Source organism: Gymnoscopelus microlampas (genome assembly GCF_963454915.1).
Source record: "Gymnoscopelus microlampas genome assembly, chromosome: 13".
Lineage (NCBI taxonomy): Eukaryota > Metazoa > Chordata > Actinopteri > Myctophiformes > Myctophidae > Gymnoscopelus > Gymnoscopelus microlampas.
The window spans coordinates 36,990,921-37,063,009 of NC_139950.1; the positions used below are offsets into that span (position 1 = coordinate 36,990,921).

The 72,089-nt window shown below is 40.5% G+C and overlaps 4 protein-coding genes across 4 annotated transcripts in view; 2 read left to right on the plus strand and 2 right to left on the minus strand.

Annotated features, from left to right (window-relative positions):
* Positions 1-1,168: 1,168 nt before the first annotated feature.
* Positions 1,169-17,397, minus strand: slc18a2 (solute carrier family 18 member 2). The gene is made up of 16 exons (XM_084076333.1): positions 17,271-17,397; positions 16,369-16,572; positions 14,350-14,686; positions 12,084-12,142; positions 11,871-11,954; positions 11,604-11,696; positions 11,276-11,365; positions 10,435-10,478; positions 9,426-9,486; positions 8,748-8,843; positions 7,172-7,250; positions 6,322-6,373; positions 5,540-5,603; positions 5,275-5,394; positions 3,852-3,985; positions 1,169-2,446 (listed from the first exon to the last, which is right to left on the minus strand). The coding sequence occupies exons 2-16, from the start codon at positions 16,499-16,501 to the stop codon at positions 2,339-2,341; spliced, it is 1,554 nt and encodes a 517-aa protein (XP_083932459.1). The 5' UTR covers positions 16,502-16,572; positions 17,271-17,397; the 3' UTR covers positions 1,169-2,338.
* A 3,499-nt stretch (positions 17,398-20,896) lies between these two features.
* Positions 20,897-31,650, plus strand: LOC311058641 (tyrosine-protein kinase yes-like; the record flags this gene model as incomplete). The annotated part of the gene is made up of 11 exons (XM_084076104.1): positions 20,897-20,957; positions 24,198-24,225; positions 24,831-24,917; positions 26,327-26,430; positions 27,148-27,291; positions 28,158-28,310; positions 28,456-28,635; positions 29,851-29,918; positions 30,510-30,663; positions 30,921-31,052; positions 31,475-31,650. The coding sequence occupies 11 exons, from the start codon at positions 20,897-20,899 to the stop codon at positions 31,648-31,650; spliced, it is 1,287 nt and encodes a 428-aa protein (XP_083932230.1).
* Positions 31,651-33,760: 2,110 nt separating this feature from the next.
* kcnk18 (potassium channel, subfamily K, member 18) lies at positions 33,761-41,251 on the minus strand. The gene is made up of 3 exons (XM_084075570.1): positions 40,939-41,251; positions 40,208-40,354; positions 33,761-35,992 (listed from the first exon to the last, which is right to left on the minus strand). Exons 1-3 carry the CDS (start codon positions 41,174-41,176, stop codon positions 35,154-35,156), a joined length of 1,224 nt encoding a protein of 407 aa, XP_083931696.1. The 5' UTR covers positions 41,177-41,251; the 3' UTR covers positions 33,761-35,153.
* Positions 41,252-67,277: 26,026 nt separating this feature from the next.
* vax1 (ventral anterior homeobox 1) overlaps positions 67,278-72,089 on the plus strand; it is a gene marked incomplete at its 3' end in the record, with an annotated part of 8,782 nt that continues 3,970 nt past the window's right edge. The window contains exons 1-2 of the mRNA XM_084076381.1: positions 67,278-67,505; positions 69,370-69,557. Coding sequence (XP_083932507.1) covers positions 67,286-67,505; positions 69,370-69,557 — 408 coding nt within the window. The 5' untranslated portion in view covers positions 67,278-67,285. The remainder of the gene's footprint in view (positions 67,506-69,369; positions 69,558-72,089) is intronic.

A 72,089-nucleotide genomic window follows, 5' to 3' on the forward strand; every position in this document is an offset into this window, starting at 1 on the left:
TTGAGCTATCGATGCACACAGGATAAATTAGCCGTCCCCACACTCACAGTCAAGGAAACAGTCTGCCTGGTAGGAATCTGGGAACCCATTCGGTAAAGAAAAAAGGAAAAGAATATTATTTGTTTTTCTTTTGTGTAGAAACAGGAACTCGGTTTGGCTCCTCCCCTTTCTTAGTCCACCTCCTCCTTCTGTGTTTATTCCTACTAACAACAACACTACATGTTTAGGGCAGTGGTGCTGACAGATTCTTATGTTAGCAGAATCTGTCTTGAGAGATTAGCCTGGTAGTGATGCACAGGTCGCCCCGAAACCCGCGGGTTGACCCGCAGTTGGGGTGAATCCGGGTATACTTTGCTAGAAATTATCGCGGGTTTGGGCACGCACGCAAAAAAATAAAAAATAAAAAGGAAATTAAATGGAGCATTCATTTCACAGTGTTTTGCTCTCTTGTGTATTTCATCCCAGTGTAAAAGTAAAAAAAAATGGTGCTGCTGGGTCTCAGCATGCATGGCCTGTCGCTGTCCATCAGTGGTGGTGCTGAACCATTCACCAATCGATGCATGTATAGTGACGAATCCTGGCCTTGGTTTGTCACAACTACTGTAGTCTCTCAAGCCAGACAACTATTCAACAATCTTTGACGACGGAAGCATTTGAAAATTGTGTGAGGCAACCGTCTCTCGAGAGACTGCGGCTACTGCTACAGTAGGGAACGTACACATAGACTAAGGCTATTATTTTGTTATGGTGCACTGTTAAGATGTGAAGGATGTCAGTTAGCATGGGACATCGCTAACACACTGGTTTGAGTTGGACAATGGAGAAATGATTCTGGCCAGAGAATCGGTTCAGAGAGGATATTTAAATTTCTCTTGCAGGGAGGTTACAAATGTGTGTGTGGGTTCTGATCCACTTACACTCACAAAAGATAAGGACAAAATGTTAATTGTCCCTGCTGAGCGCAATCAAACTGTCTATTACCGTCCCGAATTTAGTGCTGACCATGCACGTGTCCGTGCACTCCTGACCTGTACACCATTCATCTAGGAGAGTGCACAATGCTTTCGAACTATGTTAATGATAACAGGGCTTACAGAACCCGGACACGGTGGATGAAGTGGAATTGAATCAGATCCACGGTCAGTTATTAAAACAGCTGAACCCGCGCATTACTACTGTCTGGACCATTACATACTGTAAAGCTCTGTAAATAGAGAACTACAGCATGATCTAAGAACACTGCTGTCATCTGTCTCCAGCTACCGAACCTGTCACAATGACCCTTACAAACTACTGTACTTGGAACAGGCAGAAATTGGTGGATGTCATAAGTCATAAGGGACTATGCATGTTAAGTTTAAGTTAATGCTAAATGTTTGTCTTTAAGGGGTGGTGGTAACAAACATTAGAGAATTAGTTTGTTGTGAAAAGGTTTGGGGTTCAAAGCCCTGGCATGGCAGGGGATACGTGTTGGGGTACTACATCGACTAAACATGCATCCTCTTTCTCAGCAAGGCCCTGCTTCTCACCTATGATTAAAAACATTCACACCCTGGAGTTTAAACATTGACCGCAATGTTTTACTGTTGGCCAGTGAGGCATGGCAATGATGGAATATAGCATACAGTAATAGCACTCCTCATTTTCCGCTAAAAGCGTATCCGATCTCTATGATATGATAGTGTTCTGTTAATGTTACAGTTAAAACTTAAAGATAGCTTACTGATGAAACTGGAGCTATTAATGGTAAAGACTTGAATTAAGACATAAAATCTGATTTCCCTATTTGCAGCCGTCCCGGTGAAATAGAATGATGTCTCTGATTTTATTTCAAAGTGTGTTGATCTGTCATTTTTCTATGGGACGACAGTCAACTACTGAATCACTATTTTTGAGTCCAGCACCTGATACTGTGCTCTTAGTGAGGTGCGCCATACATGTACAGTATATTCCACAATAACTCATTGTATTAAGACATGTTCAAAACCAATGGATAAAGAACACTTATTGATAAGTAATATCAACTTCAGCTGAACACCTTCTTTTCACTATCAAATAAAACCCTGCTTTTGACACTTTATGTCTTTTTACGCCATTGAATAAGGCTGTTGGCTAAAGAATAACACCTCAAGCGAAAGAGCTTGCAACGACAGGGCACGGAGAAGAACAACTTTGGTTTACTCCAGTACGATCGCTAACAGGACACGTTAACAGTTAAGACCGAACGTAGGACATTCACATGGAAACGGCTTGGGTCTTATGCTTTTTTTTCTCTGTTCTTTTTTTTATACAACAAAATAGATCATCTGGAGGGTTGACCTGCATGGCTGGTGTCACATTATTCATAGTCATCGTACTCTGGCTCCATGTCATCACCCTGGTAGTGCACCCCCTGTGTAGAGTAGGACCGTGTTTTCATTGAACAGTTGGTGTCCATCAAGATGGCCTGAGGAGAAAAGAGTTTGTTGTGACGTTTTCACAATAACAATGCAACTACAGCATTATGCAGACTAGTTAATCATTCTAATATTTGGGGTCATCCCTATGTTCCCCGGGTTCTATGTTCCTCCCTTACCTTAGGCTTAGGGTTTAGGGTTAGGGTTAGGGTTAGGTAAGCGGGGGACATAGAACCCGGGGAACATAGATAAAATATTTTTCTTTAAATCAATGAATCAACATTTTGTGCTTAACCGAGGGTAACTATATCAACACCCCTGCTTCCATGCATTGTGAGTCTAGTTTATTGTCCTGATGAAATATATATGAATGCATGTAACAAATATTACAAACAATGAATTATCTGTATGTTTATCTGTCTCTTCATACATGTTTAGACACAGGATAAGGAGATTAAAATAGTACAAACAAAATTGCATGTACCAATTTAATTGAGACATGTTTCCATGGGCACTAGTAAGAGGATACTGTGAGGTGTATGGATTAAAACTTGCGTAAATATAAGAGTAGAATAAATGGATATAGTGGTGAGTGGTGTTGAGGACAGATGCAGCTAGCAAGTAATGGAGGAGGGAGGGTGAGGTGATGATGGGTGTCAGCAGACACAGGGTGGTGACAAGCAAAGGGATAAAGAGACAGGCAAATTAAGCTGGGGGATGGGTGTACAGAGGAGCCAGGGTGGGGTTTGCATGCAACTCAGTAATACAAACTTGCACACATAATCGCCCTCATTTATCAACGCAGCGTATAAACCGGCGTATATTTTTCCATATATTCGGCCGTACACCAACGTCGAAGTTACATTTATCAACGCATCCTACACAGCTGATCCGAGCGTACACTTGGTCCCAGCGTTGATAAATGTCACGGCTGAAAATTTAAATAACACGCCCTTAAATATTGTCAAAACGCCCCGATTTTACGACATGAAGATTGAAGAACCAGAATACGACCAAAGAAGACATCATGAAAAGCCAATAAGAAAGAGTTTCCCTCGCTCGTCACACACGCACACGCCCCTCTCTCTCTCTCTCTCTCTCTCTCTCTCTCTCTCTCTGACTCTCTCTCTCTCTCTCTTTAACAAGGTATATGGCGACGTGAAAAAAACAAAAAACAACAATAAAACGTTGGCACTGGTGAGTACATTATGAGATTAACCTCTGGCGGTCAATGTGTTAATGCTCTTCTTCTAAGGCCTGTGTATGTGTGTGTGTGTGTGTGTGTGTGTGTGTGTGTGTGTGTGTGTGTGCGTGCGTGCGTGCGTGCGTGTGTGCGCGTGTGTGCGTGCCTGCGTGTGTAAATACAAATATCTGTCATATGGTTGTTCTACTCTATATGGATGTGTACATTTAATTTCTAGATGTGTTTTCCGAGATGTGTGCATCAGATCTCACTATTTTCTCTTCTCGTGCTGCTGGATTCCTGAGGAAGATGCAGAGAGGAGCGAACAAAATGTCTACTATTCCAATGATGGTCATCAGCGTGGGGAAGCCGAAATTCTCAGCTATGGAGCCTCCGATAGACGGACCTGGAGTTGTATAGAACATAAACAAGGCAAAGTAAGAGTAATGATGAACAAGTGAATGCCAGAGACTCCATTATGATTGTTCCAAAGCCTGAAGGCAATAGGAATAATAGGAATAATAAACATACTGGAGGTGTAATGGCCTGTCCTTGTATGGCATCCCAAGAGTAACTGTTCACTGAGTTACCCATGTATTCATATTTAAGTCAATCTGTTGTGTATTGTGTGGTTGTGGGTGGGTGGCGTTTGGGATTGAGAGTTAACCTGACAAGCATTGGAGGCCTAATTAGGTCTGCTATCTTCACTGGTTGGTGGGTGGGGTTTGGTTCTAGGCTAATCTGAGTTCCCAGAAGTTTTCGCCAGCTCTGGCGAGGAACTTCTGGGCCAGAGCCCTGGTATTTGTGGGCGGGATGTAACTTACGCTCAGAATTTGAGCGGACACGCCTCTTACCGGTCTGAGAGCTGTGCAACTCGTCTAAAAAGTCAGACGAGAGGCAGCCGAAATTTCTCAAGGGGAAATTGCTTCCCGTCGATCCTATTTAGATGCAACACCCACTGCATGTGGATCCCGCCCCCTTTTCCTCATTGGCTGTTGATTTGAATCAGAACTCAGTGGCCGCGCCCCTGTTGTCCAGGATCCAAGCCGAAGACTCCCAGACTAGTTCTAGGCTAACCAGTAGATGGCTCAGATCCATTTGTTTGTACTGGTGAGGAGGTAGTGGTGTCACGATTATTAGTGTCACTAATTTCACGATACGATACACAATATTGGGCTCACGATATCGATACGAAATTTGTATTTTATCTTTTATTTTCATCTTTCAGTTAAAAAACGAAGTAAAACTTTATCTTTAAACGCAAAAATAGATACAACATTTTTTTTTGTGTGTTTATCTTTTCTCTCATAGTTATTGGTTACAGTAAATAAACCCCACTTTATGAACCCGCATTCTGGTCTCCAGAGTTCAATATCAATAATCCCAAATGTATTATTTTATATTATATATTTGGCTTCCTGTTTTGTCGTAGTTTTATTTTGGCCTAATGGCCTTCTTCAGACCATTAACAGGTTAACGGATGCCATAAGTGTACCTTATATGTCAATATAGTTGGCCAATAAACTGATTCTTAATGGTGTTTCAAGGAAACTGCTTCTATTGCTGGAGGCATTTGTTGTGGACAATATTCACTCTCTATTGTCGAGTGTTTGACAGATATGTTAAATATGTACTTTGACATTATCCAGCGTTTCATTTTTTAAAAGGTGTAAACAGGTTTTAAACAATTCTTACCTAAAGCAAAGCCCATGCAGAAAGCCACATCAGCAATGGCATATACACTTCCATAAACAGACACATGACGCAGGTCCACCAAATACCCCATTATAGGCATCATAGAGGAGTCCACCATGCCTGTTGCAGGTCAGAAAAAATATTTACACAATCTAATAGCAAAGATATCATGTCCATTCACTGCATAAGGGTAAATTTGATTTGCAATTGTTATCTCAATTTTATCTGATGCTTTCAGTACGTGGATAATCTAAGGTGGACTTACCAATGGCAAAACCAACACCAAAGTTTGGAACAATCAGACCATAGATGTTGCTGGCAAAGGGCACCTGGACCAGTGAATAGAATATGGAAATACAAACAACATATAAAGAAATAAAAGGAAATCCAGTCTTTGTAGTTTATCATAATCTCTGAATATGGCCTCATTCAAATATAGGAAAATAAACATAAAGTATTAAAGCATACAGAAAATGATTGCTGTTGCTTAAAATGATACAATCCTTTGTCAAATCTGGTTGCCACTGACATGCGAGTCAAAGATGTGAAACGAACAGATTTCTGCTGCTAACAATTCAGCAGGGCAAAACAGAAAGAGATTCTTGGATAATTTGGAAATCAGTAAACTGAGATACATTTTTCAAGCCAAAATTCTGGTTGTAATATAATGGTCTTTCAGCTTTATAATTAAGAAGCTACAGTATGATTGAATTAATACTAATTTAATTTGAACTCAAATCAGACATTATAAAAAATCTACAGTATCATGCTCTAGCTTGAATGTAGGTCTACATCTTAAACAAATACAAATTGCACATATATGATATCTGATTTGACAAATAAACAAAGCCACATTGGACAATATAGTGACTATAACTAACACTGACGAAGGCCTACGCGCCGAAGCGCGTCTGTTTGGTAGACTGCTGCTGCGGATCATAAACATTATTAAAAAAGACTCCTAAGACTTAGGAGTATATTCAAGAACTTCTCCAGGCTGCCCTCGAGTTGAGCGAGCCTTTCCCTTGAAGTCTTAACCATACTCACACAGATTATGCTCAGCCCTACCAACAGCATCCCAATCAGAGCACACAGCCATCTGAGAGGGAGAGAGAGAGGGGGAAGAGAGAGAGAGAGAGAGGGGGGGGGGGGGGGGGGGCGCCTTAATAGGAAGTCCTCAAATCTAATTAATTTCAACAGTAAACATTATACTTAAAACCTCAAAAGAGAAAGTCAATTAATTCTCTGTATTGCCGGAGGCTATAGTTTGGGAAATTTGATAATATGTTTAAATCATTCTAGGAATTGTATTCCAGAAATAAACAAGAGACCAAGAGATGATTTTGTTGTTGTTTTTAGTGAGGGATTCAAACCATAAAATAACAAAACAAAACAAAATGACAATGAGGTTTGATATAACCCATTAAAACCGGGAAAGAATCTTTGCCATTTTAGATTTTTGCATTGGCTATTCAAAAATAGCAGATCTACAAGGTCACAGCGCGTCACTTCATGCCGCGCTGTAAGCTTGTACATCTGCAATCTTTTCAATTTTTTCTAAAATCTTGGAAGTGTTTGAAAAATGTTGAATCATTTTCAAGTACGAAAAAGTTTGAGAACTACTGATTTCGAAGGCATTTGTAGAATCGGCCTCAGGTCTTAATGGGATAAACAAAGACAAAGAGAAAACAAACAATATGATCGCTCATGATGCCCACTGTGTCATTGAGAATTCAATAAGGCATGTCTGACAACATCAAAAAGAAAAAGTATAAACTCATTTAGAGCTCCTTTAGCAGCAGCAGAACCAGATAGCAAGGGCAGAGAGAGAGAGAGAGAGAGATAGAGGAGATAAGGAGATTGGTTCAAGAAAAAAAAGAGTAATATCCCTCCATACCTCCCCATCTTGTGTGCCAATGAGCCAAAGATGTACGTTCCAATAAGGTAGGAGATGGATGCAGGCAAGAAGGCAACGCCTGGGAGACAAACACAGTGAGACAGTGGGACTGTGTGACTGAAGCTGTGTGTGTGTGTGTGTGTGTGTGTGTGTGTGTGTGTGTGTGTGTGTGTGTGTGTGTGTGTGTGTGTGTGTGTGTGTGTGTGTGTGTGTGTGTGTGTGTGTGTGTGTGTGTGTGTGTGTGTGTGTGTGTGTGTGTGTGTGTGTGTGTGTGTGTGTGTGTGTGTGTGTGTGCGCGCGTGCATGTGCGTGTGCATTTGTGTGTGTGTGCATGCGCATGCGTGTGTGTGCAATTGTATTACTACACTTACAAGATTAGTAGAATTTGAGAAATACAATTTTTTCTTTCTGTTATTAAGAAAAGATTGGAGGATTGGGGCTGCTTAGTTGTGCAGAGTTGTGCACCACAAATAGCAGATCTACAATCTCCCAACGCGTCGCAGCGTGACGCATTGTGAGTTTGTAGATTCTACAGTATAAGGCTATTCTCTGTGCGCAATACCGGCATGCAAAAATGGCAAAACAAATGGGTAAAAATGGCATTTAGATTAGGATGGCAAATGGCCATCAGAAACTTTGTAATGTTCTTACAAGTAAAGTAAACAAACGTGTGTATGTGTGTGTGCATGCAGTGTGCGCGTGCGTGTGTGTGTGTGTGTGTGTGTGTGTGTGTGTGTGTGTGTGTGTGTGTGTGTGTGTGTGTGTGTGTGTGTGTGTGTGTGTGTGTGTGTGTGTGTGTGTGTGTGTGTGTGTGTGTGTGTGTGTGTGTGTGTGTGTGCGTGCTGGGGAGGTGTCTAGATAAGCAGGCTCACTATCAGTCCTTCATCGCAGCTGTGTTTCTTCTCTGGTGGTCTGAAATGAAGATTTGTGCTTCCCACCTGCCGGTGTGTGACACCCTAATATCCTGTCCCGTACTCCCCCAGCTTCTCCCCTTATCTGACGGAGACCTTATAGACAATGAGCTGGATAAAGGAACTAATAATGCTATAGAAGAAAAAGGGAATTGGTGGGGCTGCTTGTGTAACACGTTCAATGGGCTGGAAAAAAGCTGTGTGGCTTCTTGCCTTTCTTTAAATGACCTCATTCACTAAACACATGGAATCCTCGATAGCAATCATCAGAAAACGGCATTTGATTTTTGGAGACGGTTGTTTCCCCCCCCCCAACCGATACCAGTAAAAGATTTGTTTCTTACTATCCTAACCATTCAAAATATGACACATAAGATTGGGTTGTTGGGTAATGTGAACGTGTTATGAAACATGTGTATTTAAACCATACGAACACACTAGCGAAGATTGCCCGATCTACAAGCTGTGTCGCAGCTGTGCCACAAGCTTATAGATCTCCTTTTTCCGGTGAAGATACCGTTTTAGTGTAGAGTGAAAACAGGAGGGTCCCTGGTATAGAGCCCTGGGGTCTCCGGTCAACTAAGTATATACAGTAGGGTTTAAGTGGTTAAAGGATACTTCTATATGTGTGTTTGCCATGTGTTTCAGCATATTTGCATAAATACCCAGCTGCCACTTTCTGGCGCACATGGTCTCCATCATCCAGATAGGTAAGGTGGGCTCCATCATGGCAATAGCCATGTTTCCAAAACAAATGGCACCTGGTGATGAGAAAGAGGAGAATGTGGACGCTTGGTTAATTATATTCTTGGTACTTTTGTGTTGTACAATCTCGCACCCCCCTCCCATTTCTCTCTCTCTCTCAGTCTCATCCACCCATGGTCCAAGGACCTGTTGTTTGAAGTGGTGGTAAAGATACTGACCGCATTGTGCACACACACAGACATGTATGCATGCACACACACACACACACACACACACACACACACACACACACACACACACACACACACACACACACACACACACACACACACACACACACACACACACACACACACACACACACACACACACACACACACACACGATCGCACATGCACTCATAGAGCCTATTTTGATGCAGAAATTACCCTTTTTTAATATGAAGTGCTCCTTTCCCAACATGATAGAATAGATGATAGAATAGATAATACTGCTCTTAAACCAACAAATCAATCATAGGCTTATTTGTCTTCCACCACCATGTCTTGGCTCACTGTACAAACACCCACAATAAAATGGATTTGAGTCAATATGAGTCAATGTTGCTTTAGATTCAGTTGGTTTCATTAGTTTCTTACCAGCTGCAATTAGAATATATGGATCCTTCATAAGTGTTAACAGTGGTGTCCCCTTCTGGCTCTGTATAGAGAAACAAATACAATACATTTAAATTGTTAGAATCTGATTGAATTTGATCAAAAAGATCATTCTAGATTTGCCTCTCCTTTCACTGACCGGAGTCCCAGGTGCCCTCATTTTTCCCCCTCTACACCTAAGCCATTTGACGAAAATAACGCATCGCAATGCAGCGTGTTCTGAACATGTAGATCTGATATTTTCGCCAAATGTTCGCCCCCAGAATAGGGGGTGCCATGCCGTTAGTCTGACGATCCATTGTTCTGAAGTACCATTGGTACGATGGCACGCATTATAACTAAGCCTAACTTTAACCCTACCCCTAACCTCACATTAACTTAAACATTTTCGGACTATTGGGATGACAGAATAATGGACTAATGGGCACTGTTGGGCAGCCCCTGAATAGGGGGTATAAGGACGCTATGGATTAGTATCCAATAACAAACTGTTTATTGTCAGAAAATGAACACAGAGTGAAAACGTTCCAAGCATTACAAGTTTTGTGATGCTTGTATTATCATTAGTGTGCAACTACAACAACATTGTTGAATAATATCACTTGTACCCTTTAACTACAGTACATTAACCCTAGTGTCCCTATTCTGAGCATAATGGGTGAACATTCAGCAAAATAGCCGATCTACAAACTTGCGTTGCATTGCGACATGTTGTGACATTTGATATAGAGGTAAAAAGGAGTATAGACCCCTGGGAGACTCTGGATCAACAAAGTGTATATGGAAATATATGATAGCTTTTGCTTATGTAGTTATTTTATATGAATTTCTGCTATGATTTAAAGTTCAACACATCTAAATCATCTAAATTACTGTTGAAGTGCAGACACTGCACAAACTGAAGCTTGATTTACAAGAGTATGAGTTTGTAGATCTGCTATTTAAGGCACGTGACAGCAGCACAACTAGGTATTAAACTACAGTAACTTACCTCTGGCTCCATCTTGGTCGGTTGAAGGACAAAGAGCTGGAGAGCTGTATGGACATAATTATTTAGAATAAGTCTATATTACACAATTAAATATAGCATATATATACGGTATACTGTGTGTGTGTATATATATATATATATACATATATACAGTATATACAGTATATATATATTGTGGAGTCTCGCTAGGGGACCGCCTGTCAGGTAAGCGCCTGTCATGGGGCCGCACAATCCGAGGCACAACAAATGCTTCAGGCTGAAGCATTTGTTGTCCCTCAGAGTGTGCGGTCCCTTCTTTCGAAGGTTTATCTTTTGTATTTTCTTGTAAGCTGTCTTGCCTTGACCCGCACCTCCCACACTGGGGTCTTAGATGTGCACGAGTGTTCTTCGTTTGTGTGTGTGTGTGTATATATATATATATATATATATATATATATATATATATATATATATATATATATATATATATATATATATATATATATATATATATATATTAGGGATGCACCGATACATCGGCTACATCAGCAAATAAAGTTGCACTGGTTATGTTGGTGTATTGGTTATGTGCAGCCTACCAAGCTGTAGATTCTGAGCAGTTATTTCTTATAATGAATATGTATTTGTTCCCTCGCACAAAAGGGGGAAATAATAACAACAAAAACTAAATAAATATCAGAATAGGTATCGGCTATCGGCTAAATTGTTATTTTAAACATCGCTATCAGTATCGCCTAATATATATACTATATAAACTGTCATTTTAATAAATTGTCATTTTAATTGTTAGCTTTTTCCTCAACAGCAATACATGTATGTGCATTAAAGAATGTAACTCTACCTCCATCGAACACAGCCAGGAATGCCAGAATGAGGAATGGTGCGGTCTTCCCCACAAATTCATACATCACACTACCGAATGGCGGGCCAACTGTGGAGAACAGAATGGCTAGTCAATGATAAAGTTAAATGTACAATCAATGGCTTTTTAAAGTGTACTGTACACACACACACACACACACACACACACACACACACACACACACACACACACACACACACACACACACACACACACACACACACACACACACACACACACACACACACACACACACACACACACACACTCTCTAACAGTAAGTGTCCCTTTTTAATAGTATACCCACCTAGCACTCCCAATGCCAGACCTCCCAAGGCGACCCCAATGGCATGTCCTCTCTCCTCATCATCTGTGTACACACTGGCCAGCATTCCCATCCCTGCATTAGAGACAAAGAGGAATGCCTCATTTTAGCCTAAGTTGTTTCCTGAAAAAGACCATTTCTTTGGCAACTTTGCTGCATCTCAAGTATGCATGACGAATACTGTATATCACATGCATGGAAACGTGAATATCACAGATTACAAACAAAAGAAACAAACCAAACTCTTACCAGCCACAGAAGAGCAGGAAGAACCCACACCTTGCATAGATCTGGCCAGAAACAGCAGAGCGTAGCTCGATGAGAAGGCGAACACTTGAGGACCGCAAGAAAATTAGAAATTCAGACAAAGAAGTGGGAATGCCAATCATGAAATAACATTACAGCTTTGCATTTTTAAGTTGATGTCAGTGAGGTTAACTTTGAGGGTAGGCTGTAACTTACTGATGGTTGAGAGGAACATTATACAAAAGCCAGCAAATATAGGGATCTGGTACCCTATTCTGGAAGGACACAGAGACAGATAATACATGAATTGAGTGCTAATGACTCATACAATGTATATCATTTGAGTGAATCATACACCCATAGTCTTTTCCATTTATGCAAATGTTGTTACTCTTGTGATTCAATAACCACAAACAGCTGCTACCCAGATTTTGTTCTAACGCGACAAAATCATTGAAATTACAATACTAATAGTAATATCCGAGGCAAACCCATAAGAGCTGTTCAGTCATAGCTACTATGCATTGTAAAGTGTGTAGTACATTGCCAGGAGTGAAGAGAAATAATGAATTAAAAAGAAATGGTGGAATTCTGTTCTTTAGAAACAATAATAAAACTGGCACATCCACTGGACGGCAGGTGCTGGACCAACAGTGGAAATATATAAGAAATAATAAAGTCTGCACACTGTAATTTCAAAAGAGGCTCCCAGTCAAGGCTTTACCAACATTTCGACACAAGGTCTTATTCAGAAGGAATTATGCTCTTTGCCTCAATTACAGCATATTTATGTGACCTTTGAGCTACAGTATATTACAGTAGTGCTGGAGCCACCTTCCTCTCTCCCTTTCTCCTCAATTTCATCTAAACAAAAGATCTTGGATCTTTACCATTTTGGTTTGAAACTTGGCACAGGGACTCCAGAATATCTGAGCTTGTTTTCGGTTACAGCATTTATAATTATATAAATAAATGAATAAATAAACCGTCATTTTGTCAAGTCCTTCTCCGTGACTTTCATTCTCTTTATCAATCTTGCCCATTAAAAGTTTCAGGAACATAAAAAAGTGATGGGTTGACTGCTCAATTAACTTTAACACAAAATTACAAATGTGTCCCGGGGCAACAATCTGATAATAACAATATGCATTAGAAAGTGTTTACATCCATTTATTTATTCTAGTGAGTGTACTCCAACTAATGATGTTGAAGGTAATTGCGAATATTCAATACCTCATCCATTCAAAAAGTCAACCATGCATGAAACCAAATAAAAGCGTTTACACATGCAAAGACACACACGCGCACGCACACACACGCGCGCGCGCACACACACACACACACACACACACACACACACACACACACACACACACACACACACACACACACACACACACACACACACACACACACACACACACACACACACACACACACACACACACACACACACACACACAGTGAATCACTAAACAGGAATTCAGCTACTGTACATATGATTCAGCTGGATTAGATCTACTACTGTATATCTGCCCCCAAAACAACATCAAACAAACATGATTACCATACAGGCCATTTGATTGGAAGTCTGTTACTGCTCATCCTCTACAATTTGCCTCCTGTTGCCTCAGATAGGAACATTCTGTAAATCTTAATCTGTTCTGACCTTTGACTAGCTATTAAAACACAAGAAGACTCATCAATCATCAGTGAATCATCACATTGCCCATAGGGTATAGCAGGAAGCTTCGTTGACCCAGGAGGTACAGTAATCCATAAAATGTACGTACGCTCTGGGCTGCGAGTTGAACTCTGACATCATTTGCACTCAAATATTGTGCAAATATGTCACTCAAGTTCAGGATGAATCCTGTTTAGTCTTCCTGATGAACAGTCACAGTGTACCATAACAATGTGCAAACCGTTTGAATTGCATCCTTAATGTTCGATTGTGACACAGTTGAGAGGGTGTTATTGAATACTTAATCAAAGTAGATGACCAACCAACAAATAATATCCAGCAAAATACGTGATAAGCTTCGCACTGATATTTAGATCACCTCAACATGATAACATCATTTCCAATTACTGCACGTGTTGCCATGTCATTGAGATGCCATTAAGGACATCTATTATCATGATGCATTCACACTCTCACACGCACGCACGCACGCACGCACGCACGCACGCACGCACGCACGCACGCACGCACGCACGCACGCACGCACGCACGCACACACACACACACACACACACACACACACACACACACACACACACACACACACACACACACACACACACACACACACACACATTTCACACATAATTGCAACTGCAATTATTGCTCAAGGAATATTAGTAGTAGGGATAGATAGACGTTACTGCCCCAGCCTTCTCCCTGAAGCCTGAGAAGAACTTAAGAATGGGTTGATAAACACATGCACAGCCATGAGAACCCAGCCTGTCACCCACCCACCTGTTTGTGAGTGGCCCAATGAATGGATTCGTCATCAGCTGCACGGTGGCCTTGGAGGCAAACAGTAGTCCCACTTTGACATTTTCATTGCTGTGGTCTGTTTTGGCACAGTCGGAGGAGTTGTTCTGAGGGACCAGAGGTGCTGGTGTAGTAGAAGGAGTGAGGTCCACGTCTGTCGGTCTGACCGTCACGTTTCCACTGGTCACCCTAACTGTGTTGTCATACAAGGACACAATGGTCTGGAAGGTTCTAGGCGAGCCCTGCGGTGAGGGGGTGTTGTTGTACACTTGAGTCACTGGCTGATCTATTGTGACCAGGTAGCTGGGAATGATGGGAACTGGTGGTGTGAAAAAAAAGAAGAAAAAAAGACACAAGAAGATTGACTGAAATGTGACAGGACCTCTGGCTGATTGTCACTAGTTATCTGGCTGATAAGTCAAAAGGTATCCAAATGTAATTATTATGTCATGTTACTCATTCTTTTATGGAACCAAAACACACATCAAAGCCCCCCCCACCCTTGCCCTGTCCAAAACCTCCCTCAAAACACACCATTTCAGACCCACCTAATTCCAATCACCCTTTTTGCTTTTTAATTTTTATGTTTTCTTTGCTTAGATTCTAGCCTTTTAGATATTCGCTTAATAAAGTTGTTTGTTTTGTTTGTTCTGTGACTTTGAGTACCAAGACAATCGCTATATAAATTGGATGTATTTATTATTATTAGTATTAGGCCGAATGAGTTGCAGAAAACTGAAGATCCATTAATAGCAGCGCGTCAGACTGTGCGTAAATGGATGTGTGCGTAAATGGATGTGTGCCGCCAAGGGCACGTTCTCTTCCCTCTAAACAGCAGATAGATCAGTGCCAAGTCGAATCTGATTTCACCAAGTGAATTACCGGTGACGGCAGAGCTTTTGTTTTCAAAGGATAAGGCTGTGCTCAAGAACCTGGCAAAGAATCTTTTCCGAAGATGGACAAACTTTCCACATTAATGATCTTTCTGTAACGATCAGTATTTTATTAGACACTGTTTATTATTAGGGCTATACTTTCTTAATTTAATGGCATTGTGGCAGGATGTCAATTGGGATTTTTTTTTTTTTTAGATTCACACACATGGGTAAAACTTTTTTTTTGTCATGTCCTTGGAAACACCTACTAAGAAAGATCATTCGTAGAATAGTCTACTATTCACTGCAATTCACATTAAAGCACTGAGAGAGAAATCATAGGCTGAACGCAATTTTACGGTGAATATGTTGCTTAATTGGCAACCTGTTTGCCAGAGCAGCTCGCTCTTAATTGAGCCTCTCTGTTGATTGTGCCCTGGGGGGGGGGGGGGGGGGGGGCTGCATGGGGCAGTGGTTCTCAACCTATGGGTCGGGACCCCCATCAATCATGTGGGGGTCCCCACATAATTGGGGGGGATCCCCAGATGACAGAGAAAAGGCCAATTTAAGGGCTTTTAAGACATTTTTAATACCTAAAAAAAAGAAAGAAAAGAAAAAGGCCATTACTGCATCAAAAGTAATCAACAAACTATACTATAAAAACTGGGAAAACATTGACCAAATTGTCAAAATAATAATATAAGAAAGAAGCAGAAATTGTGAAAATAGCTGATCTACAAGCTCACAAAGCCTCGCAATGCGTTGTGAGCTTGTAGATTGGCTAATTTCACAATATTTATCTGTGGAACCGAATCAAGCAAAAATGTAATGCCTCAACTTCTACATTCCAAGTTGTCAGGGAGGGGGGGTCACGACCTGAGGTTGAGAACCACTGCATTAAAGCAATCATATGACAGGTAGGCTACGTCTCTGTTTTTTCTTTGTCCAAAATTTGAATTGGACACATAGAACATCAAAACAATGTCTTTAGAGAACGACAAAATACAAATAAAATGAAATAAATAGCCTATCACACATTTTAGTCGTAAAAAAAGGCTATTCTGACGTTTATTACACCGGTGACAGAGACAAGTGTAACAGGTGTGAATGAACATGTTGCACCTACCGACTACTGTCAGGAGCATGTTATCCAGGAGCAGGGCGACGAACACGATGAACAGAATGAGTTTCCTCGACTGCCTCTCTTCTCTCAGCCAAGTTAATAAGTTAAATTCTCGGAATGCTTTTAATCTTTCCATATTCCAATCCTCAATGGAGCGATCGAAAGAAAATAGTCGCTCTCTGGTCAATGGAGATGTGTGCGGTCCGCCTGCAGAGAAGAGAGTAGTAGGTCACTAACCGTAGAATATCACTGCTGGGGAAAAGATATAGGCGACCGACTTTGTGTTTTGCCCTCTGTATCAGTGGTTCTCAACCTGTGGGTCGGGCTCCCCACACGATATTGGGGGGGGGGGTCTCCCCAGATGACAGTAAAGTGACAATTTAAGGACTTTTAAGACCTTTTTTAATACCTAATAATACATTTTTAAAAAGTGCATTAGCCTACTGCATCAAAAGTAATCAACAAACTATACTATAAAAACTGGTCAAACATTGGCCAAATTGTCAAATAATATATGAAACAGGCAAAAACTGTGAAAATAGCTGATCTATAAGATCACAACTGAGGCGTTGTGAGCTTGTAGATTATCTATTTTCACAATATTCATCTGTGGAATCAGGCTGGGCTGGGGGGTCCCCAGTTCAAATATGATTATTTTGGGGGGTCGTGGCCTGAAAAGGTTGAGAACCACTGCTCTATTAGCCTACACATGTAATGGCAGCATCAAACATGACAGGCTGGTCTATCTATGGAGTAAATCGCCCAAATCTGTTTTTAACCGAGTTTTAAATGTCTTACATGACAATGTACATAAAGAAATGATAATAATAAAATAATCAAAACAATCCAACACGTAAGAAACTTAAAGTTTACTTAAATAAAGTACTGTAATTTGAAAACCTTACCTCAGATGCACATTGGCAAAAATCCTTTTTTCCGCAGCAGCAGTGGTGAAAAGAGGAAAGATGCCAGGTCTACTTGAGTGATCACTGACGTCATGCAGTCTTATGAGCATGTACCCTCTCCTCTCTATGTACCCTCTCCTCTCCTCTCCTCTCTCAGCCTGGAGCCATGCAGACGGAGAGAGATGCGCACAATGAAGCAGCATTTATACACCCTGGTACGACGGTGTCGCTGCTTGCCAAATGGAACTCAAGCAAGCTCATCATGCCAATAATGTCAAAACGAAATAGACATGATGTTGTTGTTTTTAAAACAAATAATCAATTCAAATGTAAGTAGGCTAGCTTTATGTGCAACATACATGAGGAAACATTGTCTTTGAGCCATAGCCTATAGCAAATTTGTCTATTTTGTTTTGTTGTTTGTTTTGTTTTTTATCAGAGTGAACTAAGCGCCATCAGGACAGACAGACAGACAGACAGACAGACAGACAGACAGACAGACAGACAGACAGACAGACAGGAGAGAGGACACAGGACAGAGACAGACAGGAGACAGGATAGAGAGACAGGGTAGAGATAGACAGAGACAGAATAGAGACAGACAGGTAGGAGACAGGATAGAGACTGACAGACAGGAGACAGGATAGAGAGACAGGTAGGAGACAAGATAGAGGGACATGTAGGGACACAGAATAGAGACAGGTAGGGACACAGAATAGAGACAGACAGACAGGCAGGTAGGTAGGTAGGTAGGTAGGAGACAGGATAGAAACAGACAGGTAGGAGACACGATAGGGAGACAGGAGACCAGATAGAGACACACAGGTAGGAGACAGGATAGAGACACACAGGTAGGAGACCAGATAGAGACACACAGGTAGGAGACAGGATAGAGACACACAGGTAGGAGACAAGATAGACTGACATGTAGGAGACAGGACAGGACAGACAGACAGACAGACAGACAGACAGACAGACAGACAGACAGACAGACTGCGGAGACAGGACAGAGACAGACAGGAGACATGCAGGATAGAGAGACAGGGTAGAGACAGACAGGTAGTAGACAGGATAGAGAGACAGGGTAGAGACAGACAGGTAGTAGACAGGATAGAGACAGACAGGTAGGAGACAGGATAGAGACAGACAGGTAGGAGACAGGATAGAGACAGACAGGTAGGAGACACGATAGGGAGACAGGAGACCAGATAGAGACACACAGGTAGGAGACAGGATAGAGACACACAGGTAGGAGACCAGATAGAGACACACAGGTAGGAGACAGGATAGAGACACACAGGTAGGAGACAAGATAGACTGACATGTAGGAGACAGGATAGAGACAGATAGGAGACAAGATAGACTGACATGTAGGAGACAGGACAGGACAGACAGACAGACAGACAGACAGACAGACAGACAGACAGACAGACTGCGGAGACAGGACAGAGAGACAGACTGCGGAGACAGGACAGAGACAGACAGGAGACAGGATAGAGAGACAGGGTAGAGACAGACAGAGAAAGGATACAGACGGACAGGTAGTAGACAGGATAGAGACAGACAGGTAGGAGACAGGATATAGAGACAGGGTAGAGACGGACAGAGACAGAATAGAGACACACGGGTAGGAGACAGGATAGAGACAGACAGGTAGGAGACAGGATAGAGACAGACAGGTAGGAGACAGGATAGAGACAGACAGGAGACAGGCTAGAGAGACAGGTAGGAGACAAGATAGAGGGACAGGTAGGGAGACAGAATAGAGACATACAGACAGGAAGGAGACAGGCTAGAGGGGCAAGTAAAGGAGACAGAAAAGGCCAACAGGAAAGAATAAACAGTAATCAAACAGGTTTTGATTTGGTCAGTCTGAGAAGTGTTTGGATGCATCTCTATATGCAGAATAATGTGCTATTAACCTTAAAATTCTGTATCTGTCTGACTAAATAAAATGTCATAAAGTGAACGTAGGGCGGGGGATATTATTAATTTATCCATTTGTAATTCAAGAGTGTACAAATGTAACCCAACTAACAGGTCCATTTGTTTGCATTTATACACTTTCAGAGTTACGTGAACTGAACACAGTTTACGAATTCTGACAAACATTTAAGTGGAGTCTTGATGGCTTGAGCACTTACCCTTCCAATGGCGCCATCTTGTGTTGGGGTTAGTCCCCTACAACTAAGATAATGAACAGTTGAGACAGTTTGATGCTAGAAATAAACAGGTGTGCTTCTAATGCTTTAATGGATTTTTGATGTGAAGGTGTAACTTGTAGCCTACGGCTGGTGGACATAAAAAAATATATATATTCAGATGCATCTGTAGCACAATTCATCTATTTTTTAAGGAACATTAGAGTGGTGGCACCCAGGGGTCTATCCTTGGCCACAACTGATTTGAGTATAGAACAGCAATTCCACCTCCTCTTTTGTCATGTCTAGCAGATGACCGAAAGAGGTCGTAATTAGAAGGGCACGTCTAAACTAAAGTTGCTACATTATTCATAATCCAGGTCTCAGTTAAAAACATAACATTTATTAATGAAAACTCTTATCTAATAATACAATAATAATAAATACATTTTATTTGTATTGAACTTTTCATTCACAAGGAATCTCAGAGTGCCACATAACATGGTAAAACACCATCAATCATATAAAGTTAAAAAGCATGATTTAAAAACAGATGTGACTTAAACAACATAATTCAACACGAAAATGCCCTCTGAAACAATCTATCTGGTGGTGAGGGAAAGTCTAGCGTCCAGGTTTATCCAAACAGGAATGGGGATGGGATTCATGTCTTTCAGCACAAGATGAATACCGGTGGGGTTAGTGAGTGGGATGTGGAATTTCAAAGGCAACAAAGAAAAAAAAATCTCGCCTGCCCTAAATGTAATTCCTGGGGACGCTACTGGTGTGTGTGTGTGTGTGTGTGTGTGTGTGTGTGTGTGTGTGTGTGTGTGTGTGTGTGTGTGTGTGCGCGCGCGTGCGTGCGTGTGTGTGTGCGCGCGCGTGCTGTGCATATTGAGTCTGGAAAAATATTGTTTATATAAATAGTTGAATAGTTTATTCGTTTAAGAAACAGGTAGGCCTACAGAGAAACATGAACAACTGCAGAGTTGTGTGTTGTACTGTACACATACTATACTGTTGTATGATCCATTCTACTGTAGGCTACTGGTTTAAATGCCGAGCTGAAGATCATTTCCAACACCAGTCCCTTGGCAGACAGATAGTTCAAGCAACCATTACAATTTACAGGAGCACAATGGAAACAAGCCCTCCTGGCTTTTTGTGTTATCCTTTTAGCATCCTTGTAAAATCGTACCACTGTACTATTTGCAAAATGTTAATAAAGTTAATAAAGTATTCAATCAATGAATACAATAAAAACTAGGCTCTATATATGCACAGCAGCCATATTGGAAAGAAATTGGGCCTTACTTCACAGGTCTTACCAATGCTTCTAATGAAGGCTCTGTTCCATTTAGTGAAGCACAGGGGTTCTCAGACTTTTTGATTTTCAAGGACCCCCATATCTCTGAGAGTGTACAAATGGAACCAAATTGACCTGTAAGGTCCAGTGAGCCAACAGTGTTTCCAGAGTGAGCCAACATGCCCAATATCAGCACCCTGACTCTGTTTGACCAGAATGGAATTAGTCTCATTAACACCAGTAAGGAAGAGGCCCAATTTCTTTTCAATATGGTTGCTGTCAGTGGTGGAGAAAGTACTCACATTTGTTACTTATGTAAAAGTATCAATATAGGCTACTGCAATGTAGAAATACTCTGTTACAAGTAAAAGTCCGGAATTCCAGAAAAGTACAAACGTATCGGTTTCAAAATGTACTTAAAGGTAGAGTAAGTGATTTACTTAAAATAAGTGTTAAATAGCTCTATATTCTCATAGCACTCATTGCTATAGAGTGTTTGTTCAGTAAAAGGAGTCTCCCATGTCTCTCCAGCTCTTTATTAAACAGAAAATGCATTTTCAGTGATCTCTCCTGATTGGCTTAAATGTTGTCACCTACTTGAAAATGTACTATATTCTGTTTACTAAAGAGCTGGAGAGAGCCCTGTGACCGAACAAACACTCTGTAGCAATGATTACTACAATATATAATACTTTAACCTTTTTAACAAAAAATAAATATCACTTACCCTACCTTTAAAGTAGAAAGTAGTCATTATACAGAATGTCCCATTTCCCAAGTTTTCAAATGTATAAAAGGTAAACCAATCTTTTGAAAATAGCAGATCTACAAGCTCACAATGCGTGAGTTGGCATTTAGTTCAGCACAAGCAGGCAGCCGAGCTAAATGATTGATTGTTAGGAACAAAGGAGCAAATGGACAGTAACACTTATGTGTCAGTAAAGCGTCCGAAAGCGTACAGGTCCATTTGGTTCCATTTGTACGCTCTCAGAGTTAAATCAACACTGATGATACTACAGAGTAGATTGGGGGGTCTTAGATATCAAAATGGTATCGAATGGGAATACTCTATTACATTTTAGCTCAAACCTGAAACAACATTCCAACAGGACAATCTTACGTCTCAGACGGAACTGTTCCTCACTAGAAACTTTTAATAACCAAGTCCCTGTCATGAGGAATTGTTTTTTACATAGAGGATACCCAGAAAATATCTGTGAATCAAGCTCAACAGACCCCTAGGAAAGATTTGTTAACAAAGCTTAAAAAAAAGATGTGAAACCTCCAAGATAGTGTTTTGTTTTGCAGATTTCAACTACTGCTCTAAACAGATCAAACAAATAATATTAAAACACTGGCCGATTTTACAGATGGAACCTATGCTCAACAACATAACAACTAATTCTCCTCTCTTTGCACACAGAAGAGCCCCAACTTTCAGAGACAAATTGGTTCACTCATCTTCTAATCCTGACTGTTCCACCTGGCTGTCCCTCAAGGGCAACTATAGATGTGGACGGTGTGCACAATGCCACAATACTACTAATTGTAAATTCTTCTCACATCCTTTGACAGGTAAAAAGTATAAACAAAAGAGTTTCATCAACTGTAACTCCACCAGTGTGGTTTACATGTTAACCTGTCCTTGTGGTAAGGCTTATATTGGCCAAACAAAAAGATGCCTGAAATTGAGAATCTCTGAACACAAAACTGCTATACGCACAGGCAATATTGAATATGCCATGGCTAAACACTACCTTGAGGCAAAGCTTGGTTCACCCTCATCTTTGTGCTTTGTAGGGATTGAACAAGTGGTTACTACCCCTAGAGGGGGTAACCTCCCCAAATTGGTATCTCAGAGAGAAATGTTTTGGATTTATCAACTCAACACCATGCAACCAAATGACCTAAATGATGATTTCTCCTGCAAACCCTTTTTATAGACAAACAATGTGTACTGTCAACCTTATTATAATCTGAATATACTTTTTCCTTTTCTTATGTCCAAAGTCTCCCTGATGTGTGAGTCCCTGTTGTGGCCTTTCTGTGCTTTTTGGATGATCTCATTATTCATAGTGTGATGTCTTAAAAAAATAATAATAATTGATGTCTGTGATTCCTTCATAGTCTGTGATATGTGCACTGATATTGTTGTGAATTGCTGTTCTGACTGTGACAGTGATATTGTGTAATTGATTGATTGTCAAGCAAGTACCTCCCCCCCTACACAGGTGGGGATGATTTGTGTTTGTTTAAAAGAGGGACATGCACCCCCAGTATCACTTTTTAATCTAATCTGCTCTGAGGAAGGCTGCGTCCGAAACGCATTAGCGTTCTCGCAATAAAATGAGAAACATCTGAGCCACTGTCTTGCAGTATTTATTTTGGAGTGCCGCCTTTTCCACTTTTTTTTTTACTTTGTTTTGATTTGGAATCATCATCGAATGGGGGTCTATGGTGCTAATGCATATCAAACTGGGGGGTCCTTGATATTAAAATGGTTCAGATTCACTGCTATGGCCATAAAAAATCTTCTCTTCTGGGGGTCCCTGGCATATCTTTTCAAATGTTGGTCCGCGGGCTAATAATTATGGGTGAAGTTGGGGGTTCTTGACACTAAACCCTGTTTGTTTTTCATTCTAGAGTTATTAAAAAGGTCTTCTTAACATTATGGTGATATTATGGTCACGAAAAACAAACAAACATGAGAAGGAATGATCAAGATGATCAACTCATCCTCCAATAATCCAATCATCAATCAGTTTACAATGACCATTGTCTTTGTGGCACTGATGAAGCTAACACACCTACACTCACAGACTGTGGGAGAGCTTCATTTGTTTAGGGTTTGCTCTTTAAAGAGCAACTTTGAATTCCCTGATAGTCATTAATTCCCGGGGCCAGTCCACGACACATCTCTCTGAAGCCAGTTGGTAAGACAAACATTTCTTCATCATGTTCTTTCTTTGATCCGATGACTGAACCTGTGTTAATTTTGACAGCACATTTTGATGTAGTTTTAGTCATAGTCCTTTGAAAGAAAATCCATTTATTTTTTGTCACATTTTAGTCATCTGAAGTGTTTTAGTTTTAGTCAGGTTTTAGTAGTAGTAGTTAGAGTAGAAGTACAAAAGTATTGTGTGTGTGTGTGTGTGTGTGTGTGTGTGTGGGTGTGTGGGTGGGTGGGTGGGTGGGTGCGCGTACACACTTCCCGAAGTCATTCTCAATACTGTTGTCTCATTTTATATTGCTAGTTGTTGAGTTTTTCATTCGGGGGTTCTACTGAGTAGTTGTGATGTAGACTCTGCCGCCCCCTTCAATTAGAAACATTTTTAAAGCAACATATTTGTAGTTATCATTGTCATTGTGCTCGGTCTGAATGGCGCTTTATTTGTGAATGGTTTCCAATTTGACACAAAGGTCAAAGTGTTATTGTGTGCATGTGTGTGCTCATTATGTGTGCCTACTTGTCCTTTTCAGGTGTGCTAACGTTCTCTGTGGCCTTGAAGTACAAGCATCTATCTGTCTGTCGTTCAGAAAAGGAGACCGCTTGCAGATCATCAACAAAATGTACGTCAATCCTTTCTCTGGCCATCACTCTATAGCAAGGGTTCCCAAACCTTTCAGGCCATGACCCCCCCAAAATAATATTTGAACTGGGGACCCCGCCCACCCTGACAAGCACTTGGAATTTGTTGGAGTTTAGGCATTACATTTATTTTGACTTGGTTCCACAGATAAATGTTGATAAAGATAAACAGATAAAATGGCAGATCTACAAGCTGACAACGGCTCACATTGCGAGGCGTTGTGTGCTTGTAGTTTTTGCCAATTTGTCTGCCTCTTTTTTGGGTAATATTTGGCAATTTACCAATTTTTTGACCATTTCTAATATAATTTGTTGGTTACTTTTGACATAGTAATGGTCTTATTATTATTATTATTATTAAAAAGGTCTTAAAGGTCCTTAAATTGTAACTTTAGAAATGTGCAGATACCCTGTATACACTTATACTGTATGTTGTTTAGTACTTTCCTAGAAATTTGGTGGCGTCAAAACCACAATATTTCTATTTAAAATGTTTGCTACGTTTCCGTTGACACTCACATTAGGGCCGAGAAGTTGCTGGAGAGGCTCGTCATCAATCTCATGAGGGGCGACAACGACGTACCCCCTGATGACTCCCTCCAGACAGAAGAGTAAGTAGTACCTCATTAATGTAATTACTGTGTCATGTAACATCACAGTAATTACATCAATTCATCGATTTCAATTCCGACGATCCGGCTACATCGATATGTAAACAGCAACTGCTACTTCTAGTGTGACTGGTGTCGATGTAAAATAGTTATTTCGCATTTGTTTTTTTCCACATGTAATATAAAAAAATATGAATACAATTATAATTGGAAACATCATGGCCCCGGCCCTCGCGCATTAGAAGGACAATATCAGTCACCAGAAGCAGGGACGTGGGTTTTCAATGAGCTAACATGGTTAAATGGAGTTTGAAGTTACAATGGCTATTATTGGCTCAGGATAACATCAAATACCCAAATGTTCAATAAAGCAACTTAAAAGCTATCTGGGGTGAAATACAAAAGCCAGAGTAGACATTAAAATGTCTCTAGAAGTGTTTTAACGTGAAATACCCCTTTAAGCTGTATGGATTTGATGAGCCTGTTCTAAATAAAGGAAAACCTACAGTATCTCTACACTTCGGGCTAATTTTCAATCCACCGCCAAATGCTTCTAACCTTGTCATATGTGCGTGAAATACTATTAGTTATAATAAACAGTGGTGGACAGTAAGGTGGTAACTAAGTACATTTCTTTTTTTGCACACACCGGCCGATATGTCTACTGAGAAACAAGCTATTGCAACATAATACAAGCAAAATAAACTATACAATAGACAAGTATAATCAATGTGTGGGTTTTTTATTAACAAAGAACTCTCAAAACCGCATGTGATCACAACAGCAAAGTTAACAAAATCAACTAATTCAAAGATGTAGTCTACAGCACTGTTTCCCAAACAGTGGGTCGGTTTTATAGTATAGTCTGCTGATTACTTTGGATGCAGTAATGGTATTTTTTCTTCTCTTTCTTTTATTTGTTTAACTTTTTTGAGGTATCCATAAATTGTCACTTCACTGTCACCCCCCACCCACAGGTTGAGAACCACTGGTGTAGCCTATCTACTGATTCTATAAAGGTGTTGTTGAGAGTGTGAGTTGTTGCCCACTTGCCCTGCAATCTGTTGTTAAACAATGGCCCATTAATCACCGCAGCAGCACTCTTAAACAGATATTCACATTCAGTTCAAAGACAAATATTGTACATTTGCCACTGTATTTTGAAGCTGTATTTGTGAAAATAACCGATCCACCAGCTTTTTTGTAAGCTTGCAGATCTGCTATTTTCAAAGTTTTTTAAAAAGTTGTTTTTTATAAGTTGCTGAAAACACATGTGCTTTTGAATACTTACTTACTTACTTTAACTCAAGTAAGACAATTTGACAGAGCAACTTTCACATGTAGTTCAGTAATGTTTCACCAGTGAGTATCTATACTTTGGGGTTGAGTACTTGTGTTTCTTTCTGTAGGTGGTTCTTTGGCAAAATGAGCCGGGAGAAGGCTGTGAGGCTGCTGCTGAGTGACGGGAACCCACAAGGCACTTTCCTGGTCCGAGAGAGTGAAAGAACTGAAGGTGATAACAGCCACATCCCGTGCTTGTATCCATTAATCAGGGGTCTTCAACAGTGGGGCCGCCAAATCTTTGTGTGATAAGACTGTTTTTTTTTACATTAACCACTTGAACCCTAGCATCTCTATTCTGAGGAGAACTTTAGCCAAAAATAGCAATAATCCAATAATCCAATATTTGACTAATTGAAGTTAATAGGAGACCAATCTTAACAAGAGCAAAACCATATTTAAAACATTCTATTTGAACCTGGATAATCAGTAGGCTCATCAGTGATTAACACTGTGAGAGTTGTTTTGGAGTTTATATTATTCTTTCATATACCACAGCAGCATTAGCATATTGAATTATTGGAATTATAGGAATGTCACAAAAACAAGAAAAATCTCCGACATTCAATGCTTCATGTGGTGAGCAATTGATAGATTTTTTGGGGTGAACTACTCCTTTAACACTCTTGGTTCGATGGATGCAGAATATGTGGGATTATTTGTTAAAACGTCCCCATGTCTGGCACCCCCCCCCCAGTCTCACCATTCCACTGTTTTCATTGATTTTATTCCATAGGTTTTGCCTTTTCTTAGTGTTTTTCCTAATGAAATTGATTTTGTTTTGTTGCCCCCCCCCCCGCCCACCATGTAGACTATCTTTGGGTACTCAGTAAAGCGCTGTATACATTTGAAATAGCATCATTATTATTATTATTATTATTATTATTAGGTGCCTACTCCCTCTTCATCAGACACTGGGACCATACCAAAGGAGACCATGTGAGCCAGAATCAGATACAGATCCGTGCAGGGCGTTACTTCATCACGTCCAGGACGTTTGGCTCACTGCAGGAGCTGATCGCATACTATACAGGTACAGAAGCACAATCAACCTTATTCAACAACATCACAGGTTTACAAGTGCAAGAAAGTGGGGGAAAGAAAAAGAGGGACAAAGAGAGGGAGAGAAGAGAAAGAGAAGGAGGACAATCAGTAAAAAACGAAAGTAAAAAATAACGAAATCAGTTAATAAGCAAAACGAGTTAATGCAGCGTCACAGTAATTGTAACCACTATTATGTTTTACTTTGGCTATTCAAAAATAGGAGATATACCAGCTCACAGCTCACCAGCATGTACTGTACACATACAGTATGTGAGCTTGCCTTGTCCATTAGTCTTGAAAATGTTTTTGAATCATTTAGAATGTTCTTTTAACACAAATGTTCTGTTATTGGGGTCCCCCTGGCACAAGATATTTTCAGATGGGGGTTCGTGGCCAAATACATGTTAATTTGGGGGTCCTTGACATAATGATAATAAGAATGTGGATTTGATTTATAATGCACTTACTTAACATTTGTGTAATGTCAAAGTGCTACAATAAGCATTTGTATAAAAAATCATCACACCACTATAAAAGATCTAAGAAACAGAAATAAAACATTTAAAACATGAGGGCATAAAGTCTAGAGGTAAAACCAGTGTAGAAAAAATAATTGTGGTACAAAGGCGCAAAATGTCAGTGTGCATCGACCGCATTCTCCACATAAAGTAGACTGACACTGGTATAATCCGCAAGTAGGTCCATGAGGAAGAGCAAAGAAAAAGTCCAAGTCACTTGTCCCTGGTATAATGCCTTGTTCAGCAGTCTGATGGCAGCCGGGTGGAAGCTGTTCATGAACCTGGTGGTGCTGCTCTTGATTACGCAATCATATCCCCCCCCCCCTCTCTCTCTCAGAGAACACAAGCCCAACGGTGCCCACGCTGACCACAGTGTGTCCCGCTGCCAGCCCTCAGAGCCCTGAGACCCTCAGTGCCTGGAAGATCTCCCGTGACTCCCTCCGCCTAGAGTGCATGGTGGCCCAGGGCAACTTTGGAGAGGTCTGGAAGGGTAAGAGGAACAAGCAGACAGACAGACAGACGATTAAAAAAAACATTTTTTTTTTTATTGGTTAATTTTTGTTCATTTGATCTCGCTCTCTCTCTCGCTGTCTCTCCCCCCCCCCCCCCCCCCACCTCTCTCTCTGTATGTGTAGGCACATTGAATGGCAGCACCGAGGTGGCCATAAAGAAGATGAAACCGTACAGCATGTCGTCGGAGGCCTTCCTCCTGGAGGCTCAGATTATGATGAGACTCAGACATGACAACCTGGTGCCTCTGCTGGCTGTGGTCTCTGAGGAGCCCATCTACATAGTCACACCGCTCATGACCAAAGGTACACAACACGCACGCACACACACGCACACACACACACACACACACACACACACACACACACACACACACACACACACACACACACACACACACACACACACACACACACACACACACACACACACACACACACACACACACACACACACACACACACACACACACACACACACACACACACACACACACACACCAGCCAACACTGTCTCATTGCATTGCAACTCTGTCTCACTCCCAAAATGGCATATTGTGACTTCTTGATCAAATGTTGACTTAAGGGGGTATCCTTCCAGTTAAATGGTGCCTTCCCGGGCACTTCCGCACTCCAGGAATGTGGAAGTGCAGCTCTCAGACCCAAGACGGTCCGCCAAAATACTGTTAAAAGGACAGAGGCGCGCCGTCTCAAGCGGACTTGGCCCACGGGAGGCACTGCCGAGCGAGCCGTTAGGCAAGCGAGTCGCCACACCGAGCGTTGTGAAGTCCGATTGAGCCGACTCAGCGCCGTTCGAGTTATGTCCCGATAGAGACAGAATCGTAACTCATATTCCCCAAAAGTCAACATGTGACTTATTTCCCCCCCCCCCCTCACCGTTTGACGTTTGGTCACATTTGTCCCAAGAAGTCACAATATGCCTTTTGGGGATGAGACAGTGTTGCAACAGCACACTAACATGCACTTGAACATCTCAAAAGAATATGCGGCCCACCCAGCTGACCACTTAAATGGAAAGACCACTTTGGTAGAGGTTTGGTTTGTGTATTTACCTTGCCATGATGTAACTCCAAAGGTGGACAAGATATATAAAAAATAATTGCTCCATCGATTAGAAATTGATCTAATCAATGGAGCAATTATTTTCGATTTCTAGTCCACCTTTGGAGTTACATCATAGCATCAAGGTAACTACCCAAACCTCTACCAAAGTGGTCTTGCCCTTTAACGTGGCTTAACGGGTAGGCCGCGGCATTTTCAGTGTGATGTTTTATTTTAATGATGAATTAATCGATTGTGCTCCGGCGTGGATCAACGAAACTAACGTAGTATACTTTAAGTTTGTATTTACAATGAAAACTAATTTTGTACTCGGGTTGTAAAGACATAATGACTTTTTTTGTGGTTTTAAACAAATTGATTTCTGAAGAAATATGGCTTCCTGTCAACTATTGCATTTCTGGAAAATGAAACATGTTGCTGATAATGTTGTTTTTTTAGGAAGTTTACTGAAGTATGTCAAAGAGACCTCCCTTAACGCTCCCATGATGGTCCAAATGGCTGCACAGGTGAGTTGAAAAAAAAAAGAACATAATTGCCACTGTTTGGCAGAAACATTGGTAGGTGTCTCCACATTTGTGTTGATGTGAGAGTAATTAAGTACCACTCAAAATGAATGCACAGGATATTTTGGAAAGCAACAATAGCAAGTGGCAGCCATGTTTTCCACTGGTGCTGGTTTCGGAAGTAAAGATCCCATTCATTTATTCCATAGACATTTCATAAAATACTTATATTAAGAGCTTTAAGCCTGGAATCAAGCCAGCCAGTGTCCTCATCAATCCTTACCATAAAACATTTGATTATGTTCACAAAGACTTTGTACATATTTTAAAATTGAAAAAACTACAACTTCTCCCATAAACCATTGCACATACCTTTCCAATGCTTCCAGCAAAAATGATCTTTTAGCTGTCTACTTCTTAACTTTAATCTTGTCACTATTAGTGTTTGTATTGTTAATAGTGTTTGTAAAATATGGTGTTTCACTAGTTGTGATTTTCATAGCGGATGAAAAAACAAAACATTGATTCAAGCAGCACTGGAATGAGACGCTGTCAAATGTCTCTGCTCTGCTTATATTTATTGTTGTTGTACAGATTGCAGACGGTATGGCTTTCGTCGAAAGGATGAATTACATCCACAGGGACCTGAGGGCCGCCAATGTCCTGGTGAGTGACGACTTGGTGTGCAAGATCGCAGACTTTGGCCTGGCCAGGCTGATAGAGGACAACGAGTACATGGCCAGAGAAGGTGGGTCGAAAATCAGTGTTGGCTAAGTTTCTTTAAATTGTCCAGCGGCTTAATTAATTGGCGAATGATTTCAATCTGATTGAATAAATATTGCATGTAAACCCAATGATATCCCTGCACATATAACCAACATAGATACAGGTGTCCCCGGCGTGGAATCTTCTCTTCTCCCCTTTGGAACATTATTTGTGATATTGGACTATAATAAAATGTGACTTGACTTGAGCTGCTCTTTGCTCTCTCACTGTGGACTGCAGGTGGTAAGTTTCCCATTAGGTGGACTGCACCAGAGGCCCTTCTGGAGTCACGATTCACCATAAAGTCAGACGTTTGGTCTTTTGGCATTCTGCTCACTGAGATTGTTACCAGAGGGGAACAACCCTATACAGGTAATAGGACACACACACACACACACACACACACACACACACACACACACACACACACACACACACACACACACACACACACACACACACACACACACACACACACACACACACACACACACACACACACACACACTGGCCCTCATTATCAAACTTGCGTAACCCCCCCATGCTTAGAGTACTAAAAGTACTCATTATAGCCAAAGTTTAAAAATAGGGCTGAAGTGGTTAATAATAATAAGCAAAATCGAATAAAGTTAAAGTAAAGTAAAAAAAAATGCATCTGAGATGTAGCGGAGTGGAAGTAAAATTATGGAATGTTGGAAATACTCCAGTGAAGTAAATAAATACCTCAAAATGTTTACTTAAGTACAGTACTTGAGTACACATACTTAGTTACTTTCCACCACTGTCCTCTACAGGCATGACCACCAGGGGGATGATGGCGAAGCTGGAGCAAGGATACCGTATGCCACGCCCCGAGGGCTGCCCCGACTCCCTGCACCACATGATGGAGCTGTGCTGGAAGCAGGAGCCGGAGGAGAGGCCCACTTTCGAGCACATACGGTCCGACTTAAGGGCCGCAGAAGAGAAGTAAAGCCCAGTACATGCGGACCCTTCCGACGTCCCGAAGGGAGGTGATATGAATACAAATATAGGCTCTATGCAACAGCAGCCATATTGGAAAGAAGATGAAGGTTCTGTTCCATTCAGAGAAAAATAACTGAGTTTAAAAAAGTTTACTGTGATCTTGTTTTTTATGTTAATTAATATTCTTTGTTTACTGTGGATATTTCCTGCATACTTACAGAGGTGCATTTATCTTGTGTGGATATTTTTGACGCCAAGTAATGCAGATGTTTTATTGTATGTTTTATACCAATGCACATTTGAAAGCATTTTTGGTTCAAATAAAGACAATGTTTGGAACATGTTCTTACAGTTATTTCAGAAACAGAAAGGTATTTCATTATGGGTCGAGGTACTTGGTGAGATTTCTCCTCACTCTTGTTCCGCTTCCCTCATTACAGTCAGTGAGATAGCTGTTGCTCTGTGTGAGAGGCTGGAGATCTCTGTCACAATGTATGGCTTCAGTGTGAGCACAGGTCATAGCTAATTGGAATGGAATCTGAAGACTAATACATCTTGATCACATGACCCCACAGATTATGGGTACCGATTTGTGATATGTGGGAGCAAAAAGTGTGTCAGTGCAAAATCTAATCTGCCACAAATGGCCGGGCCAGAGTTTGTCATGATCCAAGAAATCCCACAATGAGGCCGATTGAAAAATGTGGTGGCAGAGGTTCTTGTGCATGCAAAGTTTCACTCCCAATATGTCCATCGGTGCCGGAGATAAGCTGCTCACAGAAACACGGACGGACACACGCCCTTTGGCTGTTTGACCTGGCGGAGACCATTAGTGCAAAGGAAGTAATGACAGTCCAATTTCATGCCAATATGGCTGCCATGCATAGGGCCTATTCACAAACTTCATCAGGATGTCGTATACATTTTTTACTTTGGTAGAACCTTGAGTTGTATAGCTTACCTGGACATAATGTAGATACTATTGTCCATGATCTTTGTTTCTGACGCTGTGCTCTGTGAACGAGCAACTGGACATAGTGATTCCACTCATTGTATTTCAAGGTTCAAGGTGTTTATTGTCACATACACATACAGCATGTAGCAGCATTACAAAGTGTTGTACTTCAAGCTTGTGTATATCAAGATGTAAGGCAGTAGCCTTTTTATGTCAGCAGGTGTCGCTGTTGCCAAGCTGCCTCACCTGTGGTGTCAGCAAGCATCACCTTTTTGTCCCTCACTGGACACCATAGTTCATGATGGCGCCATGTTTGTTAATGTTTTCTTTCTGTTGGAAAGGTGAGCACTGGTTTATGACTGTCTGAACAATCTGTAAGATATTTGAGTAACAAACGCCCAACCAGTTTTTGTACTAATACGAAAATAAGATCAAATGAAAAAAAGAAATGTAAAATAGTAGCAGTAATAAAAACATACAAATTAAAAACAACACATGGTTAAATAATAGTGTGCCGGTTGGCTTGCTTCCCTGAGCAAACTGTAGCTATGGATAGCAAGTTACTTTATGTGCTTATGAGCTTTAAAAGTTGTCCACACTCCAAGCACTATAACTACTATATATTGTTCACCACTGTTGTAATTACAGTTGTGGTGTGGACTCCAGTGGTCATCCACTTGAGTTAGAATGATTTTTAAAACATCTTTATAGTTATAGTCGTCACAGCTATGTCACAGGCATGCAATTATGTCTTGTCATCACACCCAGCTCAGAGTATTTTATAGTTAGTATCAGGCTAAGTGTGACTGCTTAAGGGACTGTGTCCACAGAAAGCCGGAATTACACTCAATGTAAACAGGAAGTAAGCGAGGGTGAAAAAATGGCGTCCGGCCACAGACAGGATTAAAACAAAAAAAACACACCCAGTGTGAAGTGAGCGGTGATATTTATGAGTTATTAATTTCATCATGCGTCTCACTGACTAGCCAATCACAGTACGTCCTGCGAAGTGACGTTTATCCACCTGTTTCCTAGGCTTTTCACTGTGTTCCACTTCCTGTCTTTTGATCCAATGAAATCCAATGAAACCGGTCAGATGACTAATGATATCCAATGAAATCCGACAGGAAGTGGAAAACACAAGCCTAGGAAACAGGTGGATAATTTTTTTACATTATTATTAATTTCATCATGCGTCTGCTAGCCAATCACAGCACGTCTGCAAAGTTTGAAGTTAATTTCATCATGTGTCTCGCTAGCCAATCACAGCACGTCCTGCAAAGCTTAGCCTATGGGCGTGTTTTCCACAGCATGGCGTCACAGCGAAAGACACATTTTCACGACGGAAAGAAAAACTTTCGCCACGGATGGGTCCTAAACCCTATTATAGGAGCGGTTGCACGGCTCAAATACAGACTAATACATTGTACAAAGACTCTGACCGCTAGTTAACATTTGGGGAAACCAGGTAAGCACCTTATATTTTGCATTTGTACATGTTCGGAGAAGTACAGGCTTTACTGGTGAAAGTCCAGGGCACTCTGGGGGGTGGTCGCTAAGACTCTCGTAGGTATAAAAATGGCAAAATCGATAAAATACATCTACGATAGTCTTGACCTAAGGCTAGGCCTACATACAGACAAACATACAGACAGACAGACGAACCATGTTCTAAACAGCTGGACCCTTTGGCGCAACAATGAAAAAAGCAAAATAGCCATACATCATAAACAAACAATGTGCATTCTGCCAATAAAACATGAGTCTTGGTACAGTAAGTTATAGTTTTGTCATAAAATGAGAGTGAATGGAATCGATACTTCTGGTTCCTCGATCACTGAGTACAGATAAAGATGATCATCCATCTTTGGACGTCTATCATGCCCAGGTACTGTAGCTATACAACTTAAGGTTCCACTAATGTTCAACATCGCTTCATATTTTATACAACTAATGAAGTACAGTTTAGCTGATAGTGTTAGCAGTAAACTGCTGTGAAATACAGTCCACACCTCCAATTTAACACCAACACACATCATTCAGCTAATATCAGATGTAATTATTGTGTCCACATCTTGCATTTCTTGTGCTAGCTAGAGTATGCTTTATGAAATAAAAACGTATTTATTAATACTTGCATTGTAATGCAAACATTCAAAAGATTGGCACACAGTATATAGTATAAATTCACTTAAAAATGTGTGCAATGTGAGGATGAAATGGTACCACTGAACACTAAACTGAAAGCAGTTTAGTACCATAGTCATAGTGCACAGCTGATGCATTGTACGGCTTTAGCCAGTGTATTAAAACTGAAAGTGGGTAATTTTTTGGAAGAAATATCTTCAGTCAGTTCAGTTCTACTGGACAAAAGCTTTGGCCACATGCATAATTTATATTCCACAAACGCTATTAAAACTAGAGAAACAAGCAGGACCATGTTCACAGATCCCCCTCCTTACAGCCCACTGACACTCATATCATCTTGGGGCTTGTTTGACCTGAACTTTGCACACTTCGCAACTCTGTGGCAACAAACAGACACCCTTGGAGACTTAATCGCTTTCTTCATTTTCAAAGGTCACCACATGGCCCCTGCTGACAAAGCGCATACACTGTCGGTAGCAGCTGACAATGCGAGACTGGCCCAGCTTGATAGCCATAGACATGATGGCCATGCCAATGATGATGAAGAGCGAGGTAAGCATAAAGTAATTTGGGTGTTTGGGCACAATGTCACCAAACCCAATAGTAGTGAGCGTTATGAAACAGAAATAGTAGGAGTCAAAATCATCAAACTCTGTTTCCCAAATGGGTAGAATCAGTCCAACAAAGGAAATGTAGGCGAACACCACGATGAGAATCAGCACAAAAGGTACATTCAACTGTTCCATTTCACCGCCTATACCTGTGAAGTCCCAGATGGCGCAGTTATTGGGTGGCGGGGGCATGCGGTCCAACTCTGGGCAGGAGAGACTCCTGAGCAGTGGACCTTTTCTGGTGAAGTTCTCCCTGGCAAGAATCTTTTCAAAGATATCAGTGTTGTTACGGAGGAGTTGTACTGATTTTTTTTTCACATCTGCCTGGCTGTGGAGCACCTCCCGGATGTCCATGGGTTCACCAACCACCACGTCGTGGCTGAAGAGGAATGTGCCGTCTTCCAGAGACCGTTGGATTGTGCTCACTGCCTTGTCTTGGGCCTTTCGTGGGGACCATGTACGGTAGCAGAGGCTTTCACAGACTTTGTGGAGCCGGAGGTAGGTTGTTGACATCAACACTGCAAGAATGTCTCCTACGTCACTGATAACGAGAAGCATCAGGGGGATGCCCACCATGGCATACAAGATACACGCCACCTTACCAGGTAGCGTCACTGGGTAGATCTCCCCATAACCTGCAACCAAGGTCCAGAGAGAACAAGCACAGCTAATGTTAGGACTATAAGGCACAAAACAGTCTCCTTTTTAGAACTAAGTGATACAAATCTTTTTCACTGGAGTCCAAAAGGCTTAGAAATATGTCAAATGTGCACACAATCACATAAAGGAAATACACATGAGGCCATTATCTCCAATCTACTGCATTGCTGCCATCTATTGGCAATTTCTGAGCATCACAAAGCATTTCAGGTTAAGTGCATAATTGTATGTCGTATGTACAGTATTTATTTGTATTGCTAACCTTAGATCTTCAATGGATTTTCTTTTGTAAGAGAGAGTTGTAAGAGAATATATGAGATATATAGGAGGATATCTGCCTTATTGTACACACTGAATTTTCAACTTCGTTGTGCAAGTGTATTTTAATATAAATTATATAAAAACAGTGTTTGTTACCAGCCAGGCAGTACATCATTTAGATGCACCATATGAGATACTGTAATAATGCAATATACAGGGATAATATTACATAATATGGCTGCCACAACCTCAAACAACCTCTAACATGCTTTTTGTGGTGATGAGAAAAAGCATTCTGCTCTCTGAGTGTTTTCCGTTCAGTGATTTGTGACCTTCATGTGGCTGACCAGCCATTAGCCATTAGCTTTTAGTTATTAGCTTGCTTCCTTTAACCATGTGTTATCAAGTAGCAGAAAGTAACAGATCTCCTAATGTATATTCACATTCTACTCATATCAACATACAGACAGAACTCTGGCAGTAAGATATAAATATATTTATATTTATATATACTATTTAGAAGCATTGCATTTCAAAATCAGACACATTACTAAAATAAGTGCCTCTAGTAAGACATTTGTTTATAAATTTCTAACAATTCAAAAGATGGATTCACTTGGATGGATTAAGATTTTTTTTAAAGATTTTTGATCTTCTAGTTATGTTGTTATGTTGTTTCAATCCAATGTTTACAAAAATAGAATTGTAAACAGTTGCCACGCTTAGATCTGCTATTTTTGAAAAAACACAGAAACACCAGGTTGAAAGTGGTTAAAATAACTAATATAGATAAACTAACAACACATTGCAAGATTGTGATATTGTTTGGTATTTGTTTTTGTTGATAAAAGGTTAAAATACTATATTCTGATAGTAATCATTGCTACAGAGCGTTTGTTCGGTCACAGGGGTCTCTCCAGCTCTTTAGTAAATAGAATATAAATACATTTTCAGGTAGGTGACAACATTTAAGCCAATCAGAAGAGAGCACTGAAAATGCATTTTCTGTTTAATAAAGAGCTGGAGAGACATGGGAGACTCCTTTTACTGAACAAACACTCTAAAGCAATGAGTACTATAAGAATATAGAGCTATTTAACACTTACTTTAACAAAAGTAAATCACTTACCCTACCTTAACTGGAGGCTGATTTATGGCTTACTGCAAATAGCCTACAGACAGTTGCCAGATTCTGACATGAACAAGGTGTGGCTTTGTGACATGTTGTCTACAAATACTGATGACAAAGCATTAGTTGTAACTTGCAGGCAGGCACTACTGAAGCTCCAGCTATTGTTTGAAAGGGCTTATAAATGATAAATGATGCGATGATTCTTCAACAGAATCTTTAAGTGTTTCATGATGAAGCATGTGCTACATATTCCCTAGCACAGCACAGCCATGATCTAAAACCCAATACACAATACAACGGCACTGTCAAGGAAATAAATAATAATGAACTAAATGAATAAATAAAATATATAACATACTATAACTTGTGTGGGTTGCAGTAGTGTAGAGGAGTAGACTATAGAGTACAACACCATTAATCAACTTCCCACAATTCAAAAGGTCTAAACTTTAACGTCAACTATACTGTGAGTTTAGATGGAAAAGTTCTTGACAACTTCTCTCGGCACAATTCAAAATGTCTAAACATTAACATCAGCTAAGAGTTTAGATGAGGAAGACGAAGTAAAGCAGACATGGTGCGGCTGGTAGCATATACGCTTCGCGAAGCATTGTGGGATAGCCTGAGGAGAACTGACTTGCATCAAACTCGGGAGACCACTGGGCAACCAGTTGGTGAATTGAACAGCGATGAAAATAGATAATCAAATGTAAGATTTAGTGTGTTTATTCATGTCCACGACCACGCCACTCACTGAATATACAAGCCAAGACACTTCTAGGTGCTTGGAACCCATTTCTGTCTGATTCTAATAATGAGGTCCTGGTTTGAATGGAAAATGTGATGAACTGTTACTCCTGGTAAATGTTTACTAATCATCAGTCTGGTATGAGCCTGTAGACCCACAGGGACTGGCAAGAAGTGGGCACTACCACTGTGGCCCTGCAGCACAGCTAATCCCAACCATCCTACAACAGCTGTCTGCAGATAATGAGAAATACAACAGCTATAAGAGCAAAGGCAGCCACTCCTCACTTTGTGTGTGTGTGTGTGTGTGTGTGTGTGTGTGTGTGTGTGTGTGTGTGTGTGTGTGTGTGTGTGTGTGTATAATATTCTATTACACCCAATCCATGAGCAGTATCTATTTCCAATTATTTCTACAGTAGCCTATATGACAGAAATATATTATTACAGTAATGCCATATTTACCAACCGTGAATTACAACAGCCAATAACCTGTATTTCCCTAATTTGTTTGTAAATCAAGATAACTTATTGTTTATGATCAAGATTATGACCATAAAGTTCAGCTCTGGAATTTTAGATTTCTCTAATAATATCCAACTGAGAAACTCACACCTCACGAGTATCAAATGTTATTTTGATGAAATGCTGAAGCCACTGAGGAGAACCATGCAGGAACAGACAAAGTGTGACTGAGTGACTGACAGGGGTTTTGTTATTAGTAGGATAAAATAACTTCATCTTAAATATTGTTGCCAATTGTCATCCTTTAAAGGAAAAAGAGTGTCATTTTCTAAAGTCCTGTAAAGCCTATATTACAACTAGCCTGGTAAACCCTCCCTCCGGAAATCTCATTTCCATTTGATTCCACTCCTGGAATCAAATGGAAATGAGATTTCCAGAGGGAGGGTTTTTGATTCCACTCCTGGAATCAAATGGAAATGAGATTTCCGGAGGGAGGGTTTACCAGGCTATATTACAACATGTCCCGAACATTGTTTCATGACATACTATTTTTACAGATTTTTCTTAAAAAAAAACAATAAAGTGTGTTTATATATATATTTTTTTAAATCAAACAGGTTGTCCCTTGGTTGACTGGCTGTTATGGATGGTTGACTGGCTGTTATAGGGGCAGGATGCTGCAAGCATCTTTACTGCCTGGTAACATCAATGCAATCACACAGCTGAGCACACAGTCATTAGGACCAAAGTGCAAGACGAGCCCCAAACCACAGGCAGCTCACTCAGCCCACAACATACAGATGCTTCTCCTTCAGGCTACTGTGCGTAATGTAGCCTGGTTTGGCTGAATACGAAATATACAGCCAACAGGCTATTTCAATGAAATAACTAATTTAATTGAGATGTTAAAGTGATTAAGTGAAGTTGTTTGATTGGGTAGGCCTACCTCAAATGTTGACTGAAAGTGTAGACTATAACGGGGAAAGCGGATACAAAATAATTTCTTATTAAATTAAATAATAGCCAACACTCAAGTTTTGCTTTCAACAAATAGCCTTATTAAAATAAATAAAAAGGAGTCTGTTATAGCCTATATAACTAGGGCATTTAAAAGGGCATTTAAAAGGCTGTAGCTACAGTAGCCTACATCATCTTTCAAATGTTGTGTAGCTCATTGGTTCTCAAAGTGGGGTCCAGGGACCCCCGGGGGTCCTTGAGGGAGTTCCAGGGGGTCCCCAGCTAAATGATAGATTAGGCACCAAATGGACCCTTATGGGTCTGTAACTCTGAGAATGTACAAATGGAACATTTGTACACTCTCAGAGTTAAATTGACATAGATTTTACAATATAAATTGCGGTCCAAGTGATAGAAATGCCATTAAATGGGGGTCTGTAGCCCTAATGCATGTCAAATTGGGGGTCCTTGAAATTAAAATGGTTGAGAATCACTGCTAGAGCCGTAAAAAATCTTCTCTTATGGGGGTCCCTGGCATATCTTTTGAAATGGGGGTCCGCGGGCTAATAAGTGTCAATTTCCTTGACATGAAAAAGTTTGAGAACCACTGGTGTAGCCTAAGCCTACTTACCAACTGTGGTGAACACAGTGCAACAGAAGAACATTGAACCAGTGAAGGACCACCTGTGAGGGCTCTGAAGCCATTTAGCCTTGAAGTTCTCTCCGATGTAGGTCTTTACTTCATCCACTATGTTTTGACGTGAGTAGGATATGTTTTCTGAAATTAAAAGAGGCAATTAGGCTATTGATTAACAATATACACGCACGGATACAAATCTACTGCAAAACAAAGTTTGATCAACTAACTTTAACAACATCCCAAATATAATTGACATTAGGCTATGTTAACCCATTAAGACAGCTGAGGCCGATTCTAATGTCTTCCAAATCCTACGTTTAAAAAAAACGTTTTCATGTCAAGGACCACGACATGTAGGCTATTTGGCCGCGGACCCCCATCTCAAAATATTTTGTTCCAAGGTCCCCCCCAGAACCAAAGAAATTAGTTTAAAATGTTCGCTTTAAAAAATGTATATAGGTCTACTCAAAGATTTGCACACATTTTCACGATTTAAAAAAAATCTACAATCTCTACAGATCTAAATCTCTACAATCTCAACAGAAATCTAAAATGACAGATTATTTCTGTTCGGTCTTAATGGGTTGTTAAGGACTTGGGCTTTGATTGATTGATTGATTGATTCATTCATTGATTCATTCATTGATTCATTGATTCATTGAATACTTCAGTCAATCAATCAATCAAAGCCCATGTCCTTAACCCAGGGCGTGGCGACTTACGAGTTTTGTTCTGGACGGAGGTGACCATTTGTCCCAAAAACTGGCGATATTGCTGATCGTTGGCCGTGTCTCCGTCTCCGTCTCCTTCCAGATAACTGAACAGCAACGCTCCCAGGGCTGCGTAGCCGACCAGCGAAAGACACAGAAAAAGATGAGGAAAGACCTTCCACATGCGCGCCGCACATTTTGATTTTAATTTAGAGGGTCTCCTTATTAATCCTTTCACTGCCACCGACATCTTCCAGCCTCTAAACGAGCTCCTTGGTTCACATGCAAGCGCCGTTCAGTCATCGAATAGCTCGACCCAAACGCTCGCCCCAAAACACTAGTCCTCTGCGTCCTGACTCCTGCGCACAATGCTGATAACGCACAGCAAGTCATCATCATCCCACACACACAGACATACGTTAGCAGTGGTAAAGTAGCTTAACTAAGTATATTTACTCAAGTAGGCCTACTGTACTTAATTACAATTTTGAAGTATTTTTTATTGTACTGGAGTAGGCTTACTTCCAATTTTCAGTACTTTTACTTGAGTTACTTAGGCTACTTCTACAAATATTGTACTTTTTACTCTAGGCTACTACAATTATTTGAAAACTTTAGTTACGAGTTAGTTTGTAAATTTTGATTATTATTACAGTATATAATGGTGGTTAATATACAGTAGGCCTAGGCCTAACCACTTCAGCCCTATATGGATTTGTAAACATTTGAAAACTTGTGAATTCTGCACAATAGTCTACTTTCTACTTTTGGTAGGCCTACTTTATGTACATTTTGATACCAATCCTATTACTTTTGTACTTAAGTCAATTTTGAATTCCGGACTTTTACTTGTAACAGAGTATTTCTACATAGCGGTATATTGCTACTTAAAACATGTGAGTAGCCTACTTTTCCCACCTCTGTAACCTAGCCTACTTGAGGCTGGGAGACCATTTTTGCTCGACCCAATTAGCTCATGCGAGCTTAATGAAAGAATCACCCTAGAACTGGGCAGAATGGGCATTGGTCACTGTTAATACAGAAAAAAGGGTTATAGACAGTAAAATGAATTATAAATAAATACGTTAACAGCGCTCTTTTCTCTGAGCACGACCTTTGATTTAAATTGAAATCGTTTTGGCTATAGGCTACTTTGTGGGGTTTAATTCGATTTTTGCCACTACAACAGACAGAGGCATTGCCAGTTTAATTCCTGACATGACAATAGTGATTAGTCTCGTCCCCTTTTTACCGACAGCTGCTTGCAGGGCCCTATATTTGAACCATAAGAATGCTGCCTGTTATAAACAATGCCAGCTGCCTGGGGTTACCCACACCAACCGACCACCATAGGCTAAAGCAGGGGTCTTCAACAGGGGGTCCGTGACCCCTAGGGGGTCCTCAGAGTTACTACAGGGGGACGGCGAAAACTTTGTGTTATATGATTTTGTGATTGTTTTGTATGATTTTTACATAACTACTTGAACCTCTAGCATCTGTTTTCTAGGGAGAACTTTAGCCAAAAATAGCAGATCTACAAGCTCACAAGGCCTTGCAGCGCGAGGCCTTGTGAGCTTGTAGATCGTCTATTTTTGGCAAAGAGGTATAGGTGTAGAGGGAAAAAAAGAGCAGACCAAGTGAAAAAAAAAAGTTATCTGAAACACAATTTTATATAAGAGGGGGTCCCTGCTTCATCTCTCTCTCTCAGCTAGGGGGTCCTTGGCCTGAAAAACTTTGAAGACCCCTGGGCTAAAGCATGCTGCAAAGGGAGAAGAAGACATGGCATTGCCTATGTTTTTTTCTGCCTGTCAGTTTAACTGGCCTGACAGATTTCCGAATGGAATGAAGGGCTCTTTATCAATTATGAGATTATTAGAGGCTAGACAAAAGTTATTGCATGGTCCCCAGTCCCATAAGTCTCCAAACCCAAATCCAATTTGTCATTCATTTTATAAGGTTTCCCAACCCATGCTCAGGCTGTACTTTTTTTTATCAGATTCAGCTTGATAGCTGGGTCCACTATCCCACAAGTCAGCCGCGCCCTCCACCATCTTTGCACAAGGTAAAGGTTTACACCCCAGCAATAGCCTAAGCCCAAAGATATCAATATTTTAATTATTTGCTGTATAGGCCTAATGGCTACTTTAATGCAATTAAACTTTTACTGAAATTAGGCTTAATTTAGTCTTGAGTCTTAAAACTTTAGGAATATATTATGGCTGCAATAGGAGGCTGTGGGGAAACTATAGGCCCCATATTTGTATGTATTTAGGAATATATTTTGGTCTTGTCTTGCTTTTCATTTGAAATGATTCTTTTCTTGACTGACCATTTATATTATTAATAATTCAGAATGAAGAGGAAGGAGAAATGACAAGGATGCAGTGGAAGGTAAGAACAAAGCCAATTTAACGGCAGCCATTTTGTCATGAAATAGTAGAGTTGACTTTTCTGATTACTTTTGTTGCAATTTTTTAGCTTGAGACGTTGGCCTCTAAGATACAGTTTGTTATCAGTGAGCCAGGTGAAGATTCTACCGAGGTCAGAGCTAAGGGCCTCCTCAACGTGCAATCTGTCCTTGCCCGAGACCAGGAGTGCTGAGTCATCCGTGAACAAGAACAGATTGCAGTCACATGCTGATGGCATGTCGTTTACGTACACCAAGAATAGTAAAGGCCCTAGTATTCTTCCTTGGGGAACGCCACAGCTCACTGGGAGGGTGGAGGACAGGGTTCTGTTCACCTCCACCACCTGTTCTCTCCCCTCCAGATAGGGTCTCATCCAGCCCACTGATGTACTATCAAAACCGACGGCCTTCAACTTATCCGACATGACCTGAAAAATACAACATGCAGTATTTGCCTGAGTCCACCTCACGTTTGATGTATTCGGTCAAATAGAGTAGGCATGTGTCTGTGCGGAGTGAGATGTTCTGAAGCCAGATTGGAATTTGAAAAAAAAATATTTCATTGATACTTTTCGACCTGTTCATATACTAACCTCTCTATAACTTTCGAGCATAGACTACAAGACTATAATAACTATAGAGCATAGAATAGAAACAGGGCGGTAGTTGCCAGGGTCTAATTGGCTTCCTTTTTTTGTACAGAGGGGTGACTCTCGCGAGTCCCTGGCTGATGGAGAGGCTTGTTATGTGGGCAATAATTGGGGTAATAGAGGGGGCTGTGTCTCTGAGAAATATGAAGGGGATATTGTCGTGGCCTGTGGCCTTGTTTTGTTGTAGGGCGCTCAGTTTTTTAAACACACCATCAGTTGTCACCATAGTGAGTGTAAAATCATCTTCCCGTACACCTAGACTTTTGTAGAATGCTTGGATGCGCTTTACCCCATAACGCCCAGAATGAGAGGGCAGTATGTTAACCAGTGTGGTTGCTATGGTTGTAAAGAAGTTGTTTAAGTGATTTGCCACATCCAGCTTATCTGTAATGAGCGTGCCATCTGCATTAATGTTGCCGTTTGCGGTTCTGGTTTTCAGTTCTTTACTGCAGCCCAACTGATTAAATATCTTCCAGAGCTCCAATGGTTTGTTTATGTTTTGTATTTGTCCCAGGACAAATGTTTATATATTTTTTTCATGGTAGTAGTTCTTTTCTGCGGTTTTCATCATGCCAGTTGGTGGAGTCTCCCGTCGATCCGACGGATGAGTAGACATGCAGTTATTTCCTTTTAGCGTGGCTCCTCATGTGGGAGCGTAGACCTATCCCTGGGACACACAGTCTTCCACAGATACTATGGGCTGGTGTGGATGTCAGGTGCCTTGGGCAGGATACCTGCATGTCTTACCAGCACAAAGATTGTTTTAGGTGTTGAGCGGTCGTGCAGTCCTCTCACCACCCTCTTGCCTTCAGAGGGTCATTGCCCAACAGGTGCAGAAACTGCCACGTGTAGGGCGGCCCAAGAAGGTGCAGCTTTGTTATTCGGAGTGGGCACCTCCTAGCCTTTGCCTAAAAAGACATAGCCTACAAGGCAGCAGGTGGATTTTGGGGTCAGAGTTTCCCTCTCCTATCCGATGTGTTGGCTTGACTGGGTACCATCGGACGTACCATACAAGCATGCAGAAGGACCAGGTCTGTCAGTAGGGACATTTCCTTTGCCAAAGGGCCCTTGCTGAGGTAAGGGGCTACGTCTCTGCAGCCTGCGGTTGCAGTTTATCGTCATGCCAGTTACCTTGTTGTGAAGTAACCCTTTCAAAATAACTCAAATCATCTTATGATTGCTTGTATATTCATGGTTGATGGGAAAAAAAACTCTCTACAGGAGGGAAATATTAGTCATGCAATTCTTAATGGAAGACCTTCACCAAAATAATCCTCTCCAATGGACACTGCCGTTAAACCTGCCCCTCGAGGTCTGGTTTGCATCATTGATATAAACATTTTAGTTGGCCTTCATGTTAAACTAAACACGCATCAGCCAGCCACACTGTTCTGTTGTGTGACTCCTGGTCCTACAACATAATTACTCTTATGCAAAGCTTTTAGAGGTGAGTCACTTGATGTTAGTGTTAACATGAGTTGCCTTGAGATGTGAGATCACTGCTGTCTGTGAGACTGGTTGGTCTTAACTGTGTATACATTATGGATGAGGCTCCTTGTTAGCCAGGCTAGGTGGAATATGGCTTTGGCAAAGATGTGGTGGGATGAATGAATGGCCGATCGTTATGTGGAGTGAAGGAATTGTCTTTTAAATTAATTTACTAACTCCCATGGAGGCTAATTTTTGATTAGCCTCCATGGGAGCTCAGTCAATCTGCTTTATACAGTTCTGACCGCAAGCGTGCCGGCATGAGGGAAAAGGTTGTCAACACGTCAACACGTTCACTGTCAGTTTTGGTGTAGCTCCGAAGTGTATACGAATGTAACCAAATGGACTCCTTGTGAGTCCTTCAGACTTTCTATTTAAGAGAAATTAAAGCTTACTCTATAGTGAATGTTAGAAGAACTACATGAAACATTGCATTTCAATAAACATCACATCAGATTATATATTATACAGACTCTTCTAGGTTCAAACTGACGGACCCAAACCCTAACATGGAACCTGAAATTGGTTCCGAGATCCGAGTGGAGCCGACATAAAAAAAGAAAGACACACCTGGACGGCACCCATTATTTTATGGACCCGACAAACCTAAAATGCTGTTCTAACACAGCAGGCGAGATGTCAGCTATAAGCATCCATATGAAATCTAGCCTGACTGTAGCAGCTTACAATAACAGACATTGACAATGACATTAAATTGCATGTTTTCACCTCGATTAATAAGGAATGATCACACATGCCACAGTGCACTTTGATTCCACGGAGGTATAGTTTGTGAGTGCGCTCTCGGCTCTCACTTTAACTGACGGGGAAACAATTTTGTTCCCCCATATATTGCTGCAGTAATCTGATCCCTGGTCAGTCAGTCTATCATAGCAGCACTTGTTTCTAGCAGCCCGAGCCCCCCTTATTTCACACCCACAGGCCACAGCCAGTTTACAAAGAACAATGATTTGTTGTGTATTTGCTTGTCTGACACCTAGTTGATCGAGTTGAGAGAGCAACTGCATGTAGCCAGTAACAGAATGGTCATTGCGATGAGAGGCAAGCATCCAGCCAATACACAACGGCGATAGCAATAAAGACATTCATTCACTAGTCAATCGAAATAGTGTCCCCCCAATAGTGGGGACCCTTCCGGCACCTATGTCTGACCATACTGCATTTAAATAACACTATTCCATACCCGGGGATGTGCGGGGTCATCCCTATGTTCCCCGGGTTCTATGTTCCCCCACTAAGGTTAGGGTTAGGGTTAGGTTTAGGTTACGTCCTATGTTCCCCGCTCTTGAGTGTGCATAGTGTGTGTTCCTATGAGTCGATGTCTGCCTAGCTGCGACAGTTACAACACACACACACACACACACACGCACACACGCACACACGCACACACGCACACACGCACACACGCACACACACAGTGCAGCTCCACAGTTGTGATTCACAGAGAGAAGTTTTTGTTTTTGCCATGGGACAGGTCGAACCCCCAGCGAATGCTTCGCAGGGGTCCGCGTATCCGACACTCTGCTCCGTTGCGCTACCCGGGGATGTGCTCTCTCTCTCCCACAACCATGAGAAGTTGATGTTTAAGCTGTTTGAGCTAAGCTATGTGTGCAAATAACACAACCTGGATTCAGACACATTGCATGTGTCAATCTGTGTGGCATGTGCTAGTGCTATGAAGTTGATATCCAAAGCACCCTCCCGCTCATAAGATGCAGTGTATGTGTGTGTGGACACGGACCGTAAATGAAAGTCCTTTATAAGTTTGCAGCATGTGTGTGTTGTGGCGTTCTCTGTGTGGCAGTGGCCGTGGTCGCATGTGCAGTTTGATCATCACATAACTTGCGAAGTTGCAACGCTGTAACCATGCCGACGACAGATCTCACAGCCCAAACGGTGAATATCCGGTGTTTACCATAGACTGTAGGTGTTAACGCTAATAAACAGCTTACATTTTGTGAAAGTGACAAACAGGCGTCGCGGTTGTGTGCATATGCTAATGGTCAATGCCTGTGTGCAAGTTCAGATCAATTGCTCAAGCCACTGAGGAGAACCCTGCGGAACAGACAGGTTTTGATGATAGGTTTCCTTGATGACAGAGGTTTCCTTAATTATAGCAGGATAACATGTGGGGGAGTGTATTATGGTGAATAACATCACAGCTGTGATGCTATTCACCATAACACACAATCTGTGCACTATACTATATAATTTCAGGCTTTCAGTAACTCCCAAACAACTGATAAAGGACATTCCCAGAGTTTGATTATTTTTTGGTTGAAATAAAATGATTAAAAACTTCATCCGAAATAAATAATGTATTAAAATGCCAGGGAAAGTACCTGACAATGTGTAATTGGTATTTTGTAAATCGTTCATGGGGCGTGGTGAGAAATAATGATTGGAGGATTATATTCACAATCACTAATTAATGGAGGATAGACCCTAGATGTAGGGTTACGGATTCACCATACCAATATACCACCATCACCAACACACCATCAGATATCATACATGATTTGAGAATGAACTGGATTGCAGAGGTGGACAAAGTACTCAACCCCAGTACTTGAGTGAGAGTACAGATACTCCTGGTCAAATTTACTCCACTACAAGTAAAAGTAGCTCAGTCAAAAGAGTAAAAAACAAATTGCTTTTAAATATACTTAAGTATTCAAAAGTACATGCTTTTAAAAATACTTAAAGTACAAGTAAAAGTAAAAGTCCTTTGAAGTCCTCGACTACCTCAAGCACTGTCCCGTCGGCAGTGGCAATGATGTCCTCTCTGTTAAATACCGATACTTTAGTTTTCTTGTTATAGAGCTTGAGGCAGATCTTCCTGCACTCCATTTCTACTGCCAGTAGTAGTTCCCTTACATTCTCTGCTGTGTCTGAGACTCAGTTAATGTCATCTGATAGTCAGTCATCATGATGGGAGTTACTAGCTTATCAATCAATCAATCAAAACTGTATTTATAGAGCACATTTTCATACAACCTTAGTTGACCAAAGTGCTGCACATGCAGGTAAAAGAAAAGCAATACATCAAATCAAAGAACAAAAACACAAAAACAAAAACATGTATAAAACACATAACATGCATGCATATAGGAGACACAGACATAGAGCGATATTGTTCATTTACACCTACAGTATGTACACAGAAGGTAGAAAACATTAGATAGGAGTTAAAATAGGAATATTTAGGAGTGGATGTTGTTAAAAGCCAGAGAGAAGGTGAGTTTTTTTGTAAGGACTTAAAAATCTCGATGGACTTAGCAGATCTGATGTGGGCCACCACAAAAGCGCGGTCAGCTTAGTCTTCCTCGGGACCAGTGTGAACCCCAGTGACTCAAAAGAGAATTATTTTGTCATGAGGAAATAACAGGAGTCACACATGAGTGACACATCGCTGACAAAGTTGCACTCAGATCACATTAATTATATTCCAGTTCTTAATGTACTTTGGTGGTAAAGACCTATTTGGTACAAATTCTCAGATCCAGGGCCATCAACTGTGACCTTTTTGTCAAGATACAATAATATTCAGCTTCAACGATTAGGACATGGAGCTAACTTTAAACTGCGGCCATCTGTCCTATAAAAAAATAAATAATAATAAATGCACAGAGTAACTGTCATGAAGGGCGCTCTGATACCGTGTGTTATTGTGAACAGATTTCTGTCATTCAAACTCTCTCCCTGTAATCTGCAAAGTCCTTATACCAGTTATGGTTTCATCATCAGCCAGTAATCAAATTGTATGACTTGAAATGTAGTAAAAAAAAAAGGTCCTTTTGCACACCTACTGGGACAGGTGCGTAGGAGCAGGCAGCCAGTGCATGAGACAGGAAAGAATGATGATCATGCACACTGTCTTCACTTACAGCAAAAAAGTATTTTATTGCGAGTACAATGTTTCCAACTGACATTCATCAGGTATTTCTGATTAAGGGGTTAAAACTTGGTTTATGTGTGTGTGACTTGTTGTTGAGTACCCTACCCACCCAACATAAATCGGCATCCATGCCTGCAGAAATGGTGGTTGCAGAGAGGCAGGTGTTGTTTGCAAGAAATGTTGTTCTTTGTGACCACATCCTCTGCCCTCTTGAGAGATGTTTCATATCTACCCACACGCACAACCGTTAACTTCACCTTGTCAAAACAAGATGGCACCGACATGCACAGCGGTGAACTTCACCCTGTCAAAACAAGATGGCAGACAGACAAGTCGACTTGCTTGGTCTCCACACAAACAACTTTGATTTCCTATACTGACACATCAGGTCACAATTCATGTCAGATCCTGTGTCTTGGTGAGACATGACCTTTGACACAATCTAAATGTCTCTATAGAAGAGCAGGGAGACAAAATATAACCGCCCCAATTGGATAAGTTATATTGTATTAACATACTCTACCATACAGATTCGACAAAATTACATTTCATTCATTAAAAAACAAGAAATGACTAAAGTCATAATATAGCCGCTAGCGGCAGGCTTTTTTTTCCCCAATCTGCCGTTGAGAAATTGAAATTTAAAAATAAAAATGGGAAAAAAAAACTTTTTGAAAAAACATTAAAAAAAGGAAAAAATAAAAAATATAAAAAATATATGTCCTTTTGAATATGATTTGACGTTCATATTATTAGCAGCTGTATTGTGTGTGTGCCCCCCCCCCCCCCCCAACTACTCAAGTTAAAGTATCAATACTGCAATGTAGAAGAACTCTGCCAAAAAATGGCATACCTCAATATGACATTGTGCGGCTATATTATGACTGTGGCATGTCTTGTTTTTTTATAGTGCTGTAACATGTTAAGGCCTAATCACTGTCATTCAAGCATAAATGTCTTAACATTAAAATAAGTGAAATGAATCTGTGAAAATAGCAAATCTACAAGCTCACAACGCGACCACTTGAGGCCAATTACATCAGCTATTTTCAAAAAGAATCTTGAAAGCAAGCCCAAATAAGCAGTGGTGGAAAAAGTACTCAAATTCTCTACCTAAGTAAAAGTACCAATACGGCAATGTAAAAATACTCTGTTACAAGTGAAAGGCCAGAATTCAAAATTAACTTAAAAAGTAAAAGTACAAAAGTATTGGTATTTAAATGTACGTAAAGTACCAAAAGTGAAAGTACTAAATCTTTGAAAATAGCAGATGTACACGCTCAATGCAGTACTTGAGTAAATGTACTCAGTTACTTTCCAGCACTACAAACGAACATCGAGCGGCCTGTTGTTTAGCTGGGGCCGCCCTCACCTATAGCTGCTGTGTTTGCAACATGTGAGCAACATCATGTATTTGGTTTTAATGGTAATCATTAGCGTCCTGTGTCGGTCTCTCTCGCGCAACATAGCCGTTCATCGTATGGCTGGTCATCCAGCACTATAAACTGGGCAATGTGCTATGCTATTTCTTTTGCCTTCTTGCTCTCTCTTGGGAGTTTTTCACGCTTTTCAAATGTATCTTCCAACGTTGGTTGTTGGGGGCCAGCGTGTGGTTGCCTTTTCTTTTCTGTAGCTTTATGGTGTTTTATAAGATGATTAATTAGGTTGGTCGTGTTGTACCGTGTATTGACGTTGCCACCGCGTGGGACGTCTTTTAGACACGACTTGCACTGGGCTGTTGGGTCCTTTTAACACGAAATACTCCCATACGGCTGACATCACTGCTTTCTGCTCGTACTGTAGCTCTGCTTTGTGTGGGAGACACGGAGCCTCCAGCCGTGATAATAACAAACACTGGTGCGATCACATGGCCCGGCCGCGACATGCAGGAGCCAGTGTTGCCATATTTTGTGAGAGAAATAAGCGACCAGGTCTAGGAAAAACAAGCCAAAAAGAAGCAACTAGGCCACGGGCCCACGGCACATGAGCACTGTAAACCTATTTGCAATTATGCATGGCTATTTTCAAAAACTCTTGCAATAAAATTTGGAATGTTTGGAATATTGTTTTGAAACATTCTAACTACACAAATGCTCCCCTGGGTACAAAACATTTATAAACATATTTGAGAACCACTGGTTTAAATAATAATTGGAAGCAAGCCAAAATAAGCAAGTACACAATAGAAATAAGCCCCAAAAACCGCAACGCGCAACTACCGATTTTTACAAGCAACTTTACAGAAAAAGAAGCCCAAAGTCGCTTTTAATAAGCCGACATGGCAACACTGACAGGGAGCCAACGTGCTGGGAGTGGGAAGGATCAAAGTGCTGGAGCGGATTACTGGAATGGAGTGCTTTAAGCGGAGCGTTTTATCGGTCATTTTGCTGGAATCCGATCCGATTCACATTTTTTCATTGATAAATCGGATCGCGGCATCTCTAGTGTGTGTGTGTGTGTGTGTGTGTGTGTGTGTGTGTGTGTGTGTGTGTGTGTGTGTGTGTGTGTGTGTGTGTGTGTGTGTGTGTGTGGGGGGTGGGGGGGCTCTCTCCCTCTCTCTGACTCTGCTGCTAATCTCGCGCTCCTGCAAAGGAGGAGAGGCGGGTGCTTTAAAGGAAACTTACTCCCCATTGGCTTAAAGGGGGGGAAGTGTGAAGGACAGCCAGGACAGCCAATGAGACTTAGGTGTCGACCCCTGAGTGCTTAGGTGTCGAAAGTCTACTCAGACTGTCTGTAGAGACGCGCTAGCGCTAGCGTCTAAAAATTACATAGTGCCTCTTTAACCAGATCTCATAACTCTTGTTTCAGAGAAGTAACTCTCTGTCTGAAACCACCTGCACTGATGTGCTTGTAACAACACTACGTTATACAAAGCCTGCAGAAACACCTATACAAATGAAAATAGAAATGACTGAGGAACCAGAACTAAATACTAAAAAGAGGGAACTAAAAAGAGGGAAGCCAGAAACATGCTAGTGTGAGAGCATAAGTGTGGAAAAAAAGAAACAGCCAACCTAAAAGTACTCAGTACTTACATTGACATATTAGTTTGAATTAGCAGATATACATGATAATCACAAGTATTTGAGCCTATGCCAGACTCTAATCAAAAGGTGGAGGCTGGGGTGGAGGGGGAGCTAGCAGAATGCATTGGTTCAGCAACCAAGAATGACCGAGAGAATTCGTGCCGTATTTAAAGGAACCTCTTTGCTAATGCGTGAGCTGTGATTGGAGTATGAGTGTGGGACGTAATGACCAGCAGTGCTGTGAATGGGGAATAGAAAGCTGATGTTCACATCAGCTGACTGACAGCCAGTTACAGCTTTGGCGTGCAAGACTTCCGTGTCCTGCATGAACGAACGCTATGCTTCATTTGTATCGCTGGCTCGGCCGTCTATACAGTAAGAATCGGAAGCTTTGCGGCTTGATCCCTGGCTCGTCCTGGTTTTGTGTTGAAGTGTCTTGAGCAAGACTCTGAACCCCGGCCCTAACTGCTCCTGATTGCACGGCTTCCTTTGCAATTGGTGTGTGAAAGTGTATGGCAATGGGTGAATATAATGTTAATTCAATAAAGAATATATTTGATAAATGCGCTATATAAATACACCATTTTCTCTTTCAATTAGTTCAACTTTGTTTATAAGCGTTGCTAAGGAAGGTGTTATGTCTAATAACACACAGCTCTCGACCAATAAGACTGCTTGATTGAACAACTGTTGTACACAGAAGTGTGTTCTAGGTTTTTTCGGAGGGTATACGATAATTATTCCCTGCACGACATGCGCGATACGCTAGCGCGTTTTCAATAGATGAAATGGTTATTAGACTGTACACGCTTTCCCCTACGCCGTATACAGTGTAACACAGTAGAACACACCACTGGTTGTACACATAATTCAGCATGCTGCTGCTCATGGCAATCACTGATACATACATTATTTTCACTATGTTATTTTTCTTGACTCTTTGCACAACATGATTTTTTAGCTGACTCTACTATTTTAACGTCTTTCATTTTCAAATTATGTACAGTATTTGTCCAGTGTCGTTGGGTATTTTCTGCCTTGATGCACAACAGAATTAACAGAAACTCCAAGTTGATTTAAGGATTAATTTTCCTTTTTGAATCATTTGATTCAGCCAGTGATGCCCATTGGTAAACATGCAGTAATGGATTAACAGGAGCAATATGTCTATAAGGGACAGCTTGAGTGCATTTACATGCACTATACATCAGTAATTCAATCCTATTTGGATCAAAATGACATTGATAGTGTATTATGCTTTGTGTCATAACGTAATGCCATTAGCACAATCTAATTCCAAGTCTTAAGACAATGCTTTCTCTGGCGTGGGTAAGATATTTTCCAGTGATAATATCTACTCCCTTTTACCACTCAAGGCTTGTGTTTGTCCTGGGACTGTTGCCAGGCCCTTCATATTTTAAACAAGCTCTTTAGCATAAAGACACTCTGTTGATGCTGACAGACATGTGTGTCAACAAAGTGCATTAAATGTGTTGCTTTTCTGCCTACATTGGCATGATGTACAGGAAGGGACCATATACGTTTCCAATAACATTTGGAAGTATTTCAACATTATTGGGTACATATATTCAAGAAATGTGTCTTTATACATGCATTATGATCATTGTATTTCAAACTGGTTGAAGGTCAATTGTGTCTCACTTCCTCTAGTAATGTCTTATAAAATGTGTATGCATGAATAATATTTGCATTCTAACCAAGCTCAAACCTCTTCTTGTGTGTTTGCATGGGTTACTGTAGTTTTGCGATTTTGTAAAGATTCTGATATTGTTAAGCATGATGAGTGCTAAATATAACAACAACTGCTTTGAAGTCGTCCGCCCTTACAGACCTGCATACATTCTCTTATCCTTGTCTGGTCGTTTTGCATATGTTTTTGCATAAGATGAAGTGAGCACATAGTGTCTCCAAATTATTCCATACAGCAGAGCAGACACTGAGCAAAAAGAACTTGCCACCCATCTTGTGCTCACATTTTCCCACTTGGCATTCAAGACTGGCAGCACACTCTGCCAGTTCGCTTTGGGTTAGAGGTGATCTATTGTACACAGAATACAATGTATCCATAAATGCCTGGCAATGGTTGACACCATTTACATCTTTCACAGTGTCACCCACGGCCAGCTCTAGCCGATGGTTTAAACAATGCCAGGTCAATTTATTAGGATACAGATCACACAACTGTTAAGCTATACTCCAGATTTGCGCCCCATGCAACATCACACTGGCACCATCACATGCAAATGCAACAAGTGCTTCTTCAAATATGCTGATCAAAGCCATGTCCAGTGAAGCAATTCAGAAGTTTGGTAATTGTTTCAGATCTTTGGTTGAGAAGCTCATCACAATCAGAGTAGTTTTATCTCCCATGGTAGTTGATTCAAACAGTGAAATAGATTTTTTTTTTACCTTCTATTGCTTGGATAATTTTGCAGATGTTTTTGCGCATTTCCTGTCCACTACCTGGAAAGTACCATAGGTCAAGTTCTCCTGCTCAAATCCACACCTTCCCCTCACATGTCCCATTTGTATGTGGCGCCATCTGGAGCACTACTTGTTGTATTGCACTCCCTCTGACCCCAAGGTCTTGCTCAGAGGATGCCTATGGATCCTGGCTCCAGACCATAGACTCCGCCCACTCAGAGGGTGGACTGCCTTAATTTAAAAATAAGGCTTCAGTCAGATAATCAGGCCATACGTCTTGGTGACGGTAAAGAACCAGCGATTTAAATGCAATCTAAAAGGAACACTTAATATATTTTGCTGTTGCATTTTATTTGCAAAGAAATCTTCTAAAATAGGATATCATCATTAATTCATTGAAGGCAATCTAACCAATTTTCTTCAAGACAGAAATGGAGATAAGCGCGTCCTTGCTTTTTTCTTGCTTTTTATTTTATGTTATAAGTTGGGAAATATGTATAACACTCAACAAAGCTTGTTGCTACCAACACACCTGAAGCTCATTGATTGGCCTCCATTAGATTGTTCAAATGCATTTAGACCAGATACACTTAGCTTAGCTATTAGTCTAATCATTTTAAGATGTTTGAAATGTTTTTAGCTTCAGTGTAGTTAGCTACCTTGTTAAGTGCTTTAGCTTAGCTTAAGTAGAAGGCTACTTCTCTCTTATTACTCCCTCTCTCTCTCTCTCTCTCTCTCTCTCTCTCTCTCTCTCTCTCTCTCTCTCTCTCTCTCTCTCTCTCTCTCTCTCTCTCGCTCCCTCTCTCTTATTGGCCTGATTTATAGTGATACATGAAGGGCTTGTACAGTATGTATTTAGAATTGAGAAGAAGACCATTATTGGTCTACAGAGAAAGACTAGACATGAAGGTGACCATGCAACAGTTAGGGAACAAAGAAAAGTACACTTCTGAAGTGCTCAAGTTGAGAGGTAGAGATTACTATAACAGCACATTTTTCATGTTTTACTGTTTTACATGTTTTTAAGCTGATAGAGGGGGGAAATGACATGCACATGGGGTTAATAATCACTGAAAAGTGAAATGTATATTCTTGTGTCCATCAGGTGTGTGCTAACATGGAGTGTTGAACATCTTCTTCGGCACCTCTTGCAGCGAACCAGTCAGCAGAGATGGAGGTCTTGAAGGTCAGTGATACGGCACAAACATGGGGATTAATTAATTCTACTGTTATGGCACCAAAATGTGGAATGACCTACCAACAGCCATCAAAAAGTGCGACTCCCCATAGTACCCTCCTTCAAAATCACCATAAAAGAGCACCTGTCTGCAATTTGCAACTGGACCTAGTTTTCTAGCTTACAAAAAAAAAGAATACTTCTGTAAATATACTTGTAGGCTCCTAGTATTGATGATCTCTTGTATAGTATTGTATGTCTTGATAAAATCCTGTGACACAACCCTATACACTTATTTAATGGTGTATAGGGTTTAATTTAAGCCCTATACTTTGTTGACCGGGCGTGGTTCCACAGGGGTCCATATTTGGTCCCCTCCTTTTTACAACATGGCTTTGAAAGAGATAGCAGTCTACAAGAAAGCCTTCTGTCTGTCTGTCTGTCTGTCTGTCTGTCTGTCCAAATTAATCGTGCAATTAATCACTTTTCATAATGGAAGTCACTGGGACTCGGTTTGTCCAAATTTAGGCACAAATGACGTCGTCGACTAGACTCTTTCAGAGATTAAAAATAATGAGTACAGTACTAGATGATTGTGCGAGAGGTGTCACACACACACACACACACACACACACACACACACACACACACACACACACACACACACACACACACACACACACACACACACACACACACACACACATATACACACACACACACACACACACACACACACACACACACACACACACACACACACACACACACACACACACACACACACACACACACACACACACACGTATCTGATGCTCTCTTGACCCAACCTCAGAGGCACACACACGCTGCTATTTCCAGTGAATATCTTACAACAACATTGTTTTCGTGAAGCATTTTGTTTGTCATAGAACTAACATGTCATGTTAAATAAGCACCGTCATGATGGTACCAGTAAATTGACACTTTCCATTCACACTCAAGTGACAGGATAACAATGCAGGAATTCTGACACGGTAGGGTGACTTATAAATCCTCTTGCTTCGTTCCACACTTGACTGCAGCACTGCGCCCCTTCCTCTCTTTGTCTACAGTTTAAAGATCTAGTGAACATCTTTCTTTCCGCTTTGATATACAGTAATCTTTCAGCCATAACAGTGCCTTGTCCTCTTGTCCAGTGATGTGACTGAACTGAAGCCATCTTGTTTTGTTTCGTTAAACCTATCATAAATTCTAGATCTATTTCCTAATCAAATTCTAGCTCTCCCTCTATGCTGGATTCTGTCTTTAAGCTCTAACATCTCTTCTGATGGTGTAGTTTTGGCAGTTTTTCTTGATAGCTGTCTCTCAGCAACTCCTGAGTTGAAGGATCCCTCATACCCTTTTAACCCACATGAACTGTAGCATCTCTATTCTGTGGCGAACATCCAGCAAAAATAGCAGCTCTACAAGCTCACAATGCGCCACGTTGTGAATTAAAAGATGTCACGGCAAAGAAATAGGACTATAGACCCCTGGGGTACCCGGTCAAAGAAGTGTGGGGTTTAAGTGGTTAATTCAGTTTAGAAGTCATGAATGTTCTCTAGACATTATGCATAAGCCTTAGCTTTATCATAAAACATAAGCATTCCTTTCAGCACTTTATTTATATCTACTCAGAGTCTTGACTGGAGCTTGTCCTGTCTAAGAATCTCCCTTCAAATGTTTAAGGCAGTTGGGTGTCAAACTCATTTTAGGTTGCGGTATTGGTCAAAATTCTACTTTGTGCAGGCTGGAATTACTTTTTGTCTGTGCGTGTGTGTAACCTGTCTGTGTGTGCGTGTCCCCAATGCTGAAGGGTACAAATGCTATTAGTATTATCATCATATTATTCTGTTACAACACACAAAACATGATGGGTAAATATTAATCAGGTCTATAACTAAACAGGAAAGTGTATACTATGTATTTTATTAACGTGCGCACTGCGCAGGATGCATGATACTGGTCTTATACCACACATAATTTTGAAGGGACGTCTGTTATTCAAACTCTCTCTCTGTAATATTCAAAGTCTGATTATCAATTCCTTGTGCCAATTCTTATCATCCGCTAATAATCAAATTGCACAACTTGAAATGTAGCCTACATTTACTTCTCTCGCTTTTCGATTACGATTTTGCACAAAGAATAGGGCAATTCCATAGCCTAAATGCCTTCTTACGAAGTCAGATGAGAAAATAAATGATGAATGCCCTTTATCTTCATGGAAATGTTAATAGGTGCACTTTAAGATTACATTTAATAATACCCATGTTTCATGAATGAGGTGTGTGCATTGCTGCTCCATTCATTAACTTATTCTGTAGGGATGTTTTTTTGGTATCAAACAGTATGTAGCGGTTAGTCACTTTGTATTGAAACCCAGGTGACAGTTTGGTCAAAATTAACTCAACTTTTACAGGATTGGTTTACTTTACTTTATATCTGCAGTGCACCCACTTGTCTCCTCAATGTGTTGGCCAATCAATCTGAAATGTCACACATGGATTTGAGCAAGACTTATTGAATTATGTCCAGTCATATGTCCATATGCTATGCAGTTGATTTCTGTTTCCAATGGCTATTATGTGATCATACAAGGCTTCTCTCCACTTACTTACTTAGTATAAACTTATGTCATATTGGCATTGAGAGACTATGGCCATCACATAACTCAACATTGCTGTAGCTCTCCGAATTAATATAATACAGTAACATATGTACCGGTATTCACTTTGTATTATCCTACACAGGTTTTGTACATTTCTGGTAATGTAGTGTGCTGTGGTTTCATTTACGAAATTCATATAAAAGAACAGTGGGTTCCCAATAGGTCAGAGAGCAAAAAAATATATCAGCAGCATCTATGAGGCAGAGCGCCAAGCTAGAAACGCTTTCAACTCAGTACTATTAGAGTCAGACGCCACATGAGGGCGCTAGAGGCTCAGTAGTCAGACAAATCAAGTGTTATCACAAAAAGAACAGTTTGGTCCCACAGCCCTCTTGCTTCTCTGTCCCTGAGCTTTCTTTCTGATGGTCCATGCCATAGAATGTGTCCTGAATATGTAAATCTGTATATTGAATCTATTCCAGCGTCAACATTAATGGATAATGGCCTGATGAACTTTTGATCACAGGTTTTCAGGATTGCAGTCTATCCTTAACATAATTTGTGATTTGACAGCAGTCTTCTGTATTCTCTTGTCAATGCTTTCTGATAACTTTCCAGCATAATTCTTGTTACCCTATTAACTGTTTCTTGTTGTATTGTTGCCTTTTATGTGTAATATTGCAAACATACATTTTATAAAGTGAAATAAATCTACAACATGCTTGAAGATATCAATCATGCATATCACTATAATAACCCAGCCATGATGTTCGGTCAATGCAATATCCAGAGACATAGTACAAGATTAGAATTGTATTTTCTTTTCTCAAGCCTGTTTGATGTTTAGACTGAATGAGTTTGAAGGTGAGTTTTTCATCAATATTGACAGGTGACTTGCAAAAGTAAAAGTCTACACAGCACCTGTCACAATACAGATGCTACAGCATCTAGAAAGCAATGCAGCCTAATGGCCATGTGTAACTATTAATGTTGTAGTAGCCCAATTAGTTCCATTGAAAAGCTGCCTGATTCCACAAAAAGCTGTTATCTGACAAAATGCCAAACTTGTTTCATTATGATCTTTACCATAATTCCATTGAACTCAAAATAGTGTGTAATGCAGTGTAAATTGTAGAAATACAAAATAACATACATACTCCCATATTTGGTTCACTTGTAAACAAAAAACAAACAGATCAAACAAGAGAATTTCAGCCTTCCAGCCTTCCAGTGAATGGAGCAGGAGAAGTACAACTGAGTTTCTTGTCTAAAGTGTCATGGTCATTTTCAACATGGTAGTTCAAGTTGCGCTACAGTATGTGAAGTTCACAAGCAAAACGATGCTTTGTTCATTAGGAAATCAGAGTTGAGTATTTAAAATTAATTCAAAACTTGTTATGAAGAGGAGCTTTGTAGTAATGCAAGGCAAGGCAGTTTTATTTGTATAGCACATTTCAACAACAAGGCAATTCATTGTGCTTTGCACAGAACATCAAGCAAATTAAACACAATTATAAAATGACATTATGATGCATAAAACAAAATAAGTGCAAATTAACAGGTACAGTGCAGAAGAGAAAAGAAAAGAGAAAAAGAAAAGTAACTCAAAGGCAGCGGCAAACAGAAAGGTCTTTAATTTTTTTTAAAGAAATGAGAGTGGCAGCAGACCTGCAGTTTTCTGGGAGTTTGTTCCAGATATGTGGTGCATAAAAACTAAATACTGCTTCCCCATGTTTATTTTTGGTATTAGGGACAGAAAGCAGACCTTTCCCAGATGACCTGAGAGGTCTGGATGGTTCATGATATCGTACAAGATCAGAAATGTATTTTGGCCCTAAACCATTCAAAGCCTTATAGACCAACAGTAGTATTTTGAAATAAATTCTTTGACACACAGCCAGTGTAAGGATTTAAGAACTGGAGTGATATGCTCCACTTTCCTGACATAAGTAGGGCTATAGATATCTAGGTAGTGATGTCTTGGGGTAGCTGGTTAGTTGGTAGAGCACTCCCCTTTGGACCACAAGGTTCTGGGTTCAATTCCGAAAACGCCAACTTATCATGAGTATGCGTGGGTAACTAACTAAGTGATAAGTCCTGGGAGCTGATGGTGGGTATTGCGCTCCACCTTAGCAATCAATCTCTCAGGGGTCTCTAACGCATTGGAAAGGGGATTGACACCCTCGTTCTCTGCCGAAACTGATAATAAGCTACTCCGACCAGTATACATACTTACTTACAACTTACTTAGAAAGATAATATGAGCTACCTTCCAAAAGACACTTTGGTCTACTATGTCTGCTATAATATTTCCTAAATTATCTGATATTAATGAAGCTTCAAGGACATTGTTAAATTAAGAAGGTTTTCAGTTGGTCATACATTAACAGAGTGAATTGTGAGGCAATACAATTTCCTTTAACAGTTGCAACCAATTATCGTGAACCTTCTTCCACCTATTCTGCCAATAAACAATTTCTCTTTTCTTCCATCTCAATCGGGCTTTACAGCAACCTGCTATAAAGAAAGTGCTTATAAAATCCCCTTGTTTGGTGAAAACTATCACCAGGAACACTTGACAGGGGTGTCACTGCAATACAGCTGGACAAAAGCGACAGATAAAGCATCATATTTTTTATAGCACTGCATTTATCCATCTAAGTATCCAATGTTGCCTGTTATGTGGTTGCTCTGCAAAGTGCTGCAGTATAACAGTATTGATATTTTCTTCTCCGAGGGCTGAATGATTGTAGGAAGAATAGGTGACTACATGCAAAATGCTCTTGTATGTTTGAGGAAATTAGCTTCTGTTTATCATTTTCTCCACCTATGCCTGTGTAATCATTGTGCCAATGAATACTAGAGGAAGAGAAAGCAAAGCGCTATTATTGATACATTTGAATAGCTATCTTTATCTCTTTCTCTCACCCAGAGATTTCTACACTTTTTCCAAATGGCACTTGTGATTTACCCTTATAGCCACCATGGCCTGCCAGAATGAGTTTGTGAGTTTGTTTAAAAAAAAAAACACTTGAATCCTAGCATCCCTATTCTGGGGGACATTCGCCACAAACAGCAGATTTACAAGCTCATGTGTCGCGAGTTTGTAGATATGCTATTTTCGGCGAAGAGATTGGGTATAGAGGGTAATACAAGTGGACCTAGTATACAGCCATGGGGGGCCCTGGTCAACTAAGTGTGTATGGGTTAAAGTGTTTAAAGTGATATCAATACCAGAACACAAAGTTATAACCTCTCTATTTTTGTGCTGTCTACAAATCTAAACTGTTATTCAGACAACACCATATTGTCTGAAGTCATGGAACTTCCTTTCATTCCCAGGCACCTCTCAAATAGACATTGCAGACAAAGTGACGGCTTCGTTCAACAAGCGTCATCATGCTGGGGCACATAACCTGACCACAAAGCAGTAAAAAATATATGGATAAACTGATACCTTGTTTTTGATATTAGGCCTTTTGTCAACCCGAACGAAACGAACCCCCACCGATATTTCTGGAGAGAAATAATTTGTATTCAAAATGTAGAATTACATGAACTCAGATCAGTGGAACTTGACACGGCCTGGGAGGAATGCTTCGTCACCCTCTACACATTGTGAGCTACTTTATATATAAAGTAGATATGCGATTTTGGAGAATGTTCCCCCCAGAGTAGGGACGCTAGGGTTCAAGTGGTAAAACACACTTGTGACTTGATCATCATGTTTTAATTACTTGCAGGACAGACAAGAGTGTTCAAAACTTAGTAATATACCCAATAGGGATTTCGATGTATAAGATGTATTGTTATGTTAAAATTAGAGAACACATCCCAGTGCTGAAGTACTAATCTTCTATTTAGAATACAATACTTTACGTGTGACATAACAGACAGCCTAAAAGTCACAACAATCCTGTGCTGTAATTGATTTACTTGTGTACGTTCTCAATGAGTAGTTTTAGATGCCATTCTTTTGTCCTGCAGGATAGTACCTCGCTGTAGTAATTGCCACAGGTGTAATTTGAGTACTTCTTTTGTATCTGCAACAGTTATGTCCCCATTGTCGGTCACAGTGTGCGCCTTGACTAAAGCACGAGGGGGAACAAAGAAAAGCACCGTAAAAGCTTTGAAAATAAATCATGTTTTTTTCCCTCATTCCTTCTCTTGCCACTCAAAAATAAACACCATTTGATGGATTTTTTTTTCTTTGCAAGGTATGTCTTTTGGGAGTATTCGGAAACATGAGAGACCTAACTTTGTGAGGCTGCAGTGCTTCCCATTTAACCTCATCTTAACTGTATTGCGTGATACAGAATTACGGTGGATTAGCTCTGCTGGGAGCCATAGCTATTATGCAGCATGCAGTTGTTGAACAGTGTCCACTGAGAGACTAGCTGTGTGTGTGTGTGTGTGTGTGTGTGTGTGTGTGTGTGTGTGTGTGTGTGTGTGTGTGTGTGTGTGTGTGTGTGTGTGTGTGTGTGTGTGTGTGTGTGTGTGTGTGTGTGTGTAGGGCTCACCTATTGGAAACGGTCCACTCATGCTCTCCATCTCTCCCTCCCTCTCCCTGTTTCCCCTCTCTTGAGCTTTTGTTATTTTCCCTGCCTCTCCTCCTAACCAAGCTCACAAAAGGGAAGCAGAGATAAATTGATTCTCATGGTATAGCTGTGGTAAAATACATTATAAACTAGGCAAAATTTTATAGCCTCATTCTTGCTCAATTCATTCAGGTCCCATGAATTGAAAAGTCGCAATAATGCATTGTGATATAACTATATAGGTTATACACTTTTTCAATGTAGATGTTCATTGCTTCTTCAAATTATCCTCATTTGTTGCAGCTTTGGGCCCTACCCTGAATGAATACAGCACTAGTTGTAGAGCCTGTATTCTTGTGCCTTCTCTTACAAATCCATATTGAACCTCTAGATTTAGGTCAGATTAATTGAAAACCCTCAGCACCCATAAACAAAAGAGTTGGTGTGACTGTGAGAACATATGGTGTCCACCACCATTACCCAACACACAAATCCATTAATTGCAATTATTAACTCAGTTTTCAAAACTGCTCAAACTTAAAAGACTCTCACACAGTACCCAGGTAAGACACGTTGTTTTCACAACATCATTTTTAATCACAAGTGCTCCATTGTAAGGCACCTAATCTCATATTCATAAACCTAAAAAGCTTTCTAATTAAGTGCCATGTACAGTAACATTAGTTTCTGAGGTCAAATAGTGGCTACTGGCTCCAGTGAAGGAACTTGGTAATTAGGCGTTCATGCGCTGTTTAAGCACATGAAAGTTCCTAAACCCTAGTTCCCTTTTCTTGATTTAACCGACTCTTTATTGACACAAGAAGCCCCTTAATTTGCTTGAAGAAAATGCTTTATAACGGAAGTGCAAAGACACGTTGGCATCTGATCCAATTCTGTGTCAACAGTAACCGTTTTCATCTTGGAAATAGCTTGAAATTTCACACCTTCATCCAGTCTGGCCAATTGGAGCGATTTAGGCTTTGATTTGATTTCCTGGTTCCCTGATTTGTAAGACACATTGATTTCTAACCAGGCATTAAATGTGTTTAGAGGACACATCCGATTTCCTGCGTTGATGAATGGAAGTGTAATGAAATCTCCTCTGGTTTGGTTCTCTGTCGACAACACTACACATACACATGTTCACTGTTAGACTCTGTCGTTCCAGCAGAGGGAATCTTATTAAACCTGATGACTGTGAGACTGATGATGCGAGTGATTACTAGTGACCCTGTAGTGGTTTGGTCATTGTCAAGCTGTGTGTGTGTGTGTGTGTGTGTGTGTGTGTGTGTGTGTGTGTGTGTGTGTGTGTGTGTGTGTGTGTGTGTGTGTGTGTGTGTGTGTGTGTGTGTGTGTGTGTGTGTGTGTGTGTGTTTGTGTGTCTTGTGTATGTGTATGTGAAAGTTCCTTGGATATTCCTGTTTTGTAGTTACAGTATGATGTACAGCTTGAATGGGAAAGGGTCTGGGATTAGCCCCTAGCCTGTCTCATTTGAGACTTCTCGTCACGACTGGGAAGTAAACTAGAAGTCAAGAAATCACATGAATCTCACTTGTATTTTAAGAAATATACTGTGCAGGTGCGTTAAGAAATATATATATACAGGAATATATAGATGACTGACTATAATTATTTCAATCCGTTGGCCTTTATTATATTTTATGAAAAAAGGAATGATGTGCCGTGCTTCATAATAGCTTCAGTATTGTTTTATGGTGACTACGGTTGTGTTCTACAACATTATTGAACAATACTCCCTTTTCGTTATCCTCTTTTTTTAGCTGGAGTGGATAGGACTAAATATAAAGCAGCCACACAGTGGGGAGCAGCATTTAAGTACGGATGCTTATGCCATCTGATCCAAGAGCACACTGCTGGGCCACAAATGACGTGGCTGAGTACCACTTTGACTGGAATTATCTCAGTTGTTGCCAGCATTCAAGATAACATTCAGATTTTGCTGTGACTCTGTATTTGAAGGACTGGCATAGGTGGAGAGAAATGAATTCATATTTTATTGGTGTGTGTGAGTGCGTGCATGCGTGCGTGCGCGCATGTGATATAAGTATGTAAGGGTGTTTATGTGTTTGTTGATTAGCACAATACTTTTAGGAGTGTTTTTTATCTCAGCAAAAGTGTAGTTGTTTGTTGTAAAAACATGGATTGAAGAAATGTAATAAAGCACATACATTTTCAGGTATGTACACTACAGTACAAACGCATACACACTGTATTCTTAGCAATTAGCAGTGCTGTATGTGTGTGATATTTTTTGCAATATACAGAACAATTGAAACACCAGCCTTTTCTCCTTCTTACCCATTGTTTGGATCCGAGAGGCAAGGACGCTGCATCCTCAAATCTGTTTCCCAGGCTGGGGCTCTGCAACACAGCTTGAGAAGTCTAGGTCCCCTTTAGTCACTCTCTTTTTACCCCCTTTTTTACCTTTCCCTAACAATGGCTCCTTCCTCACTCCAAGCAGAACCCCCCAAACACTCTGTGAATAAAGTTAGTCCAACATGCGGCCCTTAAACCCACCCCGAGACTGCTGCCGGGCAGCCACACTCATGGGATTGTTTGGTAATAGTCCAATTAGATAATTGCCATCTTTCACTCCTTTTCCTCTCTGTTTCCCATAAAGGCATGAATGGTGCTCGGGGAGGGGGGCAACCTGAAGAGGGCTTCTGGCCGGCTAAGGTGACGAGAAGAGCCAGAGAATGTTCTTTGCACAAGGCCATTGGTTTGAATTGAATCATTGTAGCCTAATCAATGGTCTTATTGGATTACTGGCCACTGCTGTGTTCAGAGATATTGTTGCACTGACAATGAAAATAGCTAAGAGTTGGTGGGTGGGTGTGTAGTGGGCTGGAAGTAGAGTGGCGGAGAGAGGTGGGGGCCATTCCAGGGGTATGTGTGTGAGAGAGTGTAGGCAGTCTAAGCACTAATGACAAGTTTTGTTCCGCTTTTTGTGTTTTTCAGATGCGTAGGTTAAGATTATGAGAGCTGCAGACGGCTTCTGGGGTGTGTACATGTGAATAGTTAGGGATGTGGAATTAATTACGGGACCTTGGCTCACCGGGTTTCTCTCCTCAGCCGTTGTTTGCTGTGGTCAATTGATGGCCCACAACACAGGAAACTTTTAACAGTTTTGTTACAGCAGAGCCCAGCAATTTTGCAGTTTTTGGAACCGACTGCCTTTACAGAATTTGAACTAAGTGGATTTATTCTTCATCTTATCTGTCGCTCTTATACTTCTCCTCTTGTTCTGTCTCTCCCTCTGTATCTCTCTCTCTGTCGCCTTCTCTTCTGTCTCTCTCTCATTCGCTCTCCCACTCACGTACTACAGTATAGCAACGGACGCTGTGTGTAGCAGCGATCTGTTGTTTGGCAAGAGACCCCAACGTCCATGTAATCAAAGTTAGCTTTCATCCTCAGTCAAACAGGTGCAGTTTGAAAAATCTGAGGGAAAAAATGGCTGGCCATGCCCTGCGGATGGAAGAATGAGGTGTCCAGGAACTTTTTCTGGTCTGGAAGAGTCGTGCCTGTGTGATTCTGTGTTGCGAGACAGGACCAATCATTTGTCTTGATTCCCTGGGCAGAGAGCAGCCGAACAGAAGGGGACGGGACGCGCAAACCCCTCCATTAAGATGTGATCTATTTCCCCAAACAATTTAGTGTATTCATGAGGTTACGCGAATGTGGAGGCTGCAAAATTACCGTAATCAATTGAAACAGCAAGTGTGCGTCCATGGCTCTGATTATTTGGAGATCATCTATCAGTCTGGTGTCTATGTAACAAGGCGAGGGGGGCATTAAATCACTGTCGAGTTTCACTGAGAAGTCCATGATCATTGGGCAAGGGAGTTTGGTCAGCGATAATAGGGCTCCTTAGTCGGCTAAGGGAAGTGTTTCTCGGAACATTAGGTAGCTGACTCTGCCCTAAAAGGTGCTGCTTTGAAAGTAAAATCCACTCTTCCCGCACAAACCAGCGAGCAATATTGTCCGTATTCTCATTTTTTTTTCAACTGACAAAGGAAAAAAAAAGAGGCACACGATCGGAAAGGTCCAAGAGGATAAATGAGCATGGAGGTCAGGTACAACCAAGAGTCGGAAGCAATGGTGCTGAAGAACGGACTAAAGGAGGGGAAAGATGGCAAGGACTCACAGGGCACCCTGTCCAAGACCTTCCTCAAGGAGCAGCAGGAATCCTTCACCCCCTCTGGGACCGCGGAGAACTGCGACAAGAACAGGAGCAGCACGGGGGACCCAGACTACTGCCGGAGAATACTAGTCCGAGGTGAGTTTTTTGTTTTTTTGTAACAGCTCGTGGTGTGGGACCTCTTATTTCATATTGTATGTTCATTTTGAGACAAAACATTTATAACATTATATGATTCCCAGAACTCTCCTCTTAGAAATTATTAAAAAATAATCCTGTTAACAACCGTTAATGCTTTTGTAATATTGCCAACCGTCAACACTCGAGATGTGGTGGGAATGCTGTTGGTTAGGTATATTTTAGGCTTTATTTTAAATGATCATCTGCTGAGGGAAATAACGCAAGTGTTTTGCCAGTGTTCTTTAGTGTTGCTTTGAGCAGGCCATTTCGTACCATGACAGTAACAAGAGTTTTTTTTAAGAAAACACTGATACAATGATAGTATAATTACTAAATCATTTTAAAGCAAATTGTCCTTTCTACAAACCTTTGGTGCATGTTAATTGCATGAACTCTTTTAACATTTAGAATGGGGAAAATATGCAAAAATCTTCACATATTAATGATTCATTCAAAAGTACTTTAAAACTATTTGATTAGATATACTTGCCGTTAGAATAAACTTCGGCGTAATATGCCATGTTTATCTGGCTTTAAATTAACAATTTATGATTTGTTTTCCTTCTCATGTGTATATTTATTTGTATGAATTCTCTGACATTTTAAGACCAATAATTATGTCCTATGTCTGTGTCATATAGTCACATATTTTCAATACAATACATTTTAAATATTAAACAAAGATCATTTTGAAATGAAATGAATGAATAAATGAATTATATTTAAGTGTATAAATATCCAGCCTTTATGTCAATAATTGTACAAAAGTATTGCAACCACTTCCAGTTTGCATATATAGATTTTACATTATTTATTTCAAACTAAGTTTAAAAGCCAGACACCACTTTTATGTAGTGCTTAGATTTTAAATTGAAATTGTCCTGTAATTGTCTGTAGTGACACAGGTAAAATTAGCTGAAATTAAAGCATAATAGTTGTATATTACAGTAATTTAGATTTGTTTTTATTTTGAAATGAAGTACCTTTGTTATAAAATAAATAAATAGAAAATTGTGGACACTTTGTTATACTCTCCACAAATGTCTAGTGGTGTGTATACTTTTGATTTGTGCTGACCAGCATCATTTAAAGTAAATCAATGTTTACTTATTTCATTAAAATGTAAAAAAAAAAAACATAGCATATAATTTTGATAAAAAATACTCATCCACTAATAAAAATAATACCGCATAAATGGAAACAATGGAAACAAGCCCTTAGGGCTTTTTGTGTTATCCTTTTAGTATCATTGTATAATCATACCACTGTACTATTTGCAAACTATAGTACCTGTATTCATTATAAAAGTAAGAAAAATCTATATTACTGCAAAAAAAAGTATATTAATGTGCGTGTGTGTGTGTGTGTGTGCGCGCGTGTGCGCGCGCCTGCGTCCGTGCGTGCGTGTATGCGCAACTGTGTGTGTGTGTGTGTATATATATATGTATATATATATATATATATATATATATATATATATATATATATATATAAACACACACACACACGCATACAATTTGACACATTTTATTCGATATGGTATGATGATTTCAATGTTGTTAAATCCATTATAATAATTATAACAATAACAACAACAATGATAATAATAACAATTAATGAATAATGATAACAACAACAATAACAATAATGATAATAATAATAATAATAATATCATTCTGTCAAGATAAGAAACGCAACATAAAGTCATGCTAAACCGATACCAACCCACAGCCTATGAACATTTAGCATTTATTGTTTTTATATGACTTTACAGCCTTTTGTTGTTTCTCACACACATCTCTGTTGGTCTTTCGTTTTACAGACGCCAAAGGCTCAATCCGAGAGATTATTCTGCCAAAGGGACTAGATTTGGACCGACCCAAGCGGACCCGGACCTCCTTCACAGCTGAGCAGCTCTATCGGCTGGAGATGGAGTTCCAGAGGTGCCAGTACGTGGTGGGACGGGAACGCACGGAACTGGCCCGACAGCTCAATCTGTCTGAGACGCAGGTAATGCAGACTCAGAGCATGCGGACATACTAGTGCAGTGATGCTCAACCTTTTTCCGGATCAGGCAGGGCCCACTTGGAAATCTCAAAAGTGTTCGTGCTGACCACATAACACGATACGTTATGTTTTCAGATGGGTGGGCCCCGTGCATTTTGTTTTAATTCTAGTTTATGCTCCTATTTATCGGTATCACAATGACATTTGTTTTTGTTTCTCAATTAATGTTTTAAAGGAAAAAATCCATTAAATTGTTTCTATATTAATTGTTTCATTAAAATCGTAGTGTTTTCACAATTATTTGGGGGCCCACTTGCAATATCCCCAAGGCCCACCAGTTGGCCCCGGCCCACAGGTTGAGAATCGCTGTACTAGTGCAGACTGTGCACGCAACACACACTGGATGCAGTAATGCAGACTGTTATATAGAGCATGCAACACACTGGATGCGGTAATGCAGACTGTCATACAGAGCATGCAACACACTGGATGCAGTAATGCAGACTGTTACATAGAGCATGCAACACACTGGATGCAGTAATACAGACTGTTATATAGAGCATGCAACACACTGGATGCAGTAATGCAGACTGTTATATAGAGCATGCAACACCCTGGATGCAGTAATGCAGACTGTTATATAGAGCATGCAACACCCTGGATGCAGTAATGCAGACTGTCATACAGAGCATGCAACACACTGGATGCAGTAATGCAGACTGTTATATAGAGCATGCAACACACTGGATGCAGTAATGCAGACTGTTATATAGAGCATGCAACACACTGGATGCAGTAATGCAGACTGTTATACTATAGAGCATGCAACACACTGGATGCAGTAATGCAGACTGTTATATAGAGCATGCAACACACTGGATGCAGTGAACTATGGTGATATTTGTATACACCTTGTCTTTTTGTTGTTTTTTTACTTTTCGCTTTTTCTGGTGTGAAATATTTCTATGCTAAAATACAAGACGATACATACACAGAAAAGGAACACAATACAACAAAACAAATCCTAACATCTGCCCAACCACCCTTGCACCTGCGGAGGGGAGTAGATTAGGTTTGTAAAAACATGCAAATAAATACAAATTAAATACATGTATAAAAAGTAAGAGATATTAATCTAAACATGTATTGCAGTTAAATAGTTCATATATGAAAGAAAGAGTTCTGTGAAAAATGACATCCTGGTGAAAAGATGACAGGTCTTTTCACCAGGATGACAGGTCAGGGGGGTTAGCACTCTTCCAATGGAGCAATATGCAATGTCTGTGAGGGAAGCAAACACATAGTCTGTCTGCAATCTGTGGTAACAGGAAGAGTGGGCACTACGGAAAAGTGGGCACCTCGAAGTACAATTGCCTATTTTCCCCAAAAAATTAAAAGATTAAATATTTGGAAAATGTGTCTTAAATAATGTAAAGTATACATGATTAGAACTTGCTTGAACATTTGCCAATAAATGCCTAATATTTCTACTATTGCAACAAATTGCTACAAAACCTGTTCATCCAATCATTGTGGGCATAAACAAGAAGTTGAAGGATACGTTTAGGTCTGATAATGATGTACCGTGCATGTTCAAATCATGTATACTTCAGATACACTTTTCAAGACCATTTTTCAAATATTTCATTTTTTAACATTTTGGACAAAATAGCCAATTTTAGATCAAGGTGCCCACTCTTCCTTAGTGCCCACTGTTCTTGTATCCGAATCTGTTGATCCTGCCCACCACGGGAGACCCACCAAAAATAGCGACTAAGGGACAAGGAGGCACAGAAAAACCAAGAACTGAATAGAGAGTATAAAAAAAAAGCAATACAAAAAGAAACAAGTTTGGGGAAAGAATTTAAAGTGTGTGTAAGGACTGCAGGAGTTTGAAGAGACCTGATACAGGAATGATTTCTATCTGAAAACAATTTACTCAGCTTGGCCCTAGTTTAATGAATCCTGTGAACCACTTTAAATTGAGTAAGGCACATACGGGCGCATGCACAAGAAGAGTTGATCCTAGATCGCGCTTCCCTCCACCAATCCTCACTCCCTCTCCCGTTGCACCTCAACCCAGAAGGAAAGGTCATTTTAGAAGAGATAAGAGCACAGTAAACTGATGAAATACTATTCAGAGAATACCTTGGTTTTATTCGAGCTGCATTAATTTGCACTGAAGATTAAATTGGGCGAGTACATTTTATTACAGCTACAAACATGTTTCTACTCGCAATATGGCATATTTTCAATGAATTAGTTATATACAATATGAATAATTAAATAATTATTTATTATAAATAATTTGTTAATTCATTCATGTTAATAAATAATTAAATAGACACAAATTATACAGCAAATTGAATTAACTCAATGCGATAACATTATTCCAATGTAGATCATGTTTTCCCCCCCAATTTAAAATTCAGAACCTGAATCACCTTGTTCACTCACTGTCCTGTTGATGACAGTTTTATAACACCATGCCTGAGCAACAGTCAGTCATTCAGTTAAAGAAGAAGAAAATTGAAA

Excerpts from the sequence above, each read along its gene's own strand:
- slc18a2 (XM_084076333.1), bottom strand. The coding sequence starts at position 16,501 with ATGGAAAGATTAAAAGCATTCCGAGAATTTAACTTATTAACTTGGCTG. Across the intron at positions 10,479-11,275 it reads CCTGGCTGTGTTCGATGGAG|CTCTCCAGCTCTTTGTCCTT; the intron begins GTAGAGTTACAT and ends ATGTCCATACAG. Across the intron at positions 9,487-10,434 it reads CGACCAAGATGGAGCCAGAG|AGCCAGAAGGGGACACCACT; the intron begins GTAAGTTACTGT and ends TTCTCTATACAG.
- kcnk18 (XM_084075570.1), bottom strand. The coding sequence starts at position 41,176 with ATGTCGGTGGCAGTGAAAGGATTAATAAGGAGACCCTCTAAATTAAAA. Across the intron at positions 40,355-40,938 it reads CTCCGTCCAGAACAAAACTC|AAAACATATCCTACTCACGT; the intron begins GTAAGTCGCCAC and ends TTTTAATTTCAG. Across the intron at positions 35,993-40,207 it reads CACTGTGTTCACCACAGTTG|GTTATGGGGAGATCTACCCA; the intron begins GTAAGTAGGCTT and ends CCTTGGTTGCAG.